Source organism: Jatropha curcas, chromosome 9 (assembly GCF_041381405.1).
Source record: "Jatropha curcas cultivar XTBG-Jc1 chromosome 9, XTBG_Jcur_1.0, whole genome shotgun sequence".
Lineage (NCBI taxonomy): Eukaryota > Viridiplantae > Streptophyta > Magnoliopsida > Malpighiales > Euphorbiaceae > Jatropha > Jatropha curcas.
The window spans coordinates 9,770,591-9,842,679 of NC_143159.1; the positions used below are offsets into that span (position 1 = coordinate 9,770,591).

The 72,089-nt window shown below is 33.3% G+C and overlaps 2 protein-coding genes, 1 long non-coding RNA gene, 1 other non-coding gene and 1 pseudogene across 4 annotated transcripts; all 5 read right to left on the reverse strand.

The window, feature by feature from the left end:
• Positions 1–5,630: 5,630 nt before the first annotated feature.
• LOC110009607 (uncharacterized) lies at positions 5,631–11,333 on the reverse strand. The gene is made up of 2 exons (XR_016322720.1): positions 8,645–11,333; positions 5,631–8,511 (listed from the first exon to the last, which is right to left on the reverse strand). It is a non-coding gene; the product is annotated as an uncharacterized LOC110009607 (long non-coding RNA).
• A 12,765-nt stretch (positions 11,334–24,098) lies between these two features.
• On the reverse strand, positions 24,099–24,727 carry LOC149493604 (pectinesterase inhibitor 1-like; annotated as a pseudogene).
• A 14,486-nt stretch (positions 24,728–39,213) lies between these two features.
• LOC105635510 (putative invertase inhibitor) lies at positions 39,214–39,908 on the reverse strand. The gene has a single exon (XM_012218581.4). The coding sequence runs from the start codon at positions 39,827–39,829 to the stop codon at positions 39,281–39,283; it is 549 nt and encodes a 182-aa protein (XP_012073971.1). The 5' UTR covers positions 39,830–39,908; the 3' UTR covers positions 39,214–39,280.
• Positions 39,909–46,628: 6,720 nt separating this feature from the next.
• Positions 46,629–46,734, reverse strand: LOC149493605 (small nucleolar RNA R71). Its single transcript, XR_016322783.1, has one exon. It is a non-coding gene; the product is annotated as a small nucleolar RNA R71 (small nucleolar RNA).
• A 12,453-nt stretch (positions 46,735–59,187) lies between these two features.
• LOC105635491 (protein S-acyltransferase 8) lies at positions 59,188–68,312 on the reverse strand. Its single transcript, XM_012218563.3, is given in 6 exon segments — positions 59,188–59,559; positions 59,561–60,073; positions 60,623–60,856; positions 60,993–61,298; positions 63,014–63,199; positions 67,909–68,312. Coding segments are annotated over 6 exon segments (1,299 nt in total). The 5' UTR covers positions 67,948–68,312; the 3' UTR covers positions 59,188–59,538.
• Between the last annotated feature and the right edge of the window lie 3,777 nt (positions 68,313–72,089).

Consider the following 72,089-nt stretch of genomic DNA (forward strand, 5'->3'; position numbering starts at 1 on the left):
CGTGTCGGATCTGTTTTCGTAAATATAAAAAATCGGACACCTGTTTCCTCTCCCTAGAAAGGTTTCTTGCATTAAAGAAAAAAATCAGATTTCAAATCCAAATCAAATTTAGATGATTTGCAAATCTTAACTAGGGAAGGACAAATAATCCTATTTTTAATTTGAATATTCAAATTTCAAATTTAACATAATTTCATTATCTTTTTTCATTTTGACATTTTAATACTTTGTTTACTTTGTTCTTTATTGAGTATGGAACTTATAAACATTTTTTTCTCTCTTTTGGATATGATTTATAATGATTTATTTTTAGTTATAGTTAGAAAACTTTATGTGGTTGATTGTCCTTTAAAATTATAAACGTACTCTTTCTAAATTATTTTTATATTTATTCCTATATTTTTAAATTTTATAAATAAATACTTATATTTTTTATATTCACGCGTTTCCCCCACATTTATATTTCTTATATTTTTGAAAATGCCATTTTCTAGTGTCCGTTTTCGCGTTTCCCTGTTTTCCTATTTCTATGTCCGTGCATCATAGTATACCCTCAAATCTCTCTTACGATCATTTATTTCGCATTCGAAAAATATATATATATATATATCTTATTTGAAAACAATCAATGGTTTTTGTTTTAACACAATTAAAATTAGCATAGTACAAAATCTTTGTCCCTCTCCTTTTTCTCGCTAATTTTCTAACCTAATTTTAGTTTGGGATGCCGTTAATCAGAGGTAGCCCCTACCTTCTACTCTTCCTCTTGATTGGTTACCTTGTTTTGCTTTTAATCTTTTATTTACTTTAATAAATTCATATTTGTTTTTTATACAATATATCTATCTTTTTTATTTATTTTTGTTATTGTTGCTTTGCTTTGTCCCCATATTTGGAATTTTTTTGTGCCTTTTTTGTGAGGATCGTCTCTTCCTTATGAGGGTTTATTACTAAATAGAAAATGATATTTGATTTTATTTAGTTAGAGATTTTAGATCTTGATTTGTAGGTGTGGATCTTCAATGGTAGTGCGGCCTGTAGTTTTCGTACCGCCCCCGAGCGACCTGAAAAACGTCTCTCTTTTATTTTTGATGGAAAATGATATTATTATGAAAAGTGGTGACAAAACATTTTGGATACGATGACGATAAATCGGTTTTAAAAACATTTTTGAGTCGTCACCTATTATTTCGGCAATGGGACCATTTCCAATTTTATAAAAAAGTGACTCCATTTTAAACCCAATTTTGTTCAAGGCCAAATTATTTAGAAAACTGGTTAGGCGCACCAATGCGATTCTGGGTAAGGGAATTGGATATGCTGGCCCGTTGGAAGCCGACGCCCAAAAAATTGGCCTCTTTTAACCTACGATTCCTAATTTGATTTAATTAGAAAAGCCAAGTTATTTATTTATTTAAACCCAACCCAAATGAATCGGACCGAGTTCTTATATGGAAAATTAATTAATCGTCCCAATCAAATCCAATCATCACATCCATAACCATTCAAATCATCCAAATCATCCAAACCAAAGCAGTTAAATCAAATAAATAAAAGACCTACTCTTGCCTTATGGTTCAAGGTGGGCTACAAACTGAACCTAAAAATACATTCTACCCGAATCAAAATTTGAACCCAAAAACCGAAAATCCAAAATCATGCATAATTACATTTTAACATTCTAAACTTAATTAAATTACAATCTGTTCATAATTGGTCATTTTCAGATTTATTGGAAAAATTGAATTTTATTTTGTACAAAAAAATTATTATTTTTTTCGAAAGAATAAAATTGTTTCTGGAACCCTAGAACAGTCGCATCACGCAGCTGTTCTTTGGAAGAACAATTGCGTGACGCAACTGTTCTGGGTGAAGAAACGAAATTTTGGACATGAACAGTTCCGTCACGCATCTGCCAGATCCGTTACGGATCTACTGGCTGCGTGACGCAACTGCTCTGGTCCGAACTCTGTTTTAAATTATTTGTTTAAAGCGTTTTTTATTTAAATATATTTTAGGACACCCTCGAATGACAAAAAACAAACAGAATACAATTCAATTAAGATTCAACTACTAAAACAATAACAAGATAAATAATCAATGAATAAAAAAACACAAAAAGTGTAAAGGAATTACCTAATCCTCAGATTGAGGATTGTAAACGGCTTAACGAACGATAGTTAAGGTGATCCAGAAGCTTTGTCAACAAGGATTTAAATGTTCACTCTTTTCTCTCTTGATTTTCTCTCTTTTTTTTTTGGTTTGATTCACCTAAAATTGATATCTAATGGCAATTCTCCTTCAAACGAACTCAAAAGAGCTTCTGGACGAGAATGTCCGCACTGTGTGTTTTTAGGGTTTTCAAAATGTTTTCCGAAGTTGTCTCAAATGTGAGAAAAAGATCTATTTATAGAAGTAGGGCAACAGAGCATAGCTGCATCACGCAGCTAACAGCTGCGTGACGGATCTAGTCAGTCGCGTGACGTAGCTCACTTGTTGTACCACAACTACGTGTCGTTCAGCATGAAAAACGGCATGTCGTCATTCTTTGACGACGACATGCAGATCTGAGTTGGATCAGAGCTGCGTGACGCAGCTATAGTGCCGTCACGCACCTGCATAGCTGCGTAACGCGGCTCTGACCCAGTCAGACACTTAAAATCTTTTTAATTTAAATCCTTGGATTAAAAGACTTCTAGATAGCATTAACCCATCATTCTGTATCCTCGTATCATCATTGGATCAGGTGGGGGCATAAAAACACGCGTCAACACCTGTTTCTCCATTAATACTATTGACGCATAGTGATGGAAACTCATCCGTATTCGTTATATGTTGTAAATTTTTGCAAAAGTATAGAAGATTCAGAGAAGTTATTATTTTATCGTTCAAATCAATTAATAAACTAGTTGCTACCATGAAGATTTATACCTTTTATCAAAATCAACTCCAAACAAAAAGATCTATATAATATTATTTTTTTTTAGTTTTAGTTTTATTACTAAAAAGGATATAAATTTATTTGTTTCGTTAAAAGAAATAGTAAAGTTTTAGGCCTAGTATATATGAGTTTGTAATTCTTCATATTATTGATGAGTTGACATTTTTTTAAAAAAAATAGCATCGTACAATTATGAAATTATTAATTCAAATTCATGAAATAAGGTTTGATCCTATTTATGGGGATTCGGTAAATATTTCATTCCAAAAAAAAAAAAAAAGAGAAACAATTGAAATTTTTTTGGAGATTGGATGCAGTTACTAATTCATGATCTGTACATCTACATAGAGTTGTTAATTTGTAGCTCTCCCTTTTTCTCTTTTCTCTTTAGTTTTTTAATCCTAGTTTTAGTTCAGGGTTGCCGCTGTTTATCAGCGGTATCCCCCTACCTCCTATTTTATACTATCTCTTTCGCTTACCTTCTTTTGCTTTTAACCTTCTTTTGCTTTAATAAACTCAAAATTGTTTTTTCTATAACGGATATATCTTTTTTGTTTTTGTTATTGTTGGTTATCTCCATATTTGGAGTTTTTTGTCTCTTCTTTGTGAGGGTTCATTACTAAATAAAACTATGATATTTGATTTTATTTGGTTATAGACTTTTAGAACTTGATTTACAAGTGTGGATCGTCGATCGATGAAGCCTGGTAGTACGTCATATTCCTCCATTGATGCTATTGATGCATAACAGTGAAAAATCATCTGTATTCATCATATGTTGTAAATTATTGGAAAAACAATCAAGTTATAGAAAATACAAAAGAGTTATTATTTTGACGTCCAAATCAATTAACGGACTAGTTGCTGCCTATGAAGATTTATATCTTTTGTCAATATTTACTCCAAGTGGAAAGATCTAATATTATATATTTTTTAATTTTAGTTGCATTATTCAAAAGGATATGAATTTTTTTATTTCGCTAAAAGATCAACAAACTCTATTAGCTAGCAATAGTAAAATTTTATGTCTATATGCTTATTTGCAATTCTTGATATTATTATTAATGAATTACATTTTAAAATAACATTCAAATTTTACATGTAACTTGAGACATATCATAGGCATTGGGAGAGCTTCCTCAAAGGCATGAAGTGGGAGATCAAGATTCGGCTTATCTCAATGGGCTAGGGACACGATGGCTAATTAGATGAGATCTGATTGGTCTTCTTACTTTTGTGGGAAGTGAAAGATCTCATGTTTTCACTAATTTGGTGAGTACCCTCACGGTCCACAACATTCTTTCGACCGTTACGCCTCCTAACGAATAAAAAATATCGATATTATTTTACTATTTACAATGGATGGTTTATTAGATAAAAAAAAGTAAAAGAATCTTAAATTTTAAATTGTGATATAAAAAATATATATTGTCAATATTATTATTAGTATTGTCATTATTAATGATATAACTGTTACTAATACTATTATCAGTGTCAGTTTATAAATTAAATGAAAAGGTTGTTTTCATTTAACCATATTCATTATCTTCATCATATTATAATACTAATCTAATTCTAACCAGATTATTTTCATTACAGCTCTTATTACTTTTACTACTGCTGCTATTATGAGCACTACCGCGACCACCGCGACAACATAAGCGGTAATACTATTACCACTTATTTTGAATGTTAATTCAAATAATGAGATTGTCAATAGATAAAGGGAGACAAAAAATACGTCCTCGAACCATATATAATTTAGTACGAACGGAATGCCAATTCGATAAAACGACAAATAATGCCAATTCGATGAAACGACATCTTGAATGGAATCTTAAAATCACGTGTTTGGCATTGCATACTTTTTGTAGATTTTTTTTTGACTGGAATATACTTTTTGTAGATAAGTAAATTTAATAGAAATTTAAGAAAATGCAATAAATTTTATTTCTCATACTTTTTATAATATTTATATAAGAAAAAAATCATTAATTTAAAAAAAAAAGTATAAAAAATAAAATCAATAACAAGTAAATTGTAATTTTAAATTTTTTATATTTTTGTAACTAAATAAATTGTTAGAAAATTTTTAAAACGCAAATTATTGTTTTATTAATATTAAAAATAAAAAAGATACAAATATTGGATTACAAAGATTTTGTAATTGTTAGTTTATAATATTTTTTTAGTTTACTAAATATATAAAAATCAGATATTCTTTTAAGTTGGTTAAATTATTTTTTAAAATTGGTCTTCAATTAACTTAAATGTAAAGTTACATTAGGGTTTCAATCAAATTAAATATATTATTAGGCATTAAAAATAAACAGACATGTATACACGAGCACTAAAGCAACTCGAATTTCTAAATTTAAAACTTTTTACATTAAATTAAATTAAAATCTAAAATTTAGTTATAATAAATAACATCGATAATTATTTTACCACAGTAAAAGTAAAAATGAATGGTGAAGATGAATATTATTTCTGCTCTAAGACTGTGATCAAGGGTAGTTTATCAGTTCGTTTGCTTGCTCCTGCGACTAGTAACACGAGGCTTAAAATTATTTCTGCGCTTCAAGAGATTTTTTTTTATTAGCAAAAAAATATTATATATTATTATTGATGATATAAAATACAGGAAAAAACTTAACAAACACATGTATCTACACCCAAGTCATTACGCTTTCTCCAAAAAATCAAACCTAGCCCATGAATGTTAGGCTAAAAAACCTGGAACAATCTCATAAATACAATAGAAACACGCAAACAAAACAAGAAATTCATCTAAAGAGTTTGCAATGGTACTTTGATCTTTATGGGAGGCTCGAAACGCGGCTGCTTGGAAAGGGGTATTTCAAGATCACTGGCACGTTAAGCGTAGAGTGGGTTCTGCGTTAAATGATCGGGAAAGAGCTCAAACTGTGGTACAAAGAACTCATCAGCCTGCACTGTTGGTGCCATGGTCACGTCCACCAGAGGGGACCTTGAAGATTAATGTGGATGGTGCTTGTTTCTCAACTGATTATGTAGGTGTTGGTTGTGTGATTCGTGATTGCAATGGTGCTTTTATTGGTGCTCTCCAAAAATCTTTCAGCGGTGCTCTTGAACCAAGATTTGTGGAATTGTTGGCTATTCATGAGGCTTTATCTTGGATCAAAAGAGAAGGCTGGCATCTAGTTACAGTGGAATCGGATGCTCTTGACTGTGTACGTGCAGTCCTGGATTCGAATTATGTTGATGATTTTAATTTTGGTTTGTTTGTTTTTGATTGTAAATCTCTGCTTAGTGAGCTTAGAGATGTCAATCTTTCTTATGTTCGTAGATCTGCTAATGATACAGCTCATAGGTTGGCTAGAGCTTGTTTCATGGAAACGGATCCTGTGGTTTGGGTTGTCTCCCCTCCACCTTGTATTTCGGATTCTTTTTTGATGAATTAATGATAATCTACCACATTTCCTCAAAAAAAAAAAAAAAAAAAAAAAAAAAAAAAAAAAGACAAGAAATTCATCTCTTGAGATAAGAGAGGATAAATTTCAAACAAAGACCACAACAGAGAAGAGGTAGCTATATCTATGGCAGAAGACGTGAAACCTTATCTACTCCATCTTTAGCTGATTGGTCAGCAAAGCAATTTTTGATCTTTTAACATGAGAGAAGGAAATTTGAGGAAGAGAGGCAATAATTGTATCCAGTTTATTGAACCTTTCCAACCAAATCCAAGGTCTCCAATCTCTACTGGAGACCCAAATAATTGCATTTTTAAAATCCGATTCCAGAATTAAAGCAAAGGAATGGTACTAAGATGAACTGAAAGTTTCCAAAGTATATAAGATTGGTAAGAGTTCTCCTTCATTGGAGTCCATTACGCTTATGCTTTTGGAGAAAATGCAAAGAACATAGGCCTTAGGAGTCTCTTAGAACTCTTCTTAATTTGAGGACACTAGAATCTTTGAGCAATCCAAAAAATTGCAGGAAGAGGATTGTTTTTTTAAATTTTCATAAGTTCTTTTTAATTTTCATAAAGGTATCATAATGACTCACTAGAGATGGAAAGTAAAACCAATCAATTCAGCAAAAAAGGAGAGCTCAAAATTTGGCTTTGATTAATTCAAAGGATTGAAGCTTGATACTGTCAATTAAATTATCATCCTCAATCTAAGTGCCCCCAAAGATTAGGTTGTTACGCCTCCACCAAATTATCCATAAAGTGAGATAGAAAATAGACATCCATATAAAGGACTTGCCTTTAGCGATGAAACAGCTTTCCCACTGCAATGCTAAGTCGAGGAGTTTAAAAGGGAGGATAATGTTGATTCTCCACCAATTAAGCATATTAAACCAGATTTGGTTAGCCTTAAGACAAGATAGAATACAATGATCAATATCTTCATAAGCTTGATTCCATATTGGACACCAAATATCTTCAAGTGATTGTAAAACTTTCCTTTTAATGAGATTTAATCTTGTTGGAATTCTATTTTGAAAACTTCTCTAAGCAAAAACTAAAACTTTCAAAGGAAGGAAGAAGTTCCAAAGAAATTTGAGACTGTAAGCGCAGGGGGAATGATTCTACCTCTGGATTTTCCAAGAGCAGGTAGAAATTTTTTGAAGAAAGAAACCCCCCCCCCCCCCCCCCCCCTTTTGTTGAAAGTCCAAACCACCTTCTCTTTGGAATGAGGTGTTACCGAAATTCCAATTAATTTGTCATTGAGAGATACGAGTGAGTCCTCTTTAGAAACTCGTAGAGCATGTTTCCATTGCAATTTCCATACACAAGTACCATTTTCAAAGACGCTATATTGAGATATTAGTGCTATTTTGGATGTTGTAATTCTGAAAAGTCTTGGAAAATCAAGTTTTAAGGGAGTATCCAAAAGCCAAAGGTCTATCTAGAACTTGATAGAATTTCCATCATCGAGAACCCAACGGAAGCCATTAACCAAAAAATTTTTTGATGGAGAAGGATTAAATCTTTCCATATAGGAGATAATTTCTTCCAATAATTTCTTTGTGATTCAGGCTTTAAACATGCATCCTTTCCGTATTTTGCCACTAAAACTCACTGCCAAAGAAAACCTTTTTGATGTTTAAAGTGCCACCATCATTTGCCTAAAGGAGCTAATTTTTTCTTCGGTAATCTTGAATACTAAAGCCACCTTTTGAGAAGCTTTTAGAGATATTTCACCAGGCTATCCAATTTAGAGGTTTCTCTCCATTAAAACTTTTACCTCAAAGAAAGCATTTCTAAAAACCCTCTATTTTTCTAATGACATCAGAGGGTGATTTTAAAATCGACAAATAGTAGAGGGGGAGGGAGGAAAGCACAAATTTGATAAATGTTGTTTTACCACCCATAGATAGAAAGCGCCCTTTCGAAGTTTTTGTTGAATTAAGAACATGTTGCCAGACCTTAGTGTTTCTCGGGTTGCAGCCTATAGGAATTTTGAGGTAGGAGGCTAATGATTTTTCTACAGCATATTTGAGAGTGTCCGCGAATTGAGAAAGCTCTTGCACTGTGATGTTTATGCCATACAGCTTGCTTTTATGAAAATTAATTTTTAAACCTGATAAGAGTTGAAAGCAAAGTAGAATTCTTCTAAGATTAGATATTTGAGCATAATCAGCTTTGTTGAAAATTAGTGAGTCATTTGCAAACTGTAGGTGGGAAACTATTACTTGGTCAGAGCCAATCTTTACCTCGGATATGAAGCCTTTTCAAATTGAATTTCAAAGCAGGATGTTTAGTCCTTCTACGACAATTAGAAATAAAAACGGAGACATGGGATCTCCTTGATTCAGTTTGCGGAACATTTGAAATCCTGAAGTTGGAGATCCATTGATAAGGATTGATAGCTTGGAGCTTCTAAGGCATTCTTGAATCCAAGACCTCCATTTTGAGCCAAACGCCAATTTTTCTAACATTGACAACATGAAGTTCCTATCAATAGTGTCAAAGGCCTTCTTAAGCCTTTGAAGAGAATCCCATTTTGTTTACTCCTTTTAAGTTTATGAATTAATTCATTGCAAATGAGAATTCCATCCGTTATTTGCCTCCATTCTATGAAAGCTGACTGATTTTCTCCAATGATGGAACTCATAACTTTCTTGAGTCTTAAAGCCAATACTTTGACAAGCAAGTTATATAAGCTGACTATTAAGGATATGGGTCTGAAATCCTTCAAGCATTAAGGGGAAATGACCTTCGGGATTAAAGCTAGAAAGCTTGAGTGTGCCCCTGCAAAGTCTTCTATGTTTATGAAAATCATTTAAAAAATGCAATAAGTCTACTTTAATAATATCCCAGCACTTTCTGTAAAATTCCATAATGTAACCATCTGGTCCCGGAGCTTTAGAGGAGTCACAGCTCCCAAGTGTCGCTTTGACTTCACTCCTAGAAAACTCAGCTTCAAGAAAATCCGTGATGATGAGAGTTTATTAGGTGGATCGCAAACCAAGGAAGGTCGAGGCATAGAAGGTGTTGAAAAAATATTTGTGAAAAAAATTCTTTGCTGCTTCATGGACTTGGCCCACCTCATGAATCCAATCACCATAAACTGAGAAGGCATGAGTATAATTCCTAGAGATCCTTTTATTGATGGATGCATGAGAGAACTTTATGTTGGCGTCTCCATCTTTTTTTTTTTTCTTAAAATGCTCTCTTGAGGCCTCTGTAATTAATAAAGCTTCAAGGTTAATTATCTTCTCTCTAATATCTCATATTCAGAAAGAAACCAAGATTCAACTTTAAGGTTAAGGTCTGCCAGATTACTTTGAATCCTTGACAAGTCTGTGTGAACATTGCCAAATGAAGATTGGTTCCATTCCTTTAATCTTACCTTCAAAAGCTTTAATTTAGAGAGAAAAATAAAGCCTCCCTAGCCTAAAATGTTAGAATCTCTTAAAGAATTTGAAACCAGACATAGAAAATCTAGGTGATTGCACCAAAAAATGAAAAACGAAAGAGTCTGGGGCCCTAATGCACTGTGTCTGAACAAAGGAGATTTGGGCACTGATTGGAGCAGAGTCTTTTCAGTCCTTTACAATTAGAATTTGGCTAATTGGCAAACTAATTGTTGCTGAGAAGAAATCTATCTAAGAGACTCTTTTTTTACCTACTGGAGTTAATCCAAGTGTATTTTCAGCCAATAAGAGGGTGATCAATGAGACTACAAGAAGAGATAACTGACTAAAGTCATTTATACTGGCTGGATCTTCCCAGCAACCCTTTCTTTCCTCAATACTATAAATAATATTAAAATCCCCTCCCATACAAATTACGCCATTCAAATTTGAGATTAGGGAGTGGAGAAGGCCACAACTACTTCCTTAAGTTGACATCACAAGGTGCATAAATATTAATCAAGTGAACATCATTAGAGAGATGAGGGAACTTGCCTGATACACGAAGAAAACCATCACTAGAGATTGTTTGAGAATTTAAGCTCCATAAAGTTAGAATACCACCCGTTGATCCTGTAGTATCAACTGAGGCCCAATCAAAATTTGAATCTGCCCATAGTCTTTTTGCAAAGTTTGAATATTAGAATCCTTCTTAGTTTCTTGAATGAATAAAATTCTCACCTTTTCAGAAATCACCAAGCTCCTAATCGCCTCTTGCTTTTCCTTTCCTTCGCAATCCTCTAACATTTAGTGATAAAATTTGAGGTAGAGGCATCATATAAACAAAGAGAAAGAAGCCCAAAACCAATTATAGTAGAGAAAGTGCTTAACTTGCCCAACTCAATAAGGGTAGCCACCATATCACTTTGAGGACCTTCATAACCCAAACCAATTTTTCAAACTAGATTCCAAGTGATATTAGCATCCATAGAGACATCAAAGAATTCCTTATTTGATTCAGAATACAAATGACTGGTATTATCAACTTCATCATCAAAGACAAAAGATGAGAAAGAAGGAGAAGAGAGATTAGAGGGGGGATAGTTTGAAGAAGGTGAGTCAAGGGGTGAGTTGCTGAGAATTGGTTTGGATTTGGAAGCTAGCCTTTTTCTCCTGCTTAAATATATGTTGATGACGGAAGGTTAGGTGGGCTTATGCCTAACGGGCTTCAAACATCCTTAAGATCTTGCATATTATAGTTAGAAAGGTCCACAAGTAAGTTGCAAGGAGTTTGATCAAGTAGGCCTACAATAGGGTGGGCTTGGGTATAAGGTCCAATATAGGTAATAGGTTCTGGGGACAGGATGTGAGGGGCTCCCAAATCACAAGATTCTATCTCAAAAAAAAATAAAAAAATAAAAAAATAAAAAAAATAAAAAAAATCAGAAGCGTCGAACCTCTTTTCAAAAGAGCGTTTGGGATCCCCTAAAATGGGAAGAAAATGGATGAAATGATTATCGAGCAAGGTGGCGGCGTGATTGTCATTTTTTGAAAGAACCAACGAGGGGCTGGGAAGTTGTGGGTTTGTCTCTTATGGCGTTATGACTACTTTCCGGTGTTGTAGCCTGACTGGAGTTTCCTCAATCGCCATTTGAGATTCGTAATCATTATCAGATGAATTTTCTGAATTTAGATCTTATAAGGATGGATTCAAGTTGACAAAACCTTGAAGAGGAAGAAAGCCGTCTTCTTCACAAATTCTGGTGGTGTATTTTATTCGGTCAGGATATTTTGTGAAGATTATGACTCTACCAATATCGAGTCTAGATTTTGATGAAGTGAGATTGTCAGTCTTGATGAATATACCGCATACAGAACCAACCTATTTGAAAAACTCTTCACTCTAGGCTATCAACGGAATTCCTTAACACTGGAGCGACGTCCTTCTATCAGGAGATAGAATCAGGTCTGGTGTCCATAAACAACAACTACTTCGAGTGGGATTGAACATTGTACGCAAAGTTGTTGGCTTCTACGGGTGAAGTAAAGTGAACAAGAATTGTGAAAGCATCGACGTAGGTTGCTTTGTGAAAAAACCTGTTTAATTCGTGTACCAATCGAATGTGTTTAATTGATGTCAAGCATATTTAGACATAAATATATTTATATTTATTATTGGACTAATTATTAAATTAATTTCTATGTGCTGTAAATTTGATGTTTTTTGAAATATTTAAAATTTATGCTATCACAAAATAATTTAGATTTGTTCTAAAATTAATAAATACAAAGGTAAAGTTTCTTTTGCTGGCCATTTTATTTTCTTTACAATCTTAGTGGTTCTGTTGTTTTGTTTTGTTTTCTTTTATATTTTGATTTTGTTTTATTTAATAAAAATAAAAAATAAAAAAGTAACAGACCCGTTGTTTAATAAATAATATATTATTTTGTTGTGTTTTTTGGCTAGGGAAGAGTCTTTGTTATCGAAAACCACTAGGCAAGGCCATGAGTTGGCCATACAACTTCGGTCATCCCAAAACAATTCAAGAAGAGAATTATTTAGGGTTTTATGGCCGTTTCTAGTTATTTACAAATTTACCATTAAGGTAGATTCTCTATTTACTTATGAATATGCTATTAAGGTAGATTCTCTATTTATTTACGAATCTGCCATTAACTACTATCCTTTTCTTATTTTCAATTCTACTATTGGTCAGATTTCTGGATAACTATGAAAACACCTTAAATTAAATAATTTTTTATTTAAGCCATTGCAATTAATTTTTTATGACATTATTTAATTAAAAAATTATTTTTAATTAAATATATGAGACCATTAAAATGTGTGGCAGTGTTTTTAATTTAATTTAAAATTTTATTTTTAATATGTTTAGAAAGTGAGTTAAAATTGTTTAATTCACAAAAAAATTATTTTATAAATTAATATCTAAAATTATTAGGAGTAATATATTTTAATTTATTATTAATTCTGATTTGTTTGGAATTAATAAAATTAATTTATAAAATGATTTTGTAAATTCTAGATTTATTTTTAATGTAAAATTCTATTGTGATTAGAAATTGAATAAATTTATTTTATTCATAAATTGAATTTTAGAAAAACTTTAAATTAAAATTTTGTTTTTTTTATTCTATAGCACAAAAAGCCAATAATATAGATAATGCATTCTTAGTAAACGTAATAATCATTTTTCAGAAATATGAACATTAGAATTATTCTATTTATAGTTTTTTATGGCACTTGGTTGGATAATTATTGTTATTTAATAGTTATTATTTTTGCTATTTCTGCAATATGATGTTATCTCATGTTATATATGGATGACGATTAAAAACATAGTAACCTTTTGATTCTAAGTATGATGTGAGTTATCATTGATATGTGCAATTAGGTGCAAAAATAATATTTTTTCACGTATGCATTGGATATTAATAAATATTTATAACTATTGTCAATATATAGATTGTGTATTTATTCAAATAGCATTTGCTACAAAGAGCATAGTTGTTTAACTTAACTGTGGAACCAAATTGAATGGTGATAACTATGGATCTAGAGTGTGAATCTAATAGATGCTGGAAGAGCAAGAGGCTCTTGAACAACTAAATGCTATCATGGAAAAACCCGATGGAGGCAACACGGCTTAGCATAGGCGAAACCATGATACTTATGTGGCTTGAAAAAGAAAAGAGTTCCTTGGCACACAACACTATGTTTAGTGCAATGGATAATGATGTCATGAAGGAATTCAAGAGCTTTTAATTTGCAAAGGACTTGTGAAAAGCCTTGAAAAATAAGTTTGGCAGTGTTTCCATCACAAAATTTCAGTACTCATTATCAAATTTGATACTTATAAGAAGAGTCTTGGACACACAATGAAGAGACAATTAAGTGAAATGTCCAATATGATAAGTAAGTTACATAATATTGGTCATATGTTGATTGAGAACAGAAGATCTAAGCTGTTATTCATTTTTTTTCCTGAAAGTTGGTAGCATATGAGTATGCAATTAATGCACAATGACACTATCAAGACCTTTAGTGATGCGTCAGGATATTTGATCAACTTGAAGTTGATCAGCTTAATGATGTACAATTAAGTGCAATGGCACATGTGGTTATACCTAGTTCACATGGGATTGCAGGTCATAAGCATAAGGGAGGTATGGAAAAAGGCAAGGATAAACAAGTTCAAGGGGGAAAGAGGGCTAAATAAAACCAAAGTTAAACAAAATTTCAATGACTCATTTTTTATTTTTCTTTTCCCAAAATCGACTTTTGGTCCATAAAAGTAAATATTTAAATTTGTCATCCATAAGCTTAAACTCTATTTTTTTTTTCTCATTTTTTATTATTTTGTAATAATAATGCAGAAATAACCCAAAACAGGAATTATTTTGCAGATTGTTTGGACAAAAGTGGAGTTGATGCAGATAATCACTTCTTAACTTGATTGTAGTACTTCAGTTTTTATATTTTACTTTATCTTGATCCTTTTTCTTTTTCCCTTCTCTTGCAAAGGTTTAATGTTCAATGATATTCGTGCTCATTTTAAATGGTGTCCAAGTTTTTTTTCCTAACATTTTCAAGCTAGATATGAGGTTTTTTTTTTAAAAAAAAATTTTGAAGCAAAGAAGCTCTTTATTAAGTAGTTAAATCATGAGGAAACGTTAGTGCATCCATTTGTGGACTGCCCTTTTGCACGCGCCTGCTGGTCTGTTTCATCTGTTGGCCACCATACTGCCTCATCTGGAAATTTCATTGACTGGTTTAGATCTTTATTTGGGCAGTTGAATGGTGATTTATCTAAAGAGTTTGCAATGGTACTTTGGTCTTTGTGGGAGGCTCAAAACGCGGCTGTTTGGAAAGGGGTATTTCAAGATCAATGGCATGTTAAGCATAGAGTGGGTTCTATGTTAAATGATTGGGAAAGAGCTCAAACTGTGTATAAAGAACTCATCAGCCTGCAATGTTGGTGCCATGGTCACGTCCACCGGAGGGGACCTTGAAGATCATTGTGGACGGTGCTTGTTTCTCAACTGATTATGTAGGTGTTGGTTGTGTGGTTCGTGATTGCAATGGTGCTTTTATTGGTGCTCTCCAGAAATCTTTTCGCGGTGCTCTTGAACCAAGATTTGTGGAATTGTTGGCTATTCATGAGGCTTTATCTTGGATCAAAAGATAAGGATGGCATCCAGTTATGGTGGAATCGGATGCTCTTGATTGTGTCCGTGCAGTCCTGGATTCGAATTATGTTGATGATTCTAGTTTTGGTTTGTTTATTATTGATTGTAAATCTCTGTTTAGTGAGCTTAGAGATGTCAATCTTTCTTATGTTCGTAGATCTGCTAATGATACAACTCATAGGTTGGCTAGAGCTTGTCTCATGGAGACGGATCCTGTGGTTTGGGTTGTTTCCCCTCCACTTTGTATTTCGGATTCTTTCTTGATGAATTAATGATAATCTACAACATTTCCTCAAAAAAAAAAAAAAGTAGATAAATCATCAATAATCAAAGCTTCTATCGTAAGTAATAATATCCCAATGTTGGAAACTAGCATGACTAATGACCTCCTTTGCAAGAGCATCGACAGATTTATATACTTGTCTCCTAATCCAAGCCACCAAAACATTAGTTAACTGGCTTAAAAGAGTCCTATGGTCTTCAATGATGAGACCCCAATCTGAAAGGTATGTACTGCTAACATGTACAATAAGATTGACTGCTAGAGAATCTGTTCCCAATTGCACATACCTCCACTGCTTGTCCTTAAGCTAAGAGAGAACCTCTCTAAGAGTCAAAGCTAGATTTGGGTTGTTAGGAAAGCTTGATTGCTTGGATTTACTTGCTTAAATTTTTTAAAGTTATTCTTGGTTGTTATCAATAAAAATATTCAATTTGCTAAGAAAGAAATATGGAAATAAGCTTGATAGCTTTGGTATGATATTAATTTCTCAAAGTGTTTAAAGCATTTGTAGAATTCTTTTTGGAGTTTTTAAAGAAAGAGAACAAAGTGGAGAGTAGAAATAATGGATAGAGAGCCCTTTTTACATCTCTTGGTCTCTTTATATAAAGCTATCATTTTCTAACTGTTTTAGATTTAGAGGAGATAATGGAGAAAATCTCTCCACAGTCACTTATTCATTATATTTATTTGAAGGAGATTGTGTGAAAGATATTAATTAGAGATTTTATAGATATTTTGGGATTTTTAGATATTTATTAAAGATAGCATATTTTTAAATGTGGATGCTATTAAGAGTCCCCATAAAAAAATATCGGTCATTTATGTCCAATAAAAGTTAGATTCAATGTAGGAAACTTGATATACTTTTATGGCCTTTATTTTTCATTTTATCCATTGTATGCATTTCTTATTTTGACATAAGTCCAAACTTAAGGCTTCCAATTTCTTTGAAATTTAGTTAATCCAAAGTTAGTCGCTTGATTTAATCATAACTAAGATAGATTCTTTTGAAATGCTTAAGCTTGGAATGGACTTTTTGAGGCTAAACTTCTACTATTGTTTAAGTTCGTTTTACTTTTAAGTTACTTACGCTCAGAGAGGGCATTTTAGGTCGGAACTTCCAGGACTACTTTGGTCTACTTAATTTTTGAGTTGCTTAAGCTCGGAGTGGATACTTAAGGTTGAACTTTTGAGCTGCTTAAGCTCGGAATAAACTACTTAAGTCTGAACTTCAAGGATTGCTAAAGTTCATTTATGTCTTGAGTCGCTTAAGTTCGAGGTGGACTACTTATTATGAAATTCAAGGACTGCTTAAGTCCGTCTAAGTCTTCAGCTGCTCAAGCTCGAAGTGAACTACTAAAGTGTGAAATTCAAGAATTACTTAAGCCCGTCTAAGTCTTGAGACACTTAAGCTCAAAGAAACTTAGGCTCTTAGCGTCTTTATTACTCAGAGCTCAATTTTTTTATCCTACAATGAAAAAAGATATATTATAGTACAAGTCCACTTTAATAAGTTAGATTGGTTCTACTCCCCATGAAAAATATAAAAAATAATTAAATTTGTATATATGAACTACAAAAAACTTAAAGTGCATCATTTTATATTTTTCTATACAAATAAGTCCATAATTTAGCAATTTGATGTGATCTAACATTTTAAATATAAGCTAAAACTTTGAAAAGGACATGCTTAAGATAGTAAAACAATGATTAACCAATTTTATGAGGTAGAGAAAAATCAAGAAAAATACTTGTATGCATATAGTCATGTTGCAAAAATCTCAGTCTTACACGCTTAGTAAGAACCAAGTCTTACTCTTTAACAATAATTTTTGACCTATACTTGAGTGATTTATCACAATATATACGATATAAATTTAAATATAAATTTGGATTAATAATTTTTTACCTATACTAGTGACTATATATCTATTAGCCATCATGGCTAACCTTACTACTCCTCACCCAAAGAATATAGTAACCGTGAAAACAACGTTAAAATGAAATTGCAAATTGCAACTGGCCAAATGATTTTCAATATAACTACTAGCCTAATTTGTAGGAGTTTCCGCAAACATTAGTTGTTACTTGGGTGCCTGTATTAGTTAAGATAATTGAAGTAACTAGGTAAAAAGGGAGAGAAAATAAATCCAAAAAGAAAGAGGAAAGGTAAATTAAAGTTTACAGCTCCGACCAGTGTAATTAAAAAGATTGAAGGTATCAAAAGGCGCTTTCTACGGGGCAAAGGACTTGAAGGTGAAAAGCCCTTAAATTGGGTGGCATGGAAAATCATCACAATGAGTAAATCTAGAGGAGGCCTTAATATACAATATTGTAAAAGGAAAAACCTTACTCTTCATGGTAAATGGCGGTGGAGGTTTAAATCAGAGAGTGAATTTTTGTGGAAAAAAAAGTCTTAGAAGCAAAATATGGTAAAGATGCTTGGCTTAGACCTGATTTGGATAGAGCCCTTTCGAAGAAACTATCAACTAGTTGGAAAGAGATAGTCTCTCCCGGTGACAATTCATCCCCAACATCAAACTTCATAAAAAATGGCTTTCGTTGGATCCTTGGAAGTGGCAATCGAATTAAATTCTGGCATGACATTTGGTTCTTAGATATGCCTTTAAAAATAGCCTTTCCTTGTCTCTTTAGAATATCTTCTAATAAATCAACATCTGTTTGTCATTGTGGCTCTTTAATCGACGGCAAATGGTATTGGAATATCGACTGGAGAAGGGATTTTAGACCTGCTAAAATAGACATATGGAATCAACTAAAAGCCCATCTAGATGAAAAACAGGGTTTGGAGGACAGGGTTGTGTGGATTTTTGATAAAAAATGTACTTTCACAACTAAGAAATTTTATTCTCTTTTAGAGAAAAGGGAGCTGGGTGACATGACTTGTATTTTCAACCAAAAATATTTATGGAATTCGTTCTTGCCATCTAAAATCTCTTCGTTTGCTTTGAAGTACTCCTTAAACAAAATTCCAAGTAGACTTAATCTTTTCAAAAGAAAAATCCTTTTATCAGTAGATAACTGTTGGTGCCCTCTTTGCCACTTATATTATGAAGACACACAAATCACATTTTGGTGTCCTGTTCAGCAACTGTTGGTATTTGGAATTCTGTTTTGAATTGGTGGAGTGTCATTGGTGTGCTTCCTTGTAAAGTGGTGGACTTAGCTTGCCAATGGGAAAGTATTCTTCTCTCTAAAGGTAACACTTTCATTTGGATGATAATTTTCTTTGTTGGTTATGGTCTATTTGGTGGAGGAGAAATTGTCTAATTTTCGAAAATGAAGTGATTGAAGATGAAAACTTGATAGATAACATCAAATTCAGATGTTTTGAGCTCCTTAAAGCTAAAATCTTTGATATTCCTTGTGGAGTTAGTGATTGGTTGTCTTTTCCAATGTTGGTGAGTTCTTATAATTCTTTAAGATGGATTACAAGTAGAGCAAGCACAGGCTTTGCAATTTGGGAAAATCCAAGGGCAGCTCTTCTAAAATTTAATGTAGATAACTCCTCAAGAGGCAAACCGGGTCCTGCTGTTATTAGAGGAGTACTACGAGACTCAAATGGTCTGGTTTGCTGCGTGTTCTTTAAAAATGTGGGAGTTATGGAATCAAACGAAGCAGAACTATTGGCGATTATACATGCTCTTGAGATCTTTAGTTCATCTCAATATAGTCTACTCCCTTTGATTGTTGAAACGGATTCCAGAAATGCCTTATTGTGGGCAACAAATAAATGTGAAAGACCTTGGCAATGGTGGGATAGGTTCAACAAGATGGATACAATTATCTCCACTGGTTCATGTTAGTTTCTCAAATGTTTTAAGGTCTAAGAATTGTTTTGCTGATGTTTTGGCAAGAAAAGATAGGGATGGAAGCAGGGCTTGTACCCATGAAATTTAAGCTACTCATATCCAAACTCGTTTAAATTTTTGCTATCCGTATCTGTCCAAAATCCATTTAAAATATCTTTATACGGGTATTACCCGCGAATTTTAACTATTCAAATCGAACTTATTTAAAATAAAATTTTTATTAACAGTGGATAGGATACCCGTGGGTACCCAATATGTCAGAGTATGTTGGCAGTGGGATCCACGAGTTCTTGAAAATAAATGAAAGGAAGAAAGTGAGTCAACAAAGGGAGGAAGAAAAAAAAAAAATAAACATGTGCAATTTGTGCAAATGGAGTTGTACACGGCATTCCTATGCGTAGTCAAAAATGGAAGGCAATGGAATTGTACACGGCATTCCTATGCATTCACCTCTTCTATAAATAGAGACAACAAAGCCTCAAGCTATATACGCAGCACCAGCAAGCAAAAAGATAGCAAAAATGTAGATCAGTAAATGAGAGAGCAATTGTAAGAGAGAAAAATAGAGAGATTATCCAAGAAGAAAAATTAAGCCTAATTTTTTGGGTATTCTTGGATAGAGGATTGTGAGTGTGTGTAAAAACTTTATTTATTTTTCTCTTATAAAAGATCTGCTGCAGTCCGGAGACGTAGGCAAGATTGGCCCAACTCCGTTATCAAATTGTGTGTTATTATTTTCTTTTGCTCCCTCATAAATCTGACTTATTAGGGATTTTGCGTAATTTTTTCCCAACAACTGGTATCAGAGCTGATGCCCAACAACTGGTTTCAGAGCTGATGCCCAACAACTGGTATCAGAGCCGAAGGTTTCAGTAGGTCTAGCCGGTCAGATAGCGGTACCGGATCCGTGGATATACTTTGAAAATAAATATACCACGACGATGAGAAAATTACGACGAGTCTATTGGTGTTGTCTGCTCGGAAAGTTGTTGCAGATGAAGGAAAATTACTGTTACTATTCATGTATGCTGGTACTATTCACGGAGTCAGACTCGAGTGGAAGCAATGGCCGCAGATGAAGGAAAGTCGAAAATTGAAAAATTCGACGGTGCAGATTTTGGCTTTTGGAAAATGCAGATAGAGGATTATCTGTATCAGAAAAGTCTTTTCAAACCTCTCTCCGGAACGAAGCCAGAGGCTATGAAGGAAGAAGATTGGAATCTTCTAGACAGACAAGCACTTGGGGTTATTCGTTTAAATGCTCTCCCGTAATGCCGCCTTCAACACAGCAAAAGAAAAGACTAGACGATATCTCATAAAGTCCAGTGGCCAGCGACTCAGAGCAGAGTGGGCCAGTGTTTGCTGAGGTGGACGATATCTCAGAAAGTCCAATGGCCAGCTACTCAGAGCAGAGTGGGCTAGTGTTTTCAGAGATGGATGATATCTCAGAAAGTCTAGTGGCCAGCTACTCAGAGCAGAGTGGGCCAGTATTTGCAGAGGTAGACGATATCTCAGAAAATCCAGTGGCCAGCGACTAAGAGCAGAGTGGGCTAGTGTTTGCAGAGGTGGACGATATCTCAGAAAGTCCATTGGCCAGCGACTCAAAGTAGAGTGGGCCAGTGTTTGCAGAGGTTGACGATATCTCAGAAAGTCCAGTGGCCAACGACTCAGAGTAGAGTGGGCCAGTGTTTGAAGAGGTGGACGATATCTCAAAAATTCTACTGAATGAATGGAGGAGAACCTAAATGTTTTGAGGAAGCATGTCAAACGGCAGATGCCAGCAAGTGGGAGCTCGCCATGAAAGACGAAATGAAGTCTTTAATCTCTAATCAAACATGGGAACTAACTGAGTTACCCGTGGGAAAGAAGGCACTTCACAACAAATGGGTGTACCGAGTGAAAGAGGAACATGATAGTTCCAAGAGATACAAAGCTCGACTAGTAGTCAAAGGGTTCCAGCAAAAGGAAGGAGTTGACTACATCGAAATATTTGTACCAGTTGTAAAACTCAATACTATCAGGTCTGTGTTGAGTATTGTTGCCAGTGAAAGGCTCTACCTTGAGCAGTTGGTCGTAAAGACAGCGTTTCTTCACGGAGACTTGGATAAGGAGATATACATGTACCAGCAAGAAGGATTCTCAGAAATAGGAAAAGAGAATATGGTGTGCAAGCTCAAGAAGAGCTTGTATGGCTTGAAGCAAGCCCCAAGACAGTGGTACAGAAAATTTGACGGCTTTATGCACAGTGAAGGTTTCCAGAGGTGCAATGACGACCACTGTTGCTACTTCAAAAGAAGCAATTGTCAAAAGAATTTGACATGAAGGACTTGGGTTCAGCGAAAAAGATTCTTGGAATGCAAATCACGAGAGATAAGCAAAAACAGGTGTTGTAGTTATCTCAGGCGGAGTACATCAATCGTGTATTGCAAAGATACAACATGAACGAAGCTAAGTCAGTCAGCACACCCTTGGCTAGCCATTTTCTCTTATCCAAGGACCAGTTCCCTCAGATGGAAGAAGAGAGAAAAGACATGGCCAAAATTCCTTATGCTTCAGCCATAGGAAGTTTGATGTATGCGATGGTCTGTACGAGACCAGATATTGGCCATGCAATAGGAGTTGTTACCAGGCATATGTCAAATCCAGGGAAAGCTCATTGGGAAGCAGTAAAGTGGATTTTGAGGTATCTACGAGGCACTACTGAGAAGTGTTTGTACTTTGGTAAAGAAGAACTAAAAGTACCAGGTTATGTAGATGCGGACTATGGAGGCGACGTTGATCACCGAAGAAGCACCACAGTTATATTTTCACTGTTGGTACAACAGCTGTTTGTTGGATATCACAGGTACAAAAGATTGTAGCTCTATCCACCACAGAAGCTGAGTATGTCGTAGTGACAAAAGCCAGTAAAGAGATGATATGGCTTCAAGGTTTGTTAACAGAGTTGGGATTCATGCAGGAAAAGAATGTTTTGTATAGTGATAGTCAGAGTGCAATACATTTGGCAAAGAATTCAGCATTCCATTCTAGAACAAAACACATTGGTCTTCGATATCATTTCATCAGGTCTCTGCTTGAGAATGATGTGCTAAAGTTAGAGAAGATTCAAGGAAACAAGAATCCAGCTGACATGTTAACAAAGGTGGTGACCATTAACAAACTAAAGTTGTGCTCAACTTCAGTTGGCCTGCTAGAATAACAGACCAGAGAAGACTGCCGCATGATTGATGTGTGAAGACAGATTGAAACCAATCTTCAAGTGGGAGATTGTCAGAGTATGTTGGCAGTGGGACCCACGAGCTCTTGAAAATAAATGAAAGGAAGAAAGTGAGTCACCAAAGGGAGGAAGAAAAAAAAATAAATAAACATGTGCAATTTGTGCAAATGGAGTTGTACACGGCATTCCTATGCGTAGTCAAAAATGGAAGGCAATCGAGTTGTACACGGCATTCCTATGCATTCACCTCTTCTATAAATAGAGACAGCAAAGCCTCAAGCTATATACGCAGCACCAGCAAGCAGAAAGATAGCAAAAATGTAGATCAGTAAATGAGAGAGCAATTGTAAGAGAGAAAAATAGAGAGATTATCCAAGAAGAAAAATTAAGCCTAATTTTTTGGGTATTCTTGGATAGAGGATTGTGAGTGTATGTAAAAACTTTATTTATTTTTCTCTTATAAAAGATTTGCTGCAGTCCAGAAACGTAGGCAAGATTGGCCCAACTCCGTTATCAAATTATGTGTTATTATTTTCTTTTGCTCCCTCATAAATCTGACTTATTAGGGATTTTGCATAATTTTTTCCCAACACAATAATGCGTAGCAGATATCCAAAGACCTATACCCATACCCACCCGTATTCATTATGGGTATTAATTTCACTATCCGTACTCATCTCAAATCCATTTATAATTACCCATATCCTATTTAAATGGATTAAAACCGCTTCCATCCCTAGTGTTGATGCAGAAACACCGTTTTTTGCTTGGCTTGCCTTTGATTCAATTCTCCTCATTTTTTATCTTTGATTAGATTGCTTCTATGCTTTTTTTGCTTTCCTCTCTCGTGAAAGGAAGATTGTCATAGAAGTCATTAATTTCTTCTTCTTCTCTTATTTGACAGTTTTTCATTCTTAAATTTTCTGCTGGTATTGTGTGTTGTTTTACACTAAGCTGTTGGTTTTTTAATGTGCATCTCCAGGATAGGATTTGTGGGTGTAAAGGCGAAAGCCTATTGGCATGGGTGTAGATGCTACCTGGTGTCGTGGAGTTCTTTTCCTATCCATTGAATCATTTTATACTAATAATAATAAAGCTTAGTTTTCTGACTAAAAAAAGAAAATGACGAATTTATAGGAATATAATGTGCCATTTGTACCAATAGCAAGAAGTCTACAAGCAAGATTAGACTCACATCCAAATATGTGATACTGAAAGATTCATACATAATAAACATGTCTCAATTTCTCAGTTAACGTCGCCATTAACCAATTTAAAATTTTGTAATGTTTAAAATTTTGTAATACTAGAATGTGGCTAGCAACTAAACATCAATTTTCAATCATCTACTCATAGTAATATATTTTTTACTAGTATATATTTCTTTTAAATAGATTAGATGGAAAAAGTACTACTGAAATATAATATAATTTATCTTAAAAACATATTAATTTTAGATTTAGAGGAGACAGCGGAGAAAATCTCTCCACTCTCACTTATCTATCGTTATATTTATTTGACGGAGATTGTGTGAGATAAATAAAGATATTAATCAGAGATTTTGGAGATATTTTAGGATTAGTTATTTATTAAAGGTAGCATATTTTCAAATGTGGATGCTATCAAAGCCATAATTAAATTATATGATTCTAGAATTATAAGCACTATATCCAATATGGCATATATATATTAGTAGAGATACCATCTCATTTAAAATTCCTCGATAAACATATATATATATATATATATATATATATATATATATGATCACTAGGTTGCAGGAGGCATAGAATTCCAAAGAATACTTGTAACCCTATCTCCAATATTGATAAAATACCTTGTAACTTGGATTTTATCCGACATCGTTTCAATACGAGCCTTAGCATCGGCAAGTGCCTTTTCACAATAGTCAGCACCATCAGCAGCCACCAACGTATCATAATTAGCTGTTTGATACTCTCCTTCTTTACCTCACCATACGCACTTCTAAAACACGCTGTTATGTAAGCATAATCGTCTACACACTGATTTAGGGCGGCTTTAAATATGGATCCGCTGCTGCTTATCAAGCCATTGATGTGATCTCGAGTTTTGTTTGAGTCATTAATGGCCAAGTCAAAGGTAATTTTTGCTAGGGTTTTATAATTTGCTGCAGATGAAGTCCGACTGTCGGATTGGAGAGTTTTCATGCAGAATTTAGGGTTTATGGTTTTATCACATATGTTTTTGAGTAATGGTAATGGGTTTGCAGAAGTTGGAGGTAGAGATTGGAGGAGAAAGAAGGACAAGATAAGAGAGATTAATACTACAAATTTAGTTTGAGAATCCATTAGCAGAGAAAATAGGTTCAAAGAAGATTTGGGTTTCGTTTCTGGTTGTTGTTTGATTTATAGGAGTATGTTGGAAACTATTTTGGGAAGTTTTCCTTTTTTTTTTTTTTTTTTTTTTTTTTTTTTTTTTTTGAAATTATTTGTTGAAATTATATTAAAAAAAAAAAAAAAACCGTATCTGATTCTTTTTTTTTCTTTTGTCCATAGGCTCAATGCGTTAGGATAACAAAATGATAAACCAGCTATTTATGTAAATTAGTTTAGCTAACCAACTATTGTTTACATGTATTTATCCAATGAATATGTGTATTTGTACCAAATAACAGTTTCAAGTTAATGAAAATATTTTCCAGCCTATCTAAACTTACATGGTATCAGAGCTTTTCTCTCTATTCGTATACAGCGAATTATGAAAAATTGAAAGATTAGTTTGTGTATGATTTGGATTCTATTTGTTAATTTTTTTTATAATCTATCGTGAATTAGCAACTGATTTATCTGTATTGGAACTTAATGTTTTTTTTTTTTTTTTTTTTTTTTTTTAATGGTGTATACTTAGGAACTACCTAAGAATTTCTGCTGTTGGGTGACTGGATCTTTGATCATCCGGTGTACATCTTACACTATCTCAAATAAAATATGCCAAAACTGTCTCTGACAAAACATGTCATTAGACATGCTTACCGAGTCAGTTTGGACTAGAACTCACCATAATTTTTTAAATTCAAATCGGCTGAAAAATAAAAATAAATAAAGGTTAATCAATATTTTTATTTTTTAAGGTTGCAATATCAACTCTTTTAAAGAAAAATCAATTTTTTAAATTATTAATTAATTACGGAAATTCAATTTTTATTAATTATTAATTAAACATGGAAAGTCAATCTGGCAATTTGTTTCCCATTTATAAAAATTTTTACCAATTTAAATAAAAGGAATTGGTAAAATGGAAATCTGTCTACTTAACCTCTCAAGATTTTTTTTTTTTTTTTATTCATAATAACTTCAATAACCCATTGGATTCTGTTGCTACAAAATCTGGCATTGGGCTCACAAAAATAGTTATATAAAAATTGCCATTCTTGGCATATGAGATTTTTTTTTTTCCGTTTTTTGCAATAATAATGCCAAAAGAAACTATAAATAACTTGTGTGTGTGTATATATATATATATATATATGATTCTAGAATTATTATAAAAAATATAATTCAATTTGGCATTCATATTAATAGATATAACATATATATATATATATATATATATATATATGATTCTAGAATTATTATAAAAAATATAATTCAATTTGGCATTCATATTAATAGATATAACATATATATATATATATATATATATATATATATATAATATCAAGGGAAGAAATATTCAAAAGGATGTAAATACATATATCTCTTAATTTTATTAGTGATTTAAAAAAACATGCAAATAACCGATGATCAATTAGTTGTTGCATGAGACTTAGAAATTAGAATCTCAAACAATAGTTATAACCCTATCTCCAATATGAATAAAATACAATGTAAGTTACTAAGTTGGATTTTATGCGACATCATTTCAATACGAGAATCAGCAGCAGCAAGTACCTTTTCACAATTGCTAGCACCATCAGCAACCACTAATTAACGTATCATAATTAGCAGATTCAAAATCTTCTTCTTCAATGTCACTATGCACGCTTCTAAAACCTACGATACAAGTATACTAGTCTACAAACTTTTTTATGCTGGCTTGGATATGGGTTTGTTGCTGCTTGTCAAGCTATTGATGTGATTTTGGGTCTGTTCGGCAAAATTTGGTATTTTGATAATTGTTAGTTGTTTTAATAGTTAATTATTGTTTGAGTAGTTTTTTTATAAAATGGTAAAAACTAAGCATTACAGGGATGAACTTTTTATAAAACGCTACTTCAATTTTTAAAAGTTAATTCAAACGCTATCTTATCGAACACTATAAAAAATAACTAAAAACTACTTAAAAAGCTGTTGTCAAACATGACTTTCAAGTTTTATATTGGAGTCATGAAGTGCTAAGTCAAGGGTAATTTCTGCTATAGGATTTTATAATTTGCGGCTAACGAAGTTAGACTATTATGATGAGATTTTAAGCTAACATATTCAAGATTGAGAGAAATCTCAGAGATGAAGTCAAAAGAGAATTGGGAAAAAATTTGTTTCTCATTGATTAAAACAAAATGATATAGCTACTGTGTTTATATAAAACTAATCTAGAACATTATGGAAGGTAAGGTAAAACATGTTGAGTTGTCAAGTGGGGACAGCAAAATAGAAAATAAAATAAATACAAATAATATATTTAACACACCCCCCCCCCGGGACCCCCAAAGATGGAGTTGGTGAGAATTCCATCAAACCGATCTTGGACAAAAGATGAGAAAACTGCGCAGAGGGTAATGTCTTGGTGAACACATCAGCTAATTGTTCTTTGCTAGGCAGGATTTAGTAGTAATGAACCCTTGTTGGGGTTGATCTCTCACCATATGGCAGTCAATGTCAATGTGCTTCGTCCTCTCATGGAAGACCGAGTTTGCTGCTATGTGAAGAGCCATTTGGTTGTCACAAGATAATGTGATGGGTAGAGATAATGGGATTTGGAAATCCCTGAAAATGTATGAGATCCACTTAATTCACAAACAGTCACAGCCATGGCCCTGTACTCAGCTTCTGCAATGGATCTACTAACAGTGTTCTGCTTTTTGGATTTTCATGAAATGAGTGCATCACAAAAAATATACAATATCCAGATAAAGATCTCATAGTGGTGAGGCAAGATGCCCAATCAACATCATAAAATGCTTTCAAGGTATAGGAGTTGGATGCAGGGAAGAATAACCCTGTGTTAGGGAAGGTTTTTAGGTACTTGAGGACATGTAATGCTACCTTCAAGTGAGTGGAGGTGGGATGTTGCATAAATTGGCTTAATTGTTGTACAGAAAAGGTTACATTTGGTCTAGTAAGGCTTAGGTAAAGCAGCCTGCCTACTAAACTTCTATAATGTTCATGTTCTTTCAATGGTTCACCATTTTCTAAAGTGAGTTTGAGACTTTGGATGGAAGGTGTATATACTAGTTTGGCATATAAGATTCCTGCCTCTTGTACTAGGTCAAGAATGTATTTCTTTTAAGTAATACACATGCCAGGAATTGACCTAGCAATCTCTAATCCCAAGAAGAATTTTGCATGTCCAATGTCTTTAATTGTGAATGTCATTCAAAAAATGCTTGACACCAACTAGTAAGGATTCATCAAAACCAGTGAGTAAAATATCATCAATGTATACCAATGGTGCTATAAAGCTGGAATTAGGACCTATGGTGAATAAATAATGGACATATGAAGATTGTGTGAACCCATATTCTATTAAATGCTTAGTGAATTCCCTATTCCATTATCTACCTGCTTGTTTTAAACCATATAGGGACTTCAGTAACTTATAAACTTGTCCCAGTTTGCTTTATGGTATCCTGCAGGTGGTATCATATATATGTTTTCATTTAATGTTCCATGCAAATACGCATTATTTATGTCTAGTTGGTGAATAGGCCAGCCTTTTGCAGTAGCAATAGCTAAGAACAACCTTACTGTCACCAACTTAGCAACAGGTGAAAAAGTGTCATTGTAATCTAGACCTAATAGCTGAGTATAGCCTTTAGCTACCAAGCGGGCTTTATATCTATCAACAGACCCATTTGATTTGTATTTTAGTCTATATATCCACTTTGATCCTACCGCTTTCTTGCCTTTAGGTAAATCAATAAGGACCCATGTATTATTGTTTCCAAGGCATCAATTTCTAGTTGCATAGCATGTATCCAATTGAAATCAGATCCAGCATGATTATAAGAAACAGGTTCAAGGACTTTAGACAAATTGGATATGCACGCACTATATAATGGATGAAAAAATAAGGGAATCAATGGAATTGAAAGAGTAAGGAAAAGAAATGTTACTTGATAAAAGCTACTAAGTAACATCTGATGTGCCATTAGAAGTAATAGTTCTATTAATGCTCAATTTTTACCCATACGCTCGATGATGAAAATTCTCAGATTCTTAATTAATTTGGCATTGGTGGTTTTTCGGATTATTCAGTTCACACTTTTCTTAAATTAAGGTACCTATTGGGTTTCTTAGAGAATAAAATTATTGGGTTTAAAATTGTAAAAGGTTAATATTTGCTCATAATTATAAACTAGCTTAATTAATTACGTTTAGTTTCAGGTTTTGGCCCAAATAATTAGCCCATAAAACCCCATTGTTGCTAGCCTTCAAATCATTAAAATTCAAGATTCTAAAAGAAAAAACGTGAAGGTTGAGGGGAGGCAACTAAAGAGAGTTCAAGCCTAATACAAAGTCTAAAAAGGGATTAAAAGACAAACCTGATGGTAGGATATAAAAGGAGAGGGACATGAGCTTAAGAGGGGGAGGGGAATATAGCAGCAACAAAAAAAGAGAAGAAAACTTATTAAAACAAAACAGCAAGAAAAATAGCAGAAAAATAGACATGAGAAGTAAGAAGGAGAGGAAGAGAAGAGACGAATTCCTCGATACGAAGAAAAGGATTGTATCTTAGACAACTAACGAATGAAAATTAGTTCAGGAATCGAAAAAGGTAAAAAATTCTTGAACTGAGGGCATTAACACATCAAAAATCCATAATGTCATGTTATTATTTAATGGACATTCTATTGCTCTAGTTAAAAACATTTACTATCAATGATCTATATCTTATAAGTGTTTAGATTTTGAGTTCTCAAACTCAACAAACTAATCGAAAATAGAGGTGTTAGATTTTTCTATGTAATTTTTTATAGAGTCCATTGATGGTGTTATATTTTCTGGTTTAAATCTGATTTTTGTTGAGGTAATTAAATAAACATGGCTTTGTGTTTTAAAAAAAACGAATCTGAGGTGATCTTAGTTGATTTGGTGTTAATATGGGTAAGGAACCTGAGTTTTGTGGCTTATTTCAGTAATATTTTCCCTTGAAAACGCTGGAATCTCATACTGGCTCGTATCAAATGCAAACTGGTATGTAAAAGGCTTACGCACATATTGTTGTTAAGCCTTGCGTACCAGTAATAAACCTTTACGCACCCGTTGATCAGAGGCAGCTAACCAATTGATGGTTTTGGTTGTCTTTATTGTTTATTTATTTATTTATTTTATTCATTATGTAATATTATATTTTCTAGTTTTTAAATTCTAATCTTCCAATTTTTTTAATTTTAATAATTTATATCATTTTATTTGATTTTAAATGATTTTCTCAGTTGTTTTATGATAATTTTAGTTTAACTTGTATTACTTTTCTCTTGCATCATAATTTAGATTTTATTGCATATGTCTTGTTTTTGTAATTTTAATTAACTGAGACTTTATTATTTATTTTGTTATTTTAGATATTTATTAGATGAATGGTTAAGGTTGTATGTCATATCTTTTAGATGAATGATTATGATTATTTGATTAGATTACTTATTCATTTACTTATTATTTGTGGGAATGTAATTAATTGGTTGTAGGATATTTATTTATTTCTTGAAAGGGGATGTAATTAATTAGTTGTAGGATTATTTTTGAGATGTAATTCTTTTCTCTTCCCTCCTTTCTTTGTATGTTTAGTAGTTTGTTGTGGATGCTTAATTTATTTTCACATTTGTGATTGATGCCATATCAATGTTTAAACAATCTTTTGGTTTTCAAAATTAAAACTTTTCTTTGAAAAGAATTTTCATTAAATAATCAGGCTTAAAAATTAAAATCAACCTTTATTTAAATAAACCAACAAAGTGGAGGTTGGTGCCATGGTTGGGTGGGCTTGGCTGCCTAACGCCTTCCCAAGCCCACACCTAACATTTTTATTCAGACTTTGGTTAAACGGTTGGGCTTTCTGCGAGGAATCCAATCGCTATATGGTAATTGTCCTGGATTTTATCTGGGTGGGCTTTGACACATTCCATCTTCCCTTGGGCCTTTGGGCCTTGACATAATGCTAAGTCGTTTTGTTAGGCGAAAGCCCACAAGTTCCCACAGAGTCTTGCATCCAAGAAGGTTTTACCCAAATTCTAGTGCTTCTCCTTAACTCAGGTTGTGTAATCTCGTTACTATTTGCAGATGGTAACGATATATCATGATTTGGAGGGTTGTAACCCTATCTCCAATATTGATAAAATACTTTGTAACTTTGATTTTATCCGACATTGTTTTAACACGAGCCTTACCATCGGCAAGTGCCTTTTTACAATAGTCAGCGCCATCAGCAGCCACCAACGTATCATAATTAGCAGTTTTATATTCTTCTTCTTCAACCTCACTATACGGACTTCTAAAACGCCATATGATGTAAGAATAATAGTTTACACACTTTTTTAGGGCTGTCTTGAATATGGGTTTGTTGCTATAACAAGCCATTAATGTGATCTCGAGTTTTCATTGAGTCATGAATTGCCAAGTCAAAGGTAATTTTGGCTAGGGTTTTATAATTTGTGGCTGATGGAGTTCGATGGTCGGATTGGAGAGTTTCCATGCAAAATTTGGGGTTTAAAGTTTTATCACATATGGTTTTGAGTAATAGTAGTGCGTTTGCGAAAGTTGGAGATGGAGATTGGAGGAGAAAGAAGGAAAAGAGAATAAAGATTAATACTACGAGTTCAGTTTGAGAATCCATTAGTGGAGAAAAATAGGTTCAAGAAGATTAACATATGGTTCCTGTTTCTTATTTGATTTATAGCAGCAGACTTGAGCTATTTTGGAAGGTTATTTATTAAAAAAGAAATTGTTTTTGTTTTCAAAAAAAAGAACTCTATATGATTCTCACCCTTTTTTGGCCTTTTGTCATGAAGAGAATGAAATATTATTATTTATTTGTAGTTAACTGTATTTTAATCGAGATTCGAAGTTCAATGAAATTGATTTGCTTAATAACAGTAATAAATCTGAAATTATTTAAAAGAAAAGAAGACATTAGAATTACAAGATTATTACTTTAATTAAATTATTAACTGGATTGATTAGTAATAATAGAAAAATAAATAAGGTTGCTGAGATGATGGCTGTGAGAGAAGCCTTAAGCTAAATCAAAACAAAGTAGTGGAGTAATGTTATTCTGGAATCAAATGCTCAACTTTTGTTAAAGCGATTTCGAATTCAACTTATTCCGATCGCTCATCTTTTGGAATGCTAGTGATTGTAAGTCTCTTATAGCGGAGACTAATATGTGTCTATTGTTTTTGTTCATCGATCTGCGAATGGAGTAGTTCATGCTCTTGCAAAAGTTTCTCATTCTCTGTCATATTTAGTGTAATTAATCTTTTCAAAGCAGAAGATGTTTAGTGTTTAGCTTAATCTTCTGCTGCTACCAATTCTTTACAGTTCTAGGCCTTCTAGTCGTTCACATACCCAACAAACAAAAAAAAAAAACTAGGAGAAGAAGGGCTTGCTAAGTTGGTCAACGAAAAAAAAAAAAGAAAAAAAGGTACTTAAGTTTTAGACAATCCTATGGAAGAAAAGGAAGTCTTTAGGAATGGAGTTAAACGGCACATCGTTCTACTTCTGCAGCTTTCCGGAAAACTGGGATGGCCTGAGTTTGAAGAACATCTTTGTTGAGATTTGATTCTGTTCTAGATGTCTTTATTCCTGCTAAAAGAAACAAAAGGGCCAGAGATTCGGGCTTGTGCATTTCGCTGAAGTTGTTGACCCTAGCAAATTGTCTTATGATTTATCTGATATATGGATTGGAAACTACAAGTTATGGGCAAGAAAGGCCAAGGATCAATTGAAGGCAAAAGGGAAGCTGGTGTTGAATATGGTTCAGAGAAAAAGCCAAAACAGGTTTCTTCAGCCACAACTCTTGGGACAACAGGAAGTACACAAAAGTTGTCTTAAGCAAGCCAAAAGTGTCGATCAATGTTGTCAGTCAAAAAGTAGCTGAAACATCTATAAGGGTATCTTATTAACAAGGATACTCTTGTGTGGGCTTCAATGGAGTTTCCGTCACTTAAAAAAGAATTTGGAATGGCTGGAAAAATGCGGGATTGGGTGGTTACATGATCCAGCTCAATTCTTTTTCATAAGAAAAGAATCAAGTAAACTCTCTTATCAAAGGGTCTCAACGGGAGGTTGCAAGGTCCTGCTATAGTTTCAATAAACGGAGGAGATGAAATCTTTTTTGGATAATGATAATTATATACTCATTGGTTCTCTGGTTGCAAACCATAGAGTCCTGGTATTGTTTAGGGATCTTACCGTCTTGTTTGGTTAAAGTGCAAAGGGTTCCCTGTTAATATATGGTGTGAAGAATTTTTTTCAAAAGGTTGGCTCTTTGATTGGTTTCTTTGTAAGCATAGATGAGGCCAAAAAATCAAAAGCCAGATTGGATGATGGTAGGATACAAGTGTCAACAAAATTCCCACAAACCATCAATACTTCCATGCAGGTGAAAGTGGACGACCATATTTATTTGGTGAAAGTTATAGAAGAAAATTTAGTTAGCCCTTTTGATTTTGAATTGAGTAAAGAAGAATTAGTTGGCGATCAATGGTGGGAGAATGTATCTTTAAGATGTATGTCCATACATTCAGGTAGGAGGGTGTATCGCCGGTAAAAAAACCCGATTAGAGTCTAAGCGACAAAGAAGAGAAAGTCAATCAGACGAAGGAGACAACTCATTCAAATATAGACCTTTGGATTGGATGACCGCGGTATTTGTAGAACATGGAGGAAGTGTTGGATCCTTATTCCAATAGAGAAGTTAAAACGGATTGCAAGGCAAACATAAATAAAGGGTCTGAAAGAAGTATGCAAATTCTTTTTTTAACAATTAATGACATAGATTATGGAGAGAATGAATTGGGCCAGCCTACTCAAAGAGGATTGAACCTTAATTCTCAACAAGTAAGTGGGCTAAATGGTAAAAATGATTCTTTTTAAGCAAATGGTATCCAATTAACTGTGGACTTATCAAATTATAATGTTAAGAGAATGGAGATGGAAGAAGTAAACAAGCCAATTTTCCTCTTATCACAGATGGGTCTTTCTCTAGAAAAATACAAGCCGATTGTCGTAGGAAAACAAATAAAAGATCAAAGTTAATAATGGGGAATTCAGAAAACACACAAAAAAAGTGAAAATGGTGATCTAAGGGCTTTAGCAGATGGAGAAAATATGGAAAAGGAAATTGAAGCATAAAGAAGTTAGGAAATAGGAAAGGCAGTGGCTTTGACCTATAATGGCCCAGACAATGACATGATTTAAGGGTTTGTGGAACTGTAACAGTAGTTTCTTCTTCTTTTGATGGTTAGGTGGTCATATTTCTAAACAAAACTGGTAGTGCCTAGAATTCTTTCTTTAAATGTAAGAGGGTTAGGGAGGAAAGGGAAAATTAGATCAATAGAAGCTTGGCGAGAAATGAGAAAGTGAATGTTATTTTTTTGCAGGAATCGAAGAAATCTGAGTTGAGTAGGAATTTTGTGGAAAAACTTTGGACAGAAACAAATTTTGATTGGGCTTCTGTGAAATCAGAGGGGGCTTTCGGTGGGGTATTGTCAATTTGGGATAAGGCCTCTTTCTCTAAAATTGGTTTAAATGTAGAAAATGGTTTTCTGTGGATTTTAAGTAAGTTTTCTAATGAAGAAGAGCTTTGTAATTTAATAAATGTCTATGCTCCTACTGGAAGTGGAACAAGAAACACCATGTGGAATGATTTGAAGAATGTGGCTCAAAATGCTCATGGGTTGTTTTGTTTCGATGGTGACTTCAATGCAGTTAGGGATCCTCTTGAAAGGAAAGGGTGCAGGCTAGAATCTTCTGGTAACAATGAGTTCAACTCTTTCATCTCATCTTGTGATCTGTTGGATTTTCCTTTAATTAATAGAAGTTTTACTTGGATAAATGCAGATGGAAGCAAAATGAGCAAACTTTACAGGTTTTTAGTTTGTAAAATTTGATTTCTAAATGGCCGAGGCTTCAAAACTTTGGCCTTATGAGAAGTATATAAGATCATTGTTCCATTCTCCTTGGAGAAGAATTAGCGGATTAGGGACCAAGACCTTTTCGCTTTTTTAATGTTTGGTGTGAACATGTTGATTTCTTGAAACTAGTCGAGGAGAATTGGAAGAAGGATGGGATCGTTGGGTGGGATGGCTTTGTTTGTTTGAGCAAATTAAAAAGATTAAAGCAAGCACTCAAAGAAAGGAACAAAAATACATTTGGGATTGTCCAAGAAGAAATTGCAAGTTTTATTAAGTCAATTCACGAATTAGATTTAAAAGTTGAGGTTGGTACTCTCTCTGAGGAAGAAGTTTCAAATAGAAAGGCTTTATCGTCCAAGCTTTGGGCGATTCATCGCTATAATGAAAGTATTCTCAAGCGAAAGGCTGGGGTTAAATTGGCTCAAGGCTGGTGATGCAAACACACTTTTTCAATAATGGTCAACAGAAGGTACATCAAGAATTTCATTGGAGGCTTGAATGTGGATGGTGATTGGTTATCAAACAAGGATAAAATCAAGTAGGAATCCAAACAATTTTTTGCTGGTGTCTATAGGGAGAGGCGTGTAAAAAGGCATGTTCTTTCTAGCCATTCTTTTAAAAAACTTTCTTTAGAAGATAGAGTTATGCTAGAGATGCCGTTTTCAGAAGAGGAGATAAAAGTGGCACTATGGAGCTGTGACTTGACGAAAGCTCAACCCGATGCATATATGAATTCTACAAAAAAATTTGGGAGATTGTTAAGGAAGAGTTATGCAAAGTTTTCTATGGATTCTACTCTTCTGGTAGAATGATAAAAGGATAAATTCTAGTTTTATAACTCTTATCCCTAAGAAGAGCTCTCCTCAATGCCCAAATGATTACAGACCCATCTCTCTAATAAGCAGTGTATACAAGATCATTGCTAAATTATTAACATTGCGGTTGAGAAAGGTAATAGGTAGTATTGTTGGTGAACCACAATCTGCTTTTATTAGTCGTAGACAGATGATGGATGGGATTTTGATTTGCAGTGAAATTGTCCATGAGCTTAAAAAGCGAAAAGCAAAGGAGTCACTTTTAAAGTAGACTTCGAGAAGGCATATGATTGTATCAATTGGCATTTTCTTCTAGACTCAATGGAAAAGATGGGATTTGGTCCTAAATGGAGATTGTGGATGTCAGAATGCTTAAGCAACTCAAAGTTATCTATTCTTGTGAATGAGTCTCCTACAAATGAGTTTTTAATGACAAGGGGACCTTCTCTCCCCCCTTTCTTTTTCTTATAGCTGCAGAGAGGTTAAATGTCATTCTAAATAACACAGCAATTGGTGGTTTTCTCTCTGGAGTAAAAGTGGGAGCTTGGAGGAGGCTATATCATATTTGCAATTCACTGATGATTCGGTAATTTTTTACAAAGCTAATTTGGAGCAAATGAGAAATTTAAAGAGACTGTTTTTGTGCTTTCAACTTGCTTCTGGTTTAAAGATAAATTTTATCAAGAGTAAATTATTCGGGTTAAACTTATCTGAAGAGGGGTTGAGCAATTTGGCTAATTCATTGAATTGCTCAAAAGGATGCCTTTCCGTTTAATATTTAGGCATCCCAATTGGCGGTAGCCCAAGAAAGATAATATCATGGCAACCGATCATTGAAAGATTCAAATCAAAACTAACGAGATGGAAAGCAAGATATCTTTTTGTGGTGGGTAAAGTGGCATTGATAAAGTCTGTACTTCGCCCTCTTCCCTTGTATTATATGTCAATATTCAAAGCTCCTGTTTCAGTCATCTCCCGGATTGAATGTATTCAAAGACAATTTCTGTGGGGAAAGGGAATGGAAGGCGAAAAACCATTAAATTGGGTAGCATGGAAGACCATTTCTACTAGCAAAAAGGCAGGTGGTTTAAGAACATGGCTCTTCTTGGTAAATGGTGGTGGATGTTCAAATTTGAAAAAGGTTTTTATGGAAAAAATATTGATAGCAAAATATGAAGAGTACGTTTTCTCTACATCCAACTCAAAGTTGAATTTATGGAAAAAACTTGTTCCTCTTTTGCAGGATATTGTTTCTATTGGTTCCAATCAACCTCAAATTGCAGATATTTGAGAATTGTTTTCAAATGGATCGTTGGTAACGGAAAACAAATTCATGTTTGGTTGGTACATGAAATCCCTTTAAGAGCTATTCATCCTAGACTATTCAGACTCGCCTCAAATAAAAGAGCTAGCATTCATCAATAAGGTACAATTTTGGATGGCTTGTGGAAATAGGATATTGAATCGAAAAGGGAGTTGAGATGTTTTGAATCGGATACCTAGAAACAATTAGAATCAGAGCTAAATGATATTTTTTTAATTCCAGATCAAGAAGATAAAGTAATTTGGACTCATGATTAAAAAAAAAAAAGTGCAATTTCTATTGAGAATTTTTATTCTTTGATTGAGCGAAACGAAGTTGAAAACTATGGTATTGATTTCAATTTGAAATATCTATGGTCCTATCTTATTCCTGCAAAAATTTCAAATTTTGCTTGGAAATGCTTCCTCATTATGATTCCTTGCAAATTGAACTTTTTCATAAGAAATATTATTGTCAATCCTAGCAAAACAAATTGGTCTTTGTGTAATATAGAGATTGAAACCACTAATCATGTTTTGCTCTTATGTCCATTGGCAAGTGAAGTATGGTATTTGGTTTTTAGGTGGTGGGGTGTTTCAGCAGTAAGCCCTCCTTATGTGATCAATTTTGACTGGCAATGGGACAGTTTTGTCTCTACACTTGGTTCACATATAGTTTGGAATATGGTGTTTTTCATTATTCTTTGGTCGTTGTGGCTAAGAAGAAACAAAGCAGTTTTTCAACTGAAATTGTAGATGCTTTGGCTATTCTTGATATTATTAAGCTAAAGAGTTCCGAAATTATTAAATTTAAGAATAGAAATTTATATGCCAATTTTTCATATTGGGCTTCGTTTCCCCTTCTTGTTTGTGATAGTTTACATGGTCCAAATGGGAATAGGCATCCTGATCATGATTTTGTTGGTTGGATTGCACCTTTGCCCAGGTTTTTCAAATTTAATGTAAATGGTTCAGCTCTCAGTAAACCGAGTCTGTAGGAACAAGGAGTGGCTTGAGAAATTCAATGGGTGAAGTTAATTGTTTGCATCTTCTACAAAAAAGTTTGGAATTTTGGACTCTAATAAAGCTGAGATTCTTGTTATTTTTGAAGCCATTCAGCTTTTTGCTTCTTTGGATTTTAAAAGTTGTTGAATCAAATTCTAGAAATACAGTAACTTGAATGCTAGGTAAAGACAAGCGACCTTAGATTTGGAGAAAAATTTTAATAAAATAGAAGCTCTCTCTTTAGTTTGTACTCATATTTCATTCAACTTGGTTAGGAGACATAAGAACGTATTTACTGATTTCTTTTAGATAAGAAGAATGTTGACGCTTTAGTGGACTTTTTAACTTGGTTTTTTTGTGTAACCACTGGTATCCAGACCGTATATCTAGAAACTGCCTAATATGATCGGGGCTTAATCACAGTTAAAGCTCTTCGCCCCTCATTGCAAGTGCGTTTAATTGGGATTGTATCCGAGAGCTCTTCCAATATGCTCAGCCTCAATTGTTAACTCAGCCACAATCCATAGGTTGGTTGTAGTTATTTTTACTGTTGCTTAATTATAGGTGAGTTTTTTTGGAATATTTTGCATCTCTTTTTCTTAGTTCAAAAGAAGGAGAGGATTTCATAATCTAACTGTATTGTTTTTGTCAAGTTTTTGTTTAACAATTTCAAGCTAGTTATGGGTGTATTTTTTTATTGCCGATAGAAACAAAAAATTTAGTGGAACGCTCTGTGTCACATCTCATTTGTATACTTAAGGTTTTACGATTTGATGGCCAATAATAGATAAGACTCAGAAAGAATGTTTATTTATTTATTTATTTATTATGACAATCAAGTAACTTGAAGTTGGTTAGTCTGTGACAATCTAGCACATGGATTTAAAAAAACAAAAAAAAAAAAAAAAAAAAAAAAAAAGAGGAGAATGACTTACCACACTGTTACCACAAGTTCAGCCGGCTTGAATTTAGCTCGAGTTTAACGATATTCAGTTGAGAAACTCATTGAGCCTGTCGAGCTTATAGCTATACTCGTCCATCTGCACATATATGTAGTCTTTAATTTCAACATCATCAAATGTCCTAAATTCCATAACACAAGACCTTTGTCCATTTATACATATCGATTATAAAATTATTCACAATGATCGTTTAACATTTCTTCCAGTATAATGCAAAATATAACTATTTCTTATATTCAATTTCAATTGATTATAGAATCATTCCAATTTCAATTTAATAATACATGATGTATTAATTCAAAGGGAAGCCTCTACGAAAGGAAGAAATGTTGAACCTCCACAATAACTATTATATTGTCTGAAACTGAAAAAAAACAGAGGTAGGGATAAGTGTTAAATTGAGTAAATGATGTAATACAGCAAATGTTTGATGACACGCATCTCCTGAATCATACATGCTCGTATAAATATCAAAACACTAAAATATATTATTTTATTTATCGTGCTTGGCCCAATTCAGGCCATGACGTATCAAAGACGATTTGTGATAACAAATGAAATAAAACTATAAAGTCGAACCAAATTATTTCTAGTAGTAATATTAGTAGTAATAGTAGATGGGATTTGAGCTTTTTCTCTTGTCAATTCATCTTCACATTCTTTAGCATCATCACCAGCAATTTTCGCATCGTAATTAGCAGTAAGAGGATCTTCTTCTATTTCTTTATCTGCACTTTTAAATGAAGCAATCACAGCTTGATACCAAAACAAGCAAGTCTGCAAAGCATGATTTTTATTGCTTGTAAGAAGATTTCCAATAAAAGTTTGGGTATCATTGGCCTTAGAAATCCCTAATTGGAGGCTAATATGGGCAAGAGTTTTGAGATCTGCAGAGTTAGTTTTTGGATCTATCTCAAGAGCATTGACACAATCTTCAAATTTTGTTTGTGAGAGTTCCTGTGTTTCACTGCAAATGTCTTGAACCAATTTTGATGGAGAACCTTTTGCTCTTAAATTAGGAATTAAGAGCATAAAAATGGCTGTACGGAATATCAGTTGGTATTTGCTTGTGAAATCCATGATTTTCTGGTTTTAGGGTTTTTCTGGTTTTGTTTGATTTTGAGAGGTTATTTATAGCCATGATAAATAAGTTTAGTATGGAAGGAAGTTTACTATGATTTCAAAGATAAATTTATATTGATATGATAAAAATCAATTTGATTTGATTTTAATTATCTTAAAACGCTCATTGCAATAATTTCGTAATTTCGTTTAATTAGGGACTAATTTTGGAAGATTATATATATATATATATATATGGAAATATGCTTTTAGATATGTTTGGATTTGTGTGATTATAATAATCTTTAAGCTCTATTTAGGAAGGAAAATTTTATTGAAAGAAATTAATATGTGAATAAAATCTATAATATACAGAATATTTTGGAAACTTTACATGTTTGAGCAATTTTACTCTATTTTGAACTTTTTATCAATTTTAACAAAATTGTGACATTTTGTAGCATTAGCACCCTCACTTACAATTAAAGAACACAAATAAACGATCTCCATCATTTTTAAATCATTATGTGACTCTAATAAAAATTTAAAAATTAAAAATAATTTCATTAGTCTAAATAAATTATATCATACATATTAAATTTTAAATTTTGAAAAATGCGCTAATTATAATTTAATAACGTAAGTTTTTGTTACTTACCACAAAAATTTTTAAGCATGACATAAAAATTAAATTGATAAATATAATTTTTAATTACATTTTGTTATATTACTTTTATTTTAAGGATGAAAAATCCTAATTATAGTAATTTTTTGGGATTGATAATATAATTAAATTATTGTTCATTTAATAAAAAATAAATAAATTATTTTTTAATTATTTTAATTATATATCAAATATCATATATCTAAATTTATAGATGTGTTACTCGCTAGATGTAAATATAATTTGATATTCAAAGGACATTTAAAATTTTATTCAATAAAACAAGAAATTATATTAAATACCATATTATGTATATATTAAATATAGTAATATTATTCGGTTCTAAATTTTTATAACTAGAATCAATTATTTAATATTACGTTAAAATATTACATTCTTACCATATTTAATATATGCAATATCTACCTTAATATTATATTATATATTTATATATATATATTAAATATGGTAATATATATACCTATGATATGGTAATACAATAAAATATGATAATACTATTATACGGTAATATATGTGTATTACATGAAAATATATACATATTAATGGAAATATATACATATTTATACGGTAATACAATATAATATAGTAATGCTATTTTTATCAAAGAATAAAAAATATTCTAAAATAAAAAAATTGAAATTTTGCTTTTCAACGATCACACTTAGTTATTTAAATTGACGAAAGTGAATTTATTTAATTTGATTTTTAAAAAATATGATTCAATTTTGAAAATCAAAATTTTCTTTATCACTGTAATAGTAAAAATAAGTCCAAACTTATAAAAATAAAAATAAAGCAATTAACCAAATCAAATTGATTCGATTCCATTTTATTTTTATTCACTGTTCAATTTAATTCAACTTTTATTTTTAAAAAAATAGTTGGAATTTCATTCACTTATATTTGGTTTGCTAAACCCTAATTAATTTTCTCCACATTATCATATCAATGTATTAATTAAATGTATAAGGTATGTTGTATTATACATTTTTATCTTTTGAACTTTATAATTCTCTATTAATTTGTAAATCAATTACTAATTACTTATTTATGATTAAAAGATAAGAGTTAAACCCATCATTGATTTCTTCCAAAATAATACAAATAATTAGCCGATGGATTCCCACATCAACCGGTTCGATCGAAACATTAATAAATCTTAGAGGGTATATTAGGAGAAAAAGGAACTGTTTTGGAAGAAAGAATGACACGTGTAGTGAACCCAGATGGTCAAATTCTGTCCTAGGACAATATAGAAGAAAGATAAGCATATGAAATGGAAATGAAGCCATATAGAGCAAAACTTATCAAAGCAAAATTAAAACTAAGAAAGCTCAACTCTTGTCTGGAATAAATGAGTTCCAAAATTTTTGGAGAATTCACTTATAAATTCAAAAATTTTATATTTAGAATAAAAGAGAAAAGAAAATTCAAATTATATGAAATTTAACATAATTAAATTAAATTCTACCAACACGTGTATTGATAGATTCATTCACTTAATACTTTATCTAGGGTTATTAAATGATGAGAGATAAATATTTGAATTTCAAATTTCAAATCTCTCTTATCTCAAAACCTATCAATTTTTAGTGGGGACTTAAAGTTACATTTTGCATTGCTACATATGGTTTGCCTTGCTATATATATGGGTAAAAGTGACATTTTATGCTTAATAATTCTATATCAACTTAAGTCAACAATCATTACAGATTAAAAAGCATTCTAATTAGAATTTTTATCTATATAATAATAGAGGAATAATAATTAATGTTCGTCATTTGTTCACGGTAAAAATAAAAAAATTACAATTTAATATATATAAATGTAACACTTATTTATATACAATGAAAAGAGAATAATAAATACATACAGTTAAGTATGATCCATACAATAAGTTTTCATGTGGACTAGCAAATGCAATTGCTACAAGTCTCACATGGTCAGCAAGATTTAAATTATGATAGTTATTGCAGTTAAAGTCAAAATTTAAAACTTAAATTTAAATTTTGAATATGTGATTTCACAATGTTTTTTTCTTTTTTCTTTACTATATAGGCAAGTCTTATCCTATAATTTTAATGTCCCTTCATCTTTGAATTTGGTGACAGACTTTTCAATTTTTAACCCTTCAAAGAAAATATTAAATTAAATTTTTTAAAATAATACATAATAAAACTAAAAATTAAGTGAGATTTAAAATGAGAAAGTTTTTAAACTATAAAATTAATTAAAGCCTAACAATCTATTATATCAATTGCAATTTTTTTTTTTTTTTTTTTTTTTTTTTTTTGTAAGAGAACAATTATATTAACTCAAGGAATAGAAATCTACATCCCAAAATTGGAGACAGGCAAGACAGTAGGCTGCTCTAATGAGAGAATGAGCACCTACATTTCCGCTCGTCATAACCCACTTAATAGAGACATCAAGCCTATCATTAAAAAGAGACTTACAATCCAAAATAATAAGACCAAACTCAAACAAATCTAAGAAATTAGAAGTTATAGCTAAAGAAACAAGTTGCGAATCTATAAAAAGCACACCTCTTCCTGGCATGTGATCCTTTACAAACTGTAGACTCCTATGTAAAGCAAGAGCTTCACTAAAAGCAGGGAATTCCTACCCTCATAGTAACCAGAAATAACTCTTAAAAACAGACCTTCCTTGTCCTTGAAAATTGCACCAAAACCGAGCAATCCAGCAGCTTGAAAAATCGCACCATCCACGAAATCCAACAAGTCTGTTGAATTAGTGACATCAAAAGGGGCCCGGTCACATAGCAACATGTGCGTTGAGGGATTGGCATGGGTTAGTAGCCTTGCCTTTGCTAAAGTCCATTCATGCAAATAGTTGCATGGATTTGGAAACAGGGACGTGCTTGTTTTCCCAAACGTGAGAGTTCCTCGACTGCCAGATATTCCAAACTAGCATCGAAAACAGGTTGAGACGCGACCTGTCCACTAACGTCAGGACCTGCACAAAAAATGCTTTAAAATTATGGTTAGTTGGAGTGACAAAGTCCCCATGTCTCCACACCGCCCTAGCCCCCACACACCCCACCAACACGTGATCAATATCCTCTACAGATTGCCAAAACGGACATTGAATAATAACATTAACTTTCCTACTACTCAATCTCTCTCTTGTGGGCAATACATCTCTCAAACCCCTCTTTGAAAAATCCCAAACCTTAGGAGGAACTTCCATTCACTATACTCAACTCCAAAAATCTTCATTAGACAAAAACCCCTCCCTATCCAATAACCTAGTAGACACAAACTACCCCGATTTAATGCTATAGATCCCTCTCTTTTCAAAATGCCAATTGAGGTTATCCTCCCTATGCCCAATACTAATGGAAAGGGTACGAGAAGGGTAAGGAGGGGGAAGGGTAGGGAGAGCTATAATAAAATAATATTGATGTTTGAAAAGGGGTGAATTAGTGGAATTGTAAAAAGAGATAATCCATATTCTTTGTGTTTGGAACGAGGGAAAGAGAGGGGTAAATAATTAAAAGTAGTACAAAAATATTTAGTTACCTCTCCCTCTCCTTACACCTCGAATTGGGGTGTAGCAAAATTAGAGATTTGAGAGGTAAAGGAGGGTAAGGCTTCCCTTATTTACCCTCGTCCTTCCTCAACTCATTCCCCCATCCCTCCTTCAAATCCAACCAAACAGAAGTAAGAGAAATATTTAGGATTACCCAAACATCCCTAGCACTAAATAAATTCAAGATCTTATTAGCATCCCATCACTTCACCACTGATAGGTGTTAATTTCATAGTGTTTTTAATATAGTTTTTATTAGAATTTCAGTTTTATTACTTTAATTTGATTTTAATTCACCTCTAGTATAATTGTGTTCAAAGCTTCCTTGAATCTTAATCCGCTTGATCTAAGAGAAAATTGTAGGAATTTGGCGCAGAAAAGAACTTTACAATGCAAGACACTTAGCTTCTAGCACGGCCAGGCCGTGCTAGAAGGCACAACCGTGCTAGAAGCTAAGGAAACCAAAGGAGAGACAGAAGAGAGCACGGCCAGGGTGGTGTCAAAAGGCATGGTCGTGCTACAATGGGACCAGGGCGTGTCAAGCCTAGCACGCCCATGGCAATTCTAGGCAGACTTCCAGAAGAAAGCACGCCCTGCCTGTGCTTAGTAGCACGCCCGTGCCTCAGGGAATCATTAGCCCGTGCTGCCTAGCACACCCCGTGCTTCACTAGCCAGACTTCCAGACTAAAGCACACCCAGCCCATGCCATGAAGCACGCCCGTGCTGCGCAGGCGGAACCAACGTGAACTAGATACGCAAATCAAGCTTTTTATCACATGGGCCGACCTCGGGGAGTTTCCTAAACACACTAAACAAGACCTAGACCTATTTTGGGAGAAAAAGGAGTCCTAATCAAGAGGAAATCAAAAGCCTAAACAGTCATGATCTCCTATAAAGGATTTTGCACTAAATAAGGATTCTATTTCCTAAAAGGAATCAGACTCACCTCCAGGAGCTCTATATAAAGAGGGAAACTTCTCATTGCTAGGGATCTCGTTTTTTTTTCTTTGTGCAATTCTTTACATAATTCTCTCTCTCTCAAAGACTTCAAGCATCTAAGAATTGTGCCAAGAATCAAGGAAGCCATCCACATAGTTATGATACAGTTTTTATTCTAAACTCTTCATCTTGTTTCTTTCTTTTATTATTGTCTTTAAATATGATGAATGATTCAAGTATGATTGAGTTTAATTTAATTACTATGTCCAGCTAAACTCTTATACTAGGGATTTAATGTAATTTAATTCGATTCCAGTTTATAATATTAGATTTGTTTTTCTTTGTTCTCGTTATAAATTATTATTGTGCTTAATGCTTCCAGGCAGAAAATTTCCCCTGGATTGAGTTATTTCAATAATCACATTCGGGAGAAGGGTTATTGATATGAAAAAGATAATAATTTACTTGAGAATAATAACTTGATGCGGAAGCTATATAGTTTGACTCAAGGGGGGTTTTCATAAGTTAATAAATTATTAAGTTGTGAACTCACAAAACAACCATAAAACCTAATGATCTGATTTATGTTTAATTTCACTATTAAAAGATAGGTAATTAAACTGGATTAGAATAGCTAACAATAAATCGGGAGAGCTTGTTAGTAACTTTAGGGTTGTTTCTCCTACTTGAACAATTAAAGTTGATTAATGAACTAATAGAATAAGCTGGATAGAATTAAGTAAAATCAAATTTCCTAGTAGCTTAATTCTCTGATTTCTTTTCACCTGAATTTTGTGTTTGATCTCTTCTGTTTTTACTTTAAAGTTTATTTACCTTATAGCAATTCTCTCTTATCATCGTCTAAATAATAATAGGTTAACATAATTTTGGTAATTGATAAACAATCCTTGTGGATACGATACTCTCTTACTCTATATTACTTGTTGCGATTTCGTACACTTGCGAAAACCGCTGTCAAGTTTTTGGCGCCGTTGCCGGGGATTGGCGTATCAATATCAATACGAATTACCCTATTGTTAATTTAGACACTCTTTTATTTAATTTTCTTTAAAGTACTGTTCCAGGTGTTTTATGCAAAGAAGATCAAGGAATACTGAACCTCTAGTCTTTGATCCAGAAATTGAACGAACTCTTCGAAGGCTCAACGCTGCAAGGAAAACACAAGAAATAAAACTCGAACAACAAGCAGACATGGCCAACGAAAATGAAAATGAGAATGAAAACATAGTCGGGCCACCACTTCAACATCCGGTCCGTACCTTAAGGGATTATACAACACCTAATCTGAATGGGACAACCTCAAGTATTACTAGACCTAGGGTAGAAGCTAACAACTTTGAGATTAAACCCGCAATTATCCAAATGCTCTCTACCTCGATCCAATATAGGGGTTTGCCTAGTGAAGATCCTAATGCTCACATCACCAATTTTCTGGAAATTTGTGACACATTCAAACAAAATGGTGTTTCTGAAGATGCAATCAAATTAAGACTTTTCCCATTCACTCTTAGGGATAAAGCAAGGTCCTGGCTACAATCGTGTCCCACTGGGAGTTTTACAACATGGGATGAATTAGCTCAAAAATTCCTAGCTAAATTCTTTCCATCCTCAAAAACCACCAAGTTGCGCAATGAGATAATGACATTTGCTCATCATGATCAAGAGAGCTTGTATGAAGCTTGGGAAAGATTCAAGGACTTGTTAAGAAAGTGCCCACATCACAGTTTGCCCAAATGGTTACAGGTACAAACTTTCTATAATGCATTATCTCCTAACATCAAAATTACTTTAGATGCAGCTGCAGGTGGATCCTTTGAAAAGAAAGGAATTGATGAAGCATATGAGTTGATAGAGGAGATGGCAAGCAACAACCACTACCAAAACAATACCGAAAGAAAAAGAACCGCAGGAGTCTATGAAATAGACGCCATTACAGCACTTAATGCCAAGGTAGATAACATGGTAAGGAAATTGGACATGTTAACTACTAATCCTGTGAATGCTGTTATGCAAATTTGTGATAGATGCAATGGACAACATGGAATTGGGGAATGCATCATGGACTCCTTAAATCCACAAACTTTGGAGCAAGTGAACTATGTGATGAATCAAGGAAGAAAGAATTACCCTTATTCAAATTCATATGATAACAGGTTAAGGAATCATCCTAATCTATCCTATGGTAATCCTAACAATGCCTTGAATGCACCACCAGGGTTCCATCCTCCGGAAAAGAAATCTCATGATGATCTCCTCACTGCTCTTTCCAAATCACACATGGAGTTCATGAATGAAACTAGAGAGAACCATAAAATCCAGCAGGCTGCAATAAGAAATTTGGAGATTCAACTAGGGCAATTTGCAAACATGATGGCATCTCGACCTCAAGGTACGTTACCTAGTAATACTGAAAAGAATCCAAAAGAACAAGTGCAGGCTATCACCTTGAGGAGTGGCAAACAAATAGATGAACCACCAAGGAAAGAAAAAGAAGAAAAAGAACAGCCAAAGGTGCCTATCATTGACTTAGAAGAACAGGAAAAGGTAAAACCCTATGTTCCCCCTGTTCCCTTTCCACAAAGATTAAAGAAAGCACAAGATGACAAGAGCTTCCTCAAGTTTCTGGATGTGTTTAAGAAGCTTCAAATCAATATTCCTTTTGCTAAAGCTCTTGCTCAAATGCCTAGCTATGCTAAATTCCTAAAAGATATCTTGAGCAAGAAACGAAAAATTGATGATCAAGGAACGGTAATGTTAACGGAGGAGTGCAGTGCAATTATCCAAAACAAATTGCCTCCAAAGTTAAAAGATCCAGGAAGTTTTTCTATCCCTTGTAATATTGGTAATCTTGACTTTGAAAAGGCTTTGGCGGATTTAGGTGCTAGCATTAATCTTATGTCCTATAAAGTTTTTAAGATGCTAGGTATGGGAGAGCTAAAACCAACAAGGATGTCTTTGCAATTAGCAGATCGTTCAATTAAATATCCTAGAGGGATTGTAGAAGACGTGCTTGTAAAGGTAGGTACATTCATCTTTCCTGTTGATTTTGTTATTCTTGACATTGATGAAGACAGGGAAGGATCTCTAATCCTGGGACGACCTTTTCTTGCAACTGCAAGAGCATTAATTGATGTCTATGAGGGTAAGTTGACTCTAAGAGTTGGACAGGAAGAGATTGTATTTGATGTACTTAAATCTTGTAAACTTCCTATGGACTATAGAGACTGTTTTAGAATTGATGTTGTTGATGAATGTGTGGAAAGCACTTTGCATGTCGAAAATAACATGAATGAACCAAGCACCCTGAATGAAAAAGAAAAGGAACCACCTAAGCATGAACTAAAACAACTTCCACCTCATTTAAAACATGCATTCTTAGGTGAGAACCATTCTTTTCCTGTTATTATTTCTTCTCACTTAACGCTTGATCAAGAGGAAAGGTTGTTGCAGGTTCTACGTAGGCACAAGAAAGCATTAGGGTGGTCTATCTCGGATCTACAAGGAATAAGCCCGAGTGTGTGCATGCATAAAATCTTGATGGAAGAAGACTACAAACCTTCAATCAAGCACCAAAGGCGACTGAATCCAAACATGAAGGAGGTAGTCAATGCTGAAATCATCAAACTCCTAGATGCTGGTATCATTTATCCGATTTCAGACAGTAATTGGGTAAGTCCTGTCCAAGTTGTTCCAAAGAAAGGAGGTATGACTGTTATCTCTAATGAAAACAATGAATTAATTCCCACAAGAACAGTCACAAGTTGGCGTGTGTGCATAGATTACAGAAAACTAAATAAAGCAACACGCAAGGACCATTTTCCTCTTCCCTTTATTGATCAAATGCTTGAAAGACTTGCAGGTTATCCTTTTTATTGTTTCTTAGATGGCTATTCAGGGTACTTTCAAATACCCATAGCTCCTGAAGACCAAGAGAAAACTACATTCACTTGTCCTTATGGCACTTTTGCCTATAGGAGAATGCCTTTTGGGTTATGCAATGCCCCTGCAACCTTTCAAAGGTGCATGATGTCCATCTTTTCGGATATGGTGGAAAAATTTATTGAAATATTCATGGATGACTTTTCTGTGTTTGGTTCTTCTTTCGATGCATGCCTTCATAATTTATCTTTAGTAATGCAACGATGTGAAGACACTAACCTTGTGTTAAATTGGGAAAAATGTCACTTCATGGTTAGTGAAGGTATTGTCTTAGGGCATAAAATCTCTCAAAAAGGGATTGAAGTAGACAAGGCAAAAATTGAGGTAATTGAAAAACTACCTCCTCCTAACACAGTGAAAGGTATAAGAAGTTTTCTTGGGCATGCAGGGTTTTACAGGAGATTCATAAAGGACTTCTCAAAAATCACTAAACCTCTTTGCAATCTATTAGTTAAAGATGTTCCTTTTGATTTTGACAAAGAGTGTTTAGATGCTTTTAACAGGTTGAAGAAGGAGTTAATCTCAGCCCCGATCATCACTACACCAGATTGGACTTTACCCTTTGAACTCATGTGTGATGCTAGTGATCATGTTGTAGGAGCTGTTCTTGGACAAAGAAAGGACAAAAAGTTGCATGTTATTTATTATGCCAGTCGCACATTAAATGATGCGCAACTAAATTATGCAACTACGGAAAAAGAATTGCTAGCTATTGTTTTTGCTTTTGACAAATTCAGGGCATATCTAATTGGAGCTAAAACAATAGTCTACACAGATCACTCAGCCATCAAATACTTGCTGGAAAAGAAAGATGCAAAGCCGAGACTCATTCGTTGGGTACTTCTATTGCAAGAATTTGACTTAGAAATTCGAGACAAAAAGGGGACCGAGAACCTCGTTGCGACCATCTCTCCAGGCTTGAATTGTGGGAAGAAGATACAAGCGAGCTACAAATCAATGAAAGCTTTCCCCATGAGCAACTTCTTCTAGTAACAAATGCTAAAACCCCCTGGTACGCTGACATAGTTAATTATCTTGTTTGCAAAATTCCTCCTCCTAATTTTTCTTACCAACAAAGGAAAAAGTTTTTTCATGATATCAAATTCTACTATTGGGAGGAGCCATTTTTGTTCAAGTATTGCAGTGATCAGCTATTCAGGAGATGTATACCGGAAACTGAAATAGAAAGTGTCCTTAAATTCTGACATTCAATGGAATGTGGAGGTCACTTTGGAGCAAGCAAAACAGCTGCGCGTATACTAGAAAGTGGTTTGTATTGGCCTAATCTCTTTAAAGATGCTTATAACTATGTTCATCTTTGTGATCGTTGTCAAAGGTTAGGTAACATTTCGAAGAGACATGAGATGCCCTTAAATAGCATCCTTGAAGTCGAAATCTTCGACGTATGGGGTCTGGACTTCATGGGACCTTTTCCACCATCATATTCAAATCAATACATTCTAGTGGCGGTGGATTATGTGTCAAAGTGGGCAGAGGCTGTTGCTCTTCCAAATAACGATGCCAAAAGTGTGATGAGCTTCATCAAGAAAAACATTTTTACAAGGCATGGCACTCCTAGAGCAATAATCACGGACGGAGGTAAGCTTTTTTGCAATAAATATTTAGATTCCCTTCTTGCAAAATATGGTGTCACTCGTCGTGTAGGTACTCCATATCATCCTCAAACAAGTGGACAAGTAGAGGTCACTAACAGAGAAATCAAAAAGATCCTCGAAACCACTGTTGGACAATCAAGAAAGGATTGGTCCAAAAAGCTAAACGATGCTCTATGGGCCTACAGAACGGCATTCAAAACGCCTATAGGTATGTCTCCATATCGCATGGTGTATGGTAAGGCTTGTCATCTTCCTGTAGAGTTAGAACATAAGGCGTTTTGGGCCATTCAATTTCTTAACTTTAATGCCAAAGAAGTGGGACAAAAGCGCTTGTTACAGCTAAACATGATGGATGAATTGCGCCTCCATGCTTATGAAAGTGCTAAAATCTACAAAGATCGCACTAAACAATGGCACGATAAGCACATTATCATGAGGGATCTAAAGGTAGGCCAGCAGGTGTTACTCTATAACTCTAGGCTCCGGTTATTCCCTGGTAAGTTGCGCTCTAGATGGTCTGGACCATTCACAATCAAGGAAATCTTTCCTCATGGCGTGATTGAAATAGTGGATGGTAAGTCAAATCGAAGTTTCAAGGTAAATGCTCAACGTCTGAGAAGCTATCATAATGACAACTTTGAACCCATCAAGAGTACAATCGGTCTTGCTTAGCCTAAACTAGGCTAAGTGCGTCGAACTTAACGACGTTAAACAACAGTGCTTGTGGGAGACAACCCATCTAATTTTCTTGCTAAATTTTCGTTCCATTTATTTGTTTTTATTTTCTGTTTTATTTGTCAAATTCCCAAATTTTCTCCATAAGTGTTCTTTTGTTTTAGTTAGAGTTTTTTGTAGGAAAAAGTGAAAATCCCGAGAAGAGCATGCCCTGGCCGTGCTAGGTGGCACGCCCGTGCCATGGGGTGAGGAGCCAGCACGCCCAGGCGTGCCTCGCAGCTTGCCCGTGCGTTTTCCAAGGGTGCTAACACTTGAGAGTCAGAGAAGAGCACACCCTAGCCGTGCCTCTCAACACACCCGTGCCGTAGAAAAAGGGGGAAAGGTCACTTGAGAGGCAGGGACAAGCACGCCCAAGCCGTGCTCGATAGCACGCCTGTGCTGTCCACAGGCACTCTTCAATCTGAGAGGCAAAGAAGAGCACGCCCAAGCCGTGCTCAGTAGCACGCCCGTGCTACTTGCGCGACAATTATCAACCCAAAGGTCAGAGAGAAGCACGCCCAAGGCGTGCTTGTCAGCACGCCCGTGCAAGGTACGCTTCTTCTTTTGTTTTGCAGGTCAGAGAGAAGCACGCCCAGGTCGTGCTTAGCAGCACGGCCGTGCCTCGATCAGACCCACTCATTAATTGGCGCCCCTATTTAAAGAGCACGCCTTCAATCCCTCTCTTTTCCATCTCGCACGCCCTAGCCGTCACCTCTTTTCTCTCAAATTTTCTCTTTTCTTCTCCCTTTTCTCTCAAATCAAACACTCTCCACCCAAAATTTTCATATAATCAACTCCAACAATGCCTCCTAGATACAAACGCAGCAGACCCGCATCCTCCGTTGCCGCTCGAAAGCATTCAACTACGCGATCCTCCACGGCTCCTCAACCTCCTTCACCACCTGCACTCCCATTCGAATTTGCCTCATCCGAGCAACAAGAAAGGTACACAAAACTATCTCTTCGGCCTATTTTACCGAATAGATTTATTGATGAGTCTGCTTTAGCACAAGTGGGTCTTAGAGATATTGTGTTGGAACCACTTAGGCGCATAGGATGGGGGCAATTTCTTGATATGAAGGACTTAGTCTATACACCATTAACTCTAGAATTTCTAAGTTCCTATTCCGCTTTTATCCCGTTTTTGCCTGATTCACCCCCAAGCAGGATTCGCTTTAGGCTTCTTAGTCAAGATTTTGAACTAACTGTGAATGAAATTAGCCATATTTTTGGGTTTCCTACAGACAATAGCCGGATACAAGTATCTAGTGATTTTAGTGCGCGCAATACTTGGCAAGATTTTACAGGTGAAGTAAATTATAATCCTAGATATTCGAAGGCATCTAAATTAAAAAAACCTTCCTTGCGATACATTCACAAATTCTTGTCTAATACTATATTCGAAAGGAGTGAGAGCGACGGAGTGTTAAGTCTGAATGAATTATATTTTCTGTGGGCTATTGAAAATGGGGTTTTGTTGAATGTTGGATATTGGCTCTGCCAGAGATTTGCAAGGGTGGCTAGAGCCGACAAAGGGGCTATAATGATGGGGTGTTTTGTGACCCGCATTGCTAGATATTTACAGGTTTGGCAACCACCTAGATCAGTACATGAGAGTGTTGGAGGGGGACGGGTACCCGACTGGATTTAGATGTTATGATCCACATGAAATTAATCGAAAAGGTCGGGGATGCGTATCGAATAGTGGGTGCTCCAAAGGATGCTTCTGATGATGCAGAAGCAGGGGCAGCAGGTGGTGCTAACATGGAGGAGGACAACCCTCCCCCTTTTACCTCTTCTTTTGGTGCAGGTACATCCGGCGCTGGTCCATCGTTCCAAGGCACATCCAACATGTCAAATGATGAAGTCCATGCAAGAATGATGTCTCGAATGGACCTTTTTGACACACGCCTTAACGGGATGGAAACGATGATCGCAGACTGTTTCCAGTCCATTGAAATTATAAACGGCAGTCTTGATTCTAGGATGGATACCATGCAAGGCCAACTCCAGACCATCCTCCAGCTTCTGCAGCCACCCCCACCACCGGAGCATTGACGGATTTCTCACTTATCTTTTGTTTTGTTTATGTTTATTTTTGTTCTAATACATTGTCTTGGTTGCTTTCATTTTAGTTTGTTTGTTATTTTAATTTTTTTTTTAACTTCTTAGTAGTTTTTGTTCTTAATGTTTAGTTGCTCTTTTAGCTAAGACACATTCCACAACCATTCTATTGTATTGTTCAATACAATGTTGGTAAGGTTTCTTCTTCTCTCTTACTGCTTTCCTTCTCGTAATGCAATAAGTTTGGGGAATTTATACACATTGGGGACAATGTGATTGATTGAATTGGGGGAAGGGAATTTTAGCTAAAAATTTTTTTTTTTTTGCTTAACATGTTTGGAATGATTACAAGTAAGCTTGAAGGTTCTCATGTCTAGCAATAAGTGTTAAATATAGTTGATTCTCAATTCTAGCATATTTAAGCTCTGAATTTGAAATTTTGACTCAATCATGTTCATTGATCTAAACTATTTGTTTCTAGATTTTTAAACACTGATTTTTATGAAAGTTATGATGTATAGGTTTGTTTTACTCTAAAGTTATTTAAACCTTGGCATTCCTAGAACAAAAATTAGAACTCCCTTCGAGGCGAAAAATTTAAATGTTTACATTTTGAAAGAGATGATTTAGGCATTTTTTTTGTTGAAACCTATATTTAGCCTAGACCACCTAAGTTAAAAATATGACCCTCGAAACCAACTTTGAAGCCTTAAACCGTAAAATTTTCTTCTTCACCCTAAATAAACCGAGCCCTCAAAGCCAAATTCAAATTTCCTACCCTAAGTACAAAGGATTGTATGATTGAAAGATTCGACTTTTAATTAGAATATAGCAACAAAAGAGAGAGAATTTATCAATTAATACTAGCAAATAAAGAAAAGAAGAAAGAATCAAGAAAGAGGCACATGAAAAGCAATCAAGAGAATTCAAGAAGAATGGAAAAAAGCAAGGAAGAAAAGTGCCAAAATATTAAGAAAAGACCTTGCCCAAGATGCCTCTAGCTAGTAAGAAAGTTTCAAAACAGACACTCCCTAGAACTAGTAAAAGTTTAATTAAAATAGAATCTTGAATATTATACATTCTTTTGTACTCTTTGACTACCTTTTATCCCTTTCTTTGATTAAGCAAAAATTTGCACCAAGAAAGCCCCATTACAACCCAAAATAAAGACCTTTTGATCTTTTAATCGTATGCATTTAAATCGTGGAGAAAGGATGACTAATTCTGCATATGGGAATGCCACTTTTGCACTATCAATTGTCTTATTTTTAAAAGGTTGAAAATTCTTTAGATGATTCATGTCCTATTTATCATAAATTGAATAAGTATTAGTGTTGACAATCTCTTTAAACTTATATTTTACTCAATGAACATGCTTTATTCAAGAATAAAAGTCAAGCTTAAGTATGAATAGCATGGAGAACGATTGAGTTTATTCACTTGTTTACTAATCATGATATCTTGAAAGTTTATTGAGATCATCTCCAACCATGGTAAGCTAGTGTCGTCAAATTATTTTTTTTAATTTTGTTGCTTGAGGACAAGCAATAGTTTAAGTTTGGGGAATTTTGATAGGTGTTAATTTCATAGTGTTTTTAATATAGTTTTTATTAGAATTTCAGTAAGTTTTTATTACTTTAATTTGATTTTAATTCACTTCTAGTATAATTGTGTTCAAAGCTTCCTTGAATCTTAATCCGCTTGATCTAAGAGAAAATTGTAGGAATTTGGCCCAGAAAAGAACTTTACAATGCAAGACACTTAGCTTCTAGCACGGTCAGGCCGTGCTAGAAGGCACAACCGTGCTAGAAGCTAAGGAAACCAAAGGAGAGACAGAAGAGAGCACGGCCAGGGTGGTGTCAAAAGGCACGGCCGTGATACAATGGGACCAGGGCGTGTCAAGCCTAGCACGCCCATGGCAATTCTAGGCAGACTTCCAGAAGAAAGCACGCCCTACCTGTGCTTGGTAGCACGCCCGTGCCTCAGGGAATCATTAGCCCATGCTGCCTAGCACACCCCGTGCTTCACTAGCCAGACTTCCAGACTAAAGCACACCCAGCCCGTGCCATGAAGCACGCCCATGCTGCGCAGGCGGAACCAGCGTGAACTAGATACGCAAATCAAGCTTTTTATCACATGGGCCGACCTCGGGGAGTTTCCTAAACACACTAAACAAGACCTAGACCTATTTTGGGAGAAAAAGGAGTCCTAATCAAGAGGAAATCAAAAGCCTAAACAGTCATGATCTCCTATAAAGGATTTTGCACTAAATAAGGATTCTATTTCCTAAAAGGAATCAGACTCACCTCCAGGAGCTCTATATAAAGAGGGAAACTTCTCATTGCTAGGGATCTCATTTTTTTTTTTGTGCAATTCTTTACATAATTCTCTCTCTCTCTCAAAGACTTCAAGCATCTAAGAATTGTGCCAAGAATCAAGGAAGCCATCCACATAGTTGTGATACAGTTTTTATTCTAAACTCTTCATCTTGTTTCTTTCTTTTATTATTGTCTTTAAATATGATGAATGATTCAAGTATGATTGAGTTTAATTTAATTACTATGTCCAGCTAAACTCTTATACTAGGGATTTGATGTAATTTAATTCGATTCCAGTTTATAATATTAGATTTGTTTTTCTTTGTTCTCGTTATAAATTATTATTGTGCTTAATGCTTCCAGGCAGAAAATTTCCCCTGGATTGAGTTATTTCAATAATCACATTCGGGAGAAGGGTTATTGATATGAAAAAGATAATAATTTACTTGAGAATAATAACTTGATGCGGAAGCTATATGGTTTGACTCAAGGGGGGTTTTCATAAGTTAATAAATTATTAAGTTGTGAACTCACAAAACAACCATAAAACCTAATGATCTGATTTATGTTTAATTTCACTATTAAAAGATAGGTAATTAAACTGGATTAGAATAGCTAACAATAAATCAGGAGAGCTTGTTAGTAACTTTAGGGTTGTTTCTCCTACTTGAACAATTAAAGTTGATTAATGAACTAATAGAATAAGCTGGATAGAATTAAGTGAAATCAAATTCCCTAGTAGCTTAATTCTCTGATTTCTTTTCACCTGAATTTTGTGTTTGATCTCTTCTGTTTTTACTTTAAAGTTTATTTACCTTATAGCAATTCTCTCTTATCATCGTCTAAATAATAATAGGTTAACATAATTTTGGTAATTGATAAACAATCCATGTGGATACGATACTCTCTTACTCTATATTACTTGTTGCGATTTCGTACACTTGCGAAAACCGCTGTCAACCACCTCCAAAAATAAATCATTAACTCTCATATTAGGCTCAATAAATTCCAACCCATCATCATCCATGAACATATCCTCCTTTGGCAACCAAGGAGCGCTAGCAATTTTAATGTGATCTTCATCCCCTACCCTCCATCTCACCCCTTGCTTTAACATGTTGCTAGAGAACAAAACATTCTTCCGGACATAACTAGGATTATTACCTAGTGAAGCATTTAGGAAATCCATACTCCCAAAAATATTTAGCTTTGGAGAGTTTATAAAAAAGAGTATTAGGCTTAGTAACTAACCTCCACTCCTGTTTCCCTAACATAACCACATTAAAGCAATGAAGATCATGAAAATCCATCCCTCCATCCTTTTTTCCTACTACACATACGATTCCAAGAAAGCCAATGATCCCTCTATGCCCATCCACCCTACCACCCCCCTAATAGCGATTCATAATTTTCTGCAAATCAGCACAAGAGTAATAGGAAGGAGAAAAACTCTCATATAATAAGACGAGATTGCCTGTGCCACAGATTTAAGAAGAATCTCTTGCCCTGCCCAAGACAAAAAACTATGAGACCAGCTATTTACACTCCCCACAATCTATTCTTAAGATAGTTAAGTACCTATTTCGGATTTCTAACAATCATCGAGGGAAGACCCAGATATTTACGCCCACAAAAGAATTATGAACACCTAATACATTCAAAATATTAGCCCTTACCTCATCTCTAATATTAGGACTAAAAAATACACCAAACTTAACAAAATTAATAGATTGCCCATAAGTTCTCTCATAATCCAACAAAATATTCTTAACCCAACCCACTTCCAACACATTAGCATTAAAGAAAAAAAGAGAGTCGTCCGCAAATAAAAGATGTGAAATTTTAGGACAACCCCTGCCAGCTCGACAACCATGAATCCAACCGTTACACTCAGCTTCCAAAAAAAAATAAGGTTAAGCCCTCAGCACAAATAAGAAATAAATATGGCGAAAAAGGATCCCCTTGCCTAAGTCCCTTGCCTAGAATAATAGGCCTAACAAATTCCCCGTTTACTAACACAAAATAATTAATAGAAGAGGTGCACATCATCATCCAATCAACCCACTGACTAGCAAAACCCAGACCCCGCAACATAACCTCAAGAAATTCTCATCTCACCCTGTCATAAGCTTTGCTAATATCAATTTTCAAAGCACATCAATTGCAAATTTTTAGTTATTGTATAATCATTTTAAATAAAATTTTAAAATTCAATTGAGAATCATGATATCAAAACTTTAATTTATCCACACGACACAACATACAATCAAGTATACACATAAGCATATTTTGTGTTACTTTTTTTAACAATAGTTAGATCAACAATATTCATATCGTGTCTCATATCAACATACTACAAGTCAAAATTATTTAATGATTAAAATTTAATAAGTGTTGAAAAATTAATTTTAATTGTTGAATCGTATTATTGAACACCACTAGAGAAGTGTTTGATTACTGAAATCATATGAAAAAGTGACGTAGAAATATAAAATTATACTGTCTAATTTACAGGATTGATTTATCTAAATTGAGTAATGTGCCCACTCATGGATCAAACCAATAAAAAATTATTTTTTATTAACATGATAGTATTTTGGACATGCACTAGAAAAAAGTATATCAATAATTCTTTAACAACTTCCAATATCATTAGTTTGGTCCATAGGTTAAATTCCATGTCTTTTTTTAAAAAAAAAAATTAATAATAACACTCTTCCGCCCTTCCTATTAAAATTAAACTAAAAAATTCATCCAAAAAGAGAGAATATTTCCCTTACATGATCATTTTATACATGGATTTTGATAAGAGTAAAATATAATTAAATCCCTGAATTATATTCAAATTAATATTTAAATTTTTCTCTATTTGAGAATAACTATGATATCTCTAACTCGTATTTTTCTCTAATTGTTACGTCCTTCCATCCAAAAACATGAGTTATTCGCCGGTAGTTTAACATGCTTTTTCATAGAATACGCTTACGTTATAAACAGGATATGCAAATTTTTTAAAAAGGACCAAATGATGAGATAAAGAATAATTAAAAATGTTACATGTTAACTTGGCAATAACTTAAAAACCAGTTATATTTTAGCCTTTTGACAATGGTGAATGTATGAATAATTCAAAACAATATAAGAGAACAAAAGCAAAAATTAGAATTTCCAATTCACTTGACACAAACTTACTGTAAAAGAATAAATACTAATCTTCTATCCGAAATTTCAACAAGGAACACTGGACATGCTAGAATCGATCTTTAGAATGATCATCTAATACTTTTCTTGTTATTGGTTGAAATGCATTTATTACATTTGAAGTAACTTGTTATCTCAAATAAGAGTAAATTAAGAAAGAGGGAAGTGAATTTTTTTTTTCTTTGAATCACTTGGTAAAAAATATAAATGCATTGCAACAAATAGAAGACTATTACAGTCCCTCGTAGGAATATCTCAGTTACAATAATGAGCAAGTCGAAGAGAATCACCAGAGAAGAAAGAGTTCACCACACTAAAATGATGGGATCAGTTTCAAGTCTTTTAGTAATTATTTACAGAAAGAATAAAGCCAGCACTACAGATTCAATCCAAGGTTATAGGTGTCTAAGAATTTAGAAGAACCAGAAAAAAAAACAAAAAAAACAGTATCCTCTTATCTCCTCAAAACAATTACAAACACATTCCTATTGACTGCAAACCCAGCGAAAAGACAACACTAGCCCTCATGCCTAAAAACCGGGAACAGTTTTCGGTTCCCATTAGATAATTGTAGGTATCTAATCAAAAGCAACTTCCTTCAATAACAGGAAGAGAGCATCAAAAACAATTTTCAATCGCCCATGTAGATGCCAGTCTAAGATCAGCAGATAAACAGAACTACCTATCATCATTGCCGCGGTTCCTTCGGGGTGACGTAGCTTCTGCTTTCAGTGACATTAGAATTGGCAAGGACCTCTGGAGCAATTTCCCAGCTCCCACTTCTCCTTCCCCAACTGGAGTGTCGAGTGTCTGGTCGAATTGTGGGGGCTCGATGATCTGAATTCAGAACTGAGTCCATTTCTGAGGTGTTATGTGGAGGCCCATTACTCCCTCTGCTGCGTATGTCCTCGTCAATTTCTTCAATGTTACGTCGTTGGGAAATTTTCAATAGATCTTCACCAATCTCTAGATCATCTTCGACCTTTGTACGTGGATCCCCGCCTAAATCTTCTGCTCCTGCTCCTGCTTCTGCTTCTGCTTCCCGAGTGCTGGGCAAAATGGGCCTTGGTACCTCCTCTTGAACAAAAGCCCGGAAGTTGTTCTTCGAGGGCTTAACCTTCGTGCAAAATACTTCAAGAAAATTATCAACACAACCCAAGTTGTACACATTGATCCTGTTGTCTGCTCTGTACCGGAAATTTTCATAGGTAGTCTGGATAAGAAGTAAAAACAGTTTTTAACTGGTGTAGAGCAGGCATAGAATGGCATCATCTCATTACAGAAAAGAATTATAATGTTTAGGGTGTGCAAAGATCCCCATGCCATTATGGAAAAGAAATCATCATTTAAACATAAATCCTTGAAGAAAGTCTTTCACATTTAATCTTTTCTAGGATTAATTACATTTTAGTCCATTGCATTTGAAGTTGTACGATGAGTATCAGAGGGATGTATGATTAGTATGATGAGAATTTGTCTGGGACTGAAGCTGTACTGCTAAAAAATGTCTCTTTGGTTAGTTTAATGCTTCAATGGATTTACCAGGTTCATCAATGGTGAAAATTTTTATATTGCGAACAACTTTCATTTGTATAGATTGTTGTGACCTCAGAATCCAAAAGATTGATAATGACGCTTATAGTCAATAAAAGGACAGGACCTAACCAGAATCCTATCACATATTTTTCTAAACAAGATCTTCGATGAATCAAACTCATTACATTTAGATCAAGCCCATAATAATCCAAACAAGAGAACTGACCTGGTTTGAGCCAATGAGGTACAAATGGAAGCCAGTAAGTCCACCGACGAACCAGAGGGATATAAAACAATAGGCCATCAGAATGACAGATGCAGGCGATTCTTTCATTGCCCTCCAGACTGTGCTTTGATAATCATCCATTAAAATTTTAATGTACAAGGCTGACATGGCGAACACATAGATACAAAGAAGAGTTGATGATGAAACAAACATGAAGAAGTAACGGTAGTTGCGCTGCACATATCATCAGACTCAGGTCAAATATGAAGAATCACTACTGCAGATTGAGTCAAAACTATGTAGTTGATTGAGAACCCAAAAAAAAAAAAAAATGAACAGTGAAAAATTTAACAGTATACAAACAGCATACCAAACCAATGCATTGGCCCACCCAAGGGCAATGATGATCAAATCGTTCCACACAGTTGTTACAAATGGAACAATGTGAGCAACGGGGAGGCCGGTAAAGCATGCACGTGTCACAATACTTCACTCGAACAGGAATCCCATTAACCATAACTTCCTTTGTCCGAGGGAACTGAAGACTTGGTGTTTGTCTTCCTCCAATCTCAGCTGACATAGAAGTATCATAGCGGAACTCTTCTTCTGGTGGATGAGAATTACGTGGAATAACACCAGGGTCCCGGGCTGATGTTAGAAAGAGAAGAACCAGCACCTGTCAAAATCAACATAGGATTAAAACAAACACCAGATAACCAGTGGGGATTATAAATTAGAATAGGAAAATAAATGAAAATATATTGACTACCCTAACTATAACAAACAGGGTTAGTAATGGAGGTCAATGGACCTTCACTTGAGAATACATCTATCAGTAAGTACCTCAAATGTAATACAAACTATATAAAATTCACAAATAAAAAAGATAAGTAACAAAAAAAATACCAACAATCATTAATAGCAGAAGCCTCAGGCACATTCTACTAGAACATATCGATTGCGAGCCAAAACCAAAGATGATAATTTCGAGTTTTCCTAGTTAAAAATTGGGAACAGACATTATGCAATAACAACAAATACTAAGCTTTAATCCCAATCTAGTGGTCGGCTATATGAATTTTACGTTTCCATTTTGCACTGTTCATATTCACACTCTCACTAATATCCAGAAACAGTAGATCTTTTGAAACAACTTCTCTCCATGTGGTTCTAGGTCTACCTCTTTCTCATCAACAAAAATTCATAAACCATTTTTCCATCATCAAATCAAAGAATTGAGTTCCTCTGACCTGAACTCTCAGCTTTAAATTTCAGTTAACACCATCAAATAATTTAAACTACCGGACCAAATAACCATCAAATTTTCAATTACTTGAAAATGTTATCAAACTTCATCTGAAAAACATTTCTTTTTTATTTCATCAAATCCAACAGTACTTCATGCAAAAGATCTTTTTTAACCCTTCAAATCAAAATATTACCAGTTCAACTAATTGCATTAAAATAACTTAAAAAGAAGAAGAAGATAAAAACACAAGTTTCCGTGAATATTAATAATCTAAAGTCAATTATTACTTATCAGTTTAATAAATATTAAATGTTTGAGGCAAACCATGAATCTAGAGTCTCAGTAGGTGATAAATTAGAAAAACGCCGAATGTATAGGCATGAAATTTTTAACTTTGAAATTCAATAGAAAAGATATAAGTTTATAGGATATGTAGATATCAAAAGAAAAATACAAGGTTTTCTAAAATATGTATAGGTCTGAGGTTATTTTAGTCCAATAAATTAGATTATTTGAAGGAGCTAAGTTGGTTTAATACGGTCAGGGTGTTCGATTGAAGGAAAAAAAATCTATGGATATAATGTATGCGGAAAAAATTAAATGGGATAAAATGGATTGATATTGGTGGGATCTGACTCATTATTAGGGATCAGTCCTGAACTTGATGGATATGCTTATCCTTTTTGAGATTCAAAAATATTTATTTAGTCCTAAAATTCACCTCAGGTGAAATACTAATGTTAATTGGATGATATATGGTCATCTCACCAGTCACCATCAAAGGTCATAGTCTCTCACCTGGCTCAAAAGAAGCCAAGCCCCACCAAATACAAGGTGGATGGCCACTTGTTGCTTCAACATGCATATTTTGTGCTGAAGAATGATACACAAGTGATTACTAAAATTATAAAAATATATATCATAAAATGACTGCAAGCATGCTTCAATAATAAAAGATTAGCCACACATGTCAAAATATCAGAATGGACCTCAAAGTTATTGGATACTGGTTAGTGATAACAAAGGTTCAGTTCCCAGATTATCATCCTCTCCACAAGTGGACTTATTCAAGTACATGATGTTCCTCTAGACTCCTAGAATAAACACCAACAATCAAGTTGCATGCAGTTTAGCGAACTTACATAGATAGTGAAGACAATTGCTACCACTAGGACTGCATATCCTGCATTATGTGGAGAGAATGCATGTCGAAGATGCCTCGCAACAAATACACAAAAGATTACTACTGGAACAATGATCAGCAATAATGTGACAATTAATGACCGAGCATCAGGTCCAAATATCAACCTCCCACCAAGGATGAACTTCTGTAAAATATGGACACAAGAGACAGTCAGATGTGGAGAATATGTCAAAGTAAATAGTCTTGATTGGTCAAAAGAAAAAAAAAAAAAAAAGAAAAAAAAAAAGAAAAAGAAAAAGATTTTTCTTTTTGGTTATTGAAGAAGATAGCCTCACAGAAAGAGGGAGGAAGGGACAAACAAAAAAGCACAGAGAGAAACATCAAAACCATTATCATAGAACTTCAGAGTTAAGCAAGTAGGCTTAGAGAACTGCTATAATCCATTGACAGTAGAAACCTATCTGGCCATTATTAGCAAAATAACTAAAAAAGCTGAACATAAACACGCTCTATCAGCATTGCACTCTTGTAATAAGATGTAAGTTAAATTATTTAATAGATGGGCATCTACCACATCTGTAGTCTCATTATTCATGGCCTTGATACAAAATTCGAAACAACTTGTACATAAAGTTGTGTTTGTTTCAATAGATTAAACCCAGTAAGACAGCACAATCTCCTTAATTAGTAAACCAATTGGATAGGAAATGAGAGAAAGCCGATCCTTTTCCTATCTGGTCCTTTTTCTGCCTCTCCAGTGGACAAGCTATTTAGTCCCATAGCCAAAAATAATGAATTTATAGTTCAAAACTCCCCAATAAAAAATAATAGACACGTCATTATCCTAAAAAAATTTAAATTGAAATAAATTAACTTTTTGTGTATTTTATTCAATATATGCTCAAGGTTTATCTATATATTTATTTTTCTTATTAATTTAATGCAAGTTTTTCCCATTATGTACTTATCTATTTAATATATCATAACCAATGCACAATAAAAAGCACAAAACAGCAAAAGACTTGATCGAGTACCCTTTACTCATCAAAAATACCAAATGGTCTGATTCCAAATAGAGCAAGAAACAGAAGCAATGGAAAAGGAGAGTAATTCACTATATCTAGACCATAGGGAGTAAATATTGGAGAGTGCCTCAATAAGTCCTCTTACATACATCAAAAAATTGGTGATTGTTCTGTTGAAAACTACTGAGAAGAAAACCCTAAATTTCTACAGTATGATAAATTCCAAGTTTGATTAGGCAAAAAAAGCGGGGCAGCATTACAAAATCAAAGTTCAGAATATTTTGCAAGGAAAGCACTATAAAGAGCTACAGCGCATATGGAAGACAACAAGAGTTAAGTATGCCAAGGAGAGTAATTCACTATGTCTAGACCATAGGGAGTAAATATTGGGGAGTGCCTCAATAAGTCCTCTTACATACATCAAAAAATTGGTGATTGTTCTGTTGAAAACTACTGAGAAGAAAACCCTAAATTTCTACAGTATGATAAATTCCGAGTTTGATTAGGCAAAAGAAGTGGGGCAGCATTACAAAATCAAAGTTCAGAATATTTTGCAAGGAAAGCACTATAAAGAGCTACAGCGCATATGGAAGACAACAAGAGTTAAGTATGCCAAGTAAAGCAAGCTTTATTGTCTAGCTCTCATTATGATCAGAATATTGGGATGACTCCAACTGATTGAATGCCAGAAGAAACATGAAAACTTCTCATGGGTACCTTGTGACATTTTTCTGTATGTTGAGTCTCAATTAGCCCAAATATGAACTTAGCTATATGATCTAAATTAAATGAATAACTAAAGACAACCTTCATTAGAGAAAAAAAAAAAAAAAAGATACATTTATCTTTTCAGAGAAGTGCTTTGGATGTACCAAAACCTGCCCTCAAAATGGACAATTTAATAGGAAAAATCAAATATTAGCAAGTAAGGAAGATTAAGATAACTTACTAATCAGTTTCCATTTTTTAACGAGTGTGGCATGTTCTTGTACTCCATCCAATGGAGGAATCGATCTAGAATATATTCCATCGGTATACATATGAATAGAAGTATAATGTGAATTTATATCATATAATATGATTACGAATAAAAGTATATTAAATAAGAACAGAAAAAATAAACATTAGCTTAATTTTGAATTTATTATCATACTTAAATGTATTTTATGACTTTGTTCTCTGCATGTAAAATAATTTTTTTCCATCATTTTTTTCTTTCTGTTGTAATTCCAATACATAATCTATTGATTATAAAACATATAAGGTAAAAGATTTAATTATTATTATTATTTATTAAATATACCAGAACCAAAGAAACAGAAAGAACTAAATCATCAAACTGAATTGGACCGAGTTTTTATCGGTTTTGATTCTTTAAAAGTTCAGAAGGTTCTAGTCCTTGAATTGTCTTAGGACTGAGGTTTGGTCCAGCCCTGATATTTTTAATTCACGAATTTACAGGACCATGCAGAACCATAAATTCAAATCAGAAAGCCTAATCAACCAAGACCAGGCATGTGCTTTCATGGACTTAAATGCTCACAACACAAGTAACTGCAACTATCGACAAGGTGTCCTGCCATATCACAGCATATGCACCACTAATAAGAACCTAACCAGTAGTCACAACCTTATAGGATGATACAGTTGAAACTTCCACCAAAATTCATATAATTCAGTGCCAATGTTTCAGTTCTAAACTTTAACCAAACAACAATGAGAGAAACTTTACCCCTGATTCATATAATTTGTAATCTACAGTTACAATATCATCCATAACAACATATTAGATTCAGGCATGCATTATATAGCATGTCAAATATCAGATTTCAACCCAAAAATTCTTGTATTATTTGCAATTTCTTGATGCATGATACCTTATGTAAATTTAAGTTGGTAAAATATCAATTAAATTGTAATTCTAAACTATCATAGAGACCATGCTAATCTATTAAACACCAGAATACATTATAACAAATCTCAAAACACCAGGCTTACTTATCTGCTACTAACAGAAAGTAAAGCATTTGTTTGAAGAATACAAGCTGTATAAGCCAAGATTATTTTCTAAAAAACAACATGACGCCAGAAAGATAAAAATGCATAAAGAAAGAGAAATGCCTAAGACACTTCCATATACCTTTTCCTTTCAACTCGTAACACCACGCAAGAATACCAGAATACACACAACTGACAAGCTAACTCATCTTAATATGCCCATTTAACATAGTTCCGTACCTCCATCTGACTAGAAAAAACAAAATAAAAATATTTCTTTCTCTTTCTATAGCAATCATGTAATCACAGGTACGCCTAAGGAAGTAGTCTCTAGTTCTGTATATTATCATAAATCAACCAAGACTATTTAATTGGAAGTTCCTAAAAGAAGAAAAACAAAAGAAAAGATTATGGTCAATAAAATGTAGACAGGATGCTAGAATTTCTCATGATCTCTTTATTTCATATTCGTCAGTCCTCATCATGCTTAATTGTTATAATATTTATACACAAAATATGGAGGAAAACATGTCTAGTCCATACCAAGCATCTTGTCTTACAATGCATGTTACTAATGGCATCTTGCAATTGCCCTGCTTGCCTGAAAGTAGAGCACTATTTTTTTTCTTTATTGCTATGACCTTAAACTTTAATAAAAATGTCCTATCTCTTCCCTTGGCAATTTTATTCCAAACACAACACCTCAATTCCCAAGCCAAGATGGTGCAGCATTTCAAAATTCAAACTGAAGAAACAGCTGTTTTGTCAAGCATGGTATATCCTATCAGACTTGCATCATCATCAAATATGCACTGTAACTCCATCCACCATTCTGGCATTTATTACTCGATTGTTGAGAGCACGAATCTAGAGTCTAACACGCAGTAACAGGTTAAGATGATGAACCCGGAGTCTAGAAAGCAATAAACTGTAACAGTTCAATCATTCCATTGAATTGATCATGTATTTATCACAGCTATAAGAGGCATGCCTAAGATTAGTGAAACGAAAGGCCATTTCATTTTAGTCTATAGCCATTAATTGATTTGGTATGTGCCCGCATGCATATGCATGCACAGAACATCACAGATGCTATTGATAATAGCACCAGAAGTCATACCTCTATTATAGAACTTCTTTAATTTTTAAATTTCCAAATTAAAAAGAAGTCGAAGAGAATCATCTCAACATCCTGTCATATAATCATTGAGAGAAAGAAGTATAAACTCAGTTTTAGGCTATATGCTTTTAGATACTCCGGCAATGAATGAATACCAAAAATAAATAAATAAAAATAAGCACAGAATACCAGCAAGCATCACAACTACTTTAATGTTTCCAATTCAGTAGCATGACTTTTCAAACATCAAAAACACAAAATCAAAACCACACAACTTCACCATCCATTGCTTCATTCAGTGCTTCACTCATTCACAAGCCCCTTAAACGCAATAAATCAGACACGCTTCGGTCACTTACCAAACGAAGAAATTGACAAAAATAAAATGGAGTACATATATTCAGCTTTAAATGATCAACCACTAAACAACTGAAGAAAGCCAAAAAAGAATGAACGCGATGAAACCTGAGATAACAACGTAGCAACTGTTGGAATACCTAAAACCCCAACTTCCCCCTAGTTTTATCCACATTTTATCAGCAAACAAACAGAGAACCACTACCAGAGTGGTAAACTTTCATAGAAAGAGTGAGAAAACAAAAGGCATAACCCAAATTCACACTGAACCAACAAAACCCACCAACAAGTAAAGCAAATCTAAACCAAACCCAGACGCTAAAAGCCAACCATTGATTATAAGATTCAAGACGAAAAAAGCAAAAAACCAATCAGAGCATATAAAGCGCTTACATTACTTCCTTTCCACACTTCATACACGCGCTTCGCCATGATAGCAGCCTACACGCGCCGCCTCCTCTCTTCCTCCTCTATTTGTTCCTCCACTTACTACGCAGGGACGGAGTTGAAGGTTTCAAACTTGTTCTTTCCTCTGTTCATTTCAATTCAAATTCAATTTCATTCCAAAAACACCCAACCCCAAAATTAAATCAATCAGTCGCCAGGTGAAATCACAACACAGGGTGATTGGAAGAGTAAATATGGGGGTTTGGGCCTGGATTTTTGGGTATTTTAAGACAAATTATTACACACTGACTCAATGAGATAGACAAAGACAATCAGCGATATGGCGGTCTGTGGGTTTTGGAATTTTGGGACTTGAGTGAGCGTATGTGTTCGTGATTTTTTTTTTCAAAATAATAAATTTTCTGCTGTAACTTCTTTTTTTTTAATTGAAAAACAAAAATTTCAATATATTTTTTTATGTACAGTGAAAGTTTAACAAGTGTCATAACCTAAAGATAAAATATACCGTATCAGAATATAACTCGTTTAATTTCTTTAATTTATAACAAAATCAAAGTAATTTGAGTATATTGATCTTCATCTTAAAATTAAGGGTAATTTGTGATTTAATATAAATTAATTTTTTTATGACATGTGTTATACGTTGCTTTTGTTTATTATTTACCCTGTTGTTTAGACTCGTTTGTTTTTTTTAATGTTAAGTATTGGTTATAATTTTTCTTTTATATTATTTAGATTTTATAATGTTAAAATATAATTTCATATTGAGATTAAGATAAATATAATGGTTAGTTTATATTATATTTTATAAATTAATGCAATGAGTACTTTTATTTTTATCATTTTTTGCAAATGTTTATTGCATGTTATTTGTACTTATTAATTTTTACTCATTACAAGTAAATATAATTTAATTTATATATAATTTTGTACTAATTTATATATATATATATATATATATATATATATATATATATATAATCTTTACTAATTTTTTTTATATAAATTATAAATTATCAACCGTTTATATCCATCTATAATCTATCTAAATAAAATTATTAATTATTGTTCTAATTTTAATTTATCAATACTATATATAAATGTAGAAATAGGAAAAAATAATGGAATTTTCGATAGCACCTTTAATGAAATTTGAATATTTTAAAATAATTTTAGTTATAACCATTGAGAAATTATATTTTATTAATTCAATTGGATATAATTTATTAAAATTATTTTTTAAAATAAATACATATGGATAATTAAGCATTTCAAAATTTTAAGTTGAATCATTTTTCAATTTATTTTTAATAAAAATATATATGACAATGAGACATTTGAAATTTTTTATATTTTATTTTTTAAATATTTGATCATGTTTTTATTATAATTTAAAATATTTTATTTAGGAGAGAGATAAAAAAAGAAAAAATATATATTTTTTACAAAATTCTTTTTTTTTGTGTTTATATAATTTGATCGGATATATTTTTAAAAAATGAAATTTCAAATAGAATATACAAAACTATGCCTACTTTTTATAATTCATTTTTAAATAAAATGAACATATGTGTGTGGAATAATGAACAGTTAAAAATTTTAATTTAAAAATATATAAAATATTTTGTTGTTCTATCTATATATATATATATTGAAAAGTATTTATTGAGTGATATTGTAAAATGGTACATATACACTTATTAGGTGATATTGTAGACTCTTAGATTAATGACGACATAAATTGAACCGAATGTGTGTGTATATATATACACATTACTGTTTTATTGATTACCCATTATATTCACATTAATCTCATATGGAGTTTTGTTTTAACATTATAAAAATCTAAATAATATAAGACAAAAATTATAATCAATATTTAATGTTGAAATATAAATAACAAGTAATGTGAGCAAGACATAAAAATTGAACGAGTACGAATAACAAGTATAATCAACATACAATACACATCATAAAAAAATTAGTATATATAAAAGTATGATGGAGAACATTGAGTTCTTAAAATATCCCTGCTAAATTTATGGATGGATAAAAATATTATTGAGAATTTTAATTTTATTGGTTGAAAAATAAAAATAATTTAATTTTGATTAGTTATGTTAATTTTCTATTTGAATCTAACTTTTTTTTGGAAGTTTAATCTAATTTTAAGTAGGAAATTATCTCGTTTAACCCATTATAAATTAACCAAAAAATACAATAAAATATTATAATTTAAAAATTTTATATTAATCCCATTATACTACTTTGTGTGTGTGTGTGTGTATACATATATATATATATATATATATATATATATATATATATATATATATATATATATATATATTAGTTATAGATATATATTTATAAATATTACTTTTAAGTATTTGTTTTAATTTAAATTTTAATAATTGCTATGTAATGTTATATATAAAAAAAGTATTATGTTAAAAATTTTATATTAATCCTATTATACTACTTTCTATACGTAGGTAATATAAATTAATTATTAATATAAGTATAAATATTACTTTTAAGTATTTTATTTTAAATTAAGTTTGAAAATTTGCTCATTCTACTCAATTAGGAATATTAACTCGATTAGGAATAAGAAATTAACGTAAATAGACCTTAAGTATAGTTCAAGGAGTATATAACACTTTTAGTTATTAATATATTTATCAATATTAGTTTTTTTATGACGTGCGTTGCATATTGATTATGTTCGTTAGACACTCATTTTTTACGCTGTTTTAATTTTTTGATCTATATAATATTAAAGCATAAATTGTTATTTAGATTAAAATAAATACAATTTGTTAATTCGTAATAGACTTTATCATACAAGCTCCTAGTAATGCTACTTCTTACTTGCTATGTTATTTCTTATGTGCTTAATTTTATTTTTATATAATGAAGTGGTTTTAAAATAAAGTTCAATCCAATCTATATAAATAATCCTTTAGTCCCTAATTTATAAATATGGATTCTTAAAACACTAATAAGTGCCCAAAAAGAAAATCAAGTCATCACTCAACCCCCAACCTCTTGCCCTTAATCCCAAATCAATATCTATAAAATGAAAAATTATTTTTTGCTAGTATTTAACAGAAAATAAATGAGAAGATGATTTAAATTGATAATAGTAATCATTTTAGTTATAATGATAGTATTACTTACCCAGTGCAGTAGAACGAATATATGATCATACACACAAATTTTTGAAACCGAAAAAATGAACCAAAACATAAATATATAGTTCTAGTTTTTTTCAATTTGATAAATACTATTTTCTTTCAAGTCAAATAGATTTAGGATATAAAAGAAAAAAATATAATAAAATTAAAAATGCGTAAGCAATTGGCCATCTATTTAATGCAAGAAAAATATAAATATCTTACTAAATTAAAGTGAGCCATATGAGATGAAAATCTCATATACGGTTCTGGAACGGAGATTCTTTGAATCGAATAACGACCGTAACGAATGTCTGCTCAATCTGAAGGAAATACTGGTTACAAATTAATTCAATAACGAAAAAGAAAATAAAATATAAAAAATTGTTATTAAGAATAAAATTCTTTTAAGAACTCAAAATATAATAAGAAATAAATTATATTAAAAAAATTATCAATTTGAATTTTAAAAATCAACCCTGGAAAGACTATAATTTAATGAAATTTGATGTTGACGGATAAAAAAAAAAAGCCAAGTCAATAAATAAAAAATACAAAGTAAATCATACTAGGATCCAATATTGGTCGGTTAATGAATTTATTCAGGTAGTTTGTTTCTCTATTATTCTAAGTTGCAAATTTAAATAAATAAATAAGTAAATTAAGTAATGAGAAAAAAGATTACATAAAAGAAACATTATATGATCTCCAAATAAATCCTCAATTTTCTCGACAACCATACATAAACAAAAAGAATATATTTTTTTCTTTTTATCTCTCTTCTAAATAAAATATTATGTATATTTATTTTTTTAAAAAATATCCAATCAAATTATATAAACATAAAAAAGAGTGTACTTTTTCTTTTTTTATCTCCCTAATAAATAAAATTATTTTAAATTATAATCAAAATAGAATCAAATATTTAAAAAATAAAATATAAAAAATTTTAAATCTCTTATTATCATATATATATATATATATTAA

Coding starts and splice junctions, on each gene's coding strand:
- LOC105635510 (XM_012218581.4), bottom strand. CDS start 39,829: ATGGATTTCACAAGCAAATACCAACTGATATTCCGTACAGCCATTTTT.